The sequence below is a fragment of the Uranotaenia lowii genome, chromosome 2 (assembly GCF_029784155.1).
Source record: "Uranotaenia lowii strain MFRU-FL chromosome 2, ASM2978415v1, whole genome shotgun sequence".
In the NCBI taxonomy this organism is placed as follows: Eukaryota; Metazoa; Arthropoda; class Insecta; order Diptera; family Culicidae; genus Uranotaenia; species Uranotaenia lowii.
In genome coordinates, this window is record NC_073692.1 from 41,092,798 (window position 1) to 41,164,886 (window position 72,089).

The 72,089-nt window shown below is 36.9% G+C and overlaps 1 protein-coding gene across 1 annotated transcript; it reads right to left on the bottom strand.

The window, feature by feature from the left end:
• Positions 1-9,222: 9,222 nt before the first annotated feature.
• LOC129747519 (ATP-binding cassette sub-family G member 4) lies at positions 9,223-50,922 on the bottom strand. The gene is made up of 9 exons (XM_055741777.1): positions 50,008-50,922; positions 19,325-19,632; positions 16,342-16,487; positions 16,035-16,273; positions 15,560-15,973; positions 15,395-15,495; positions 15,161-15,316; positions 10,045-10,250; positions 9,223-9,983 (listed from the first exon to the last, which is right to left on the bottom strand). The coding sequence occupies exons 1-9, from the start codon at positions 50,330-50,332 to the stop codon at positions 9,842-9,844; spliced, it is 2,037 nt and encodes a 678-aa protein (XP_055597752.1). The 5' UTR covers positions 50,333-50,922; the 3' UTR covers positions 9,223-9,841.
• Positions 50,923-72,089: the final 21,167 nt, after the last annotated feature.

The window sequence follows — 72,089 nt, forward strand, 5'->3', positions numbered from 1 at the left end:
CAGTGGGTATATTATGATTCATGATAAGCAATAGGTTTAGTGATATGGAATGGTATTTTCGAATGAGGATGAAAGTTAATGATAGCAAAAAAAATAGCCAAGTATCTAGACTTACACAATAAAAAGTCAGAAAGATGACTCAAATTAAAATTTACTTGAATGAAAATAAATATTTACATCACTACACTAATGATCCTACAGTAAATTAAAAGTACAAGGCAGATTATTTACATGCTTTTATTTTTGGTCGGATATTCCATGGTCTGGTAAAACGAGATCTCTAGTTTTGCTCACATAGTGGTTTGTTTACACAATTGTAAACTTTTCCTCTCACGTTCTTCAACATTCCAATTGAGAATGTCTTCATTAAAACTAATTCTGAGAACTTTTAAACTAAAATAGGAATATTTGGATGGTAAAATGTTAAAATGTCTAACTACAGCTGGCAGTTTTAATTAATGATCAATTTACACGTATGCTGCTATAACTTAAGGGCTAGGTTAGCACGCCCCAAAACTGATTGATAAACTAAATGTATTCCTTTATTTGCGTACAGATCGCATCGCAGCATGTGTCTACCGATGGCGGGAGTTCAAATTCCATACCGGATACCGGATAATTTAAAAGTCCTAGCACGCAAAAGCCTATAGTTCCAGCTAATGATGACTGCTCGAATACATGTATCGATCCGCCAGACACGATCGCACTTGACATGCAATTTTGCGGGCGCTGACATGAATACGCGGTCGCCCGACGCGTATTCAGAGTTATTATTTTTAACAAACAGAAAACACAAAGTAACAACACTCATTCATTCATGAATCAGGTCGAAACGTTTTGCTAATTGTGGGAGAATAACCTTGTGGAAACCTTTCTGAAATGTTTCCTGTCAGACTTGACTTTCGTATAAAAATCTATGAAAGTTTCAGAAGAATTATCTCAACTTAATTTCAGTGCTTTCAATTTACTTACGTGAGCCTCACTATAAAAGTTTCCAGAGGAATTTCTTGAAGTGTATCATACTGATTGGACTATAAAAAATCTGGAAGTCAATGAAAAAACCAAAAGACTATAACCAAACAAGTACAATTTTGACATGGAAGAAAAAATCCATCAAGAGAAGAATTTTTTAATTTAAGAATTTTTGATTGAAAAAAAATCCGTTCCAACATTATTTTGTGCATGTACAATTTCATTACGACTTTTCAGATCTTTAGTCATGGCTTAGCTTGAAGTTCACCACATCACCACGCAAATTTGGCAAACGTCGGTGCGTTACGATACTGAGTGCTGACTACTTTTAGGCGCTTTTGATACGAGTGGTTTGAAATCGTAAGAGTTAGGTGTGTTACAGTCCCCCCACAATCATTAGTCACTTAACGTATCATTTCACCACATAATGTTCGTTCATTCGGATGTTAGTGGACCAAACATCAAGCTTTGCATGAATTTCAGTCATTAAATATTCTCTCTTTGATTTCAAACATGATTTTGTTTCCAATTTTGTTGAAAAATAAAATAATTTACCGAAACAATCAACGTTTTTCAAAACCACAATTATGGGTCAAAATTGAAGCTTGTAACAATTATTAGTCATATTGCTCACAATTATTAACCACAAAGAAGTCCATGGCAACACCCGAATATCAACATGAAAATCAACAAGTTTCTGGCAAACATTCAGGGGCATTCTTTGCTAGTATACGTTCAAGGGGCAATTGAGTTGAGCTAGCAACCAAGAAATGTTTTGTTTTGCTTGCGAAAAAGTGACCCATGATAGTGTGGAACTTGGTGGATTCTGTAACAATTATGGGTCACTTTTATTTTGTCAAATATTATTAAATTTTCGCATTTCATTCGTTCAGTTTTATTTGGAAAATGTAAACTCTTCTTTTGTGCTTATATGGGACCAATTCATTTGGTTGGAATCTTTTAAATACCCGCATAAGGGACTTCCCGCATAATCAAATATCATACCCGTTATCGTTGATATTATTCTGATCTGATTCCACGAATAGTGACTATTCCAGTAATCTTCCTTAAATCTTCTACTTTTTACCTAACTTTATATTTTTCATGCGTCTTCGCTTGAAATGATAAAAAAATATTTTTGAAAGATACGAGTAATAATCTTTCAAATAAAACTCGAAGTGTGTCCTCACTGTCAACTTAGGAAAAAAAAAATGGCGTGCGCGACTTTAGTTTGTAAGCCCGTGCGTTTACGAATAATCTTCTAAACTTCGCCAAGCAAACCAAGAATGGCCATAACAGCGATTAAAATAAGCGCACCGAGGTTCACCGCCACGCAAGCGCTAAAGGTAAGTGGAAAAGCTTTTTTGATTGCCTTAAATTTTATTTTTCCAACTCTCCTATACAGCTCATCAAAGTACAGCAGATGACAGAACAAACTCCACCATCCGGCCGACAAACACCGGAGCGGTTGCAGTGCCCAACGTAGGAGCGGCAGCAGCTGTGGTCTGTCTGTGAGAAATTGGAAACACAATTTAGGAGATGGCATAGGCAGCGAATTTCCGGATTTTGCGGCAGCGAAGGAAAAGTAGTTCTTCTGAAAACGCTGTAAGTATCCAGTTTTATTTCGACTTCGCTCCAATCCCCTAAGATTTTTGAATTTTAAACAGGGGCGGATCTCACCAGGAAACAGTTTATTCTCCCACGGCGAAAGCGCACCAGGCGCGGCAATTTATGTCGATGGCTAATGAACGGAATTCAATTAGCATCGAGAATCACACGCGGAAACAGGAAATTTTACGCAGCTCTCTAGGTAGGTTACACCATTCCTTATCGGTTAAATGGTTTTAAGATTTTTCTTTGTTTTGCAGGTTGAGCCTGTGGTTACGAAGGATCCCGGGTTAAAAGCATAATGCCAGCAGACGTAGCAACAACAACCATCACCACATCACCAACAGTAGCAGAAATATCATCACTATCTCTCGTCCAGCTCCTCAGCCGTCACTGATCGTATCACCTTGACCACCACAACCGGCAACAGCAGCACCACTTAATCCAAAAGCAGTCATACGCCGGAAGCGTTTCTCGCATCACCCCATCTGTTATAAGTTGTAATTTTTTTATCTCTCACGGCGGAAATGGCTCAGTTTTCGATCCGGATGCGAAAAACTTAAAAAAGGTTCCATGAAATCGGCAAGGTATGTTTCTAGTTTCTTTTTATAAGAATACAATAAAAATACTTTTATTTGAACATAGGAATCCAACGAGCGAATGAGCCGCAACCCAATCAATATCTGTGGATTGGAGGCAACATTGGAGAAGGTTATCTGGCCACGGATTCATCGGAACAACTGAGCCAAAGTTTGCTGAAAGAATCTCGGGAACGCCTACAGTAGGATTCTGAGCTGCAAGAGCGTATAAGCGATCATAAAAAATACCAATTTCTGCTGTCATTGAAGCAAAGGTGTTGCTGAGTTAAATGAAATGTGTCACTCCGTGCGAGGAGTAGTCATCGTTTGGTCGCATTCTTGCTTGTTTGCCCATTGAATCCCGGTTGGGGGGAATAATAACCTTGAGAACGCAGTTCAGCGTTACTGATCTTGTAGCAGCTTTAGCTGCATATTCCGGTACCTTTTCGGAAATTATGCAGTTGGAGGTCGGTCAACATCGCCTGATGGCGCACCTAACCACTCAGTGGAAAGAAAAATTCGGATTATGTAACTATTTTAGGGTAAGGTATCAATCACAATAAGTACATTATTCCAGTATTTTATAACAAAACTTTTTTTTTGCAGGTGGTAACATATTACCTACTTCAACCAGGGTGAAGATAACGAATCCTACTTGGATGTGGTCATGGAAATTTTCAATGTAGGACTGAGTACCCGAACGTAGAAAAAGACATACCATTAACAGTCCTAATTCTGTGCATTTTGGAAGATTTTTCTTCATTCATAAGTTTATTTACTAAGGCATTTTACTTTGATAGTTAAATTTTGTCATTCCATTATACCGCTCTATTCTTTTCTGTGATTATAAAGAGGAGGAATCGTTATTGTCCTGGTGACTCAAATGCTAGCATTCAAACTGCTTTTATGGAAAGGAAAAAGGACCCCTGAGGGATCAATTCCAAGATCTGTTTTCCGTCAGCATCTTAGAAGATCTTAAACAAGATATTTTTCTAATATTAATAACAATAATACCTTACTATACCATTTATAAATTTACCTTAAAATGGAAGGAATGTAGTCTAACAATCTGCTTGTTCGATTGAATAACTTTTATGTAGCAAATAGAGAAATATGTGTTGAAGTAAGAAAATTCGCAGTATTTGGACCTGCGAGGAATTAGGGCCTATAACAGCAAAAAATGTAATTATAAATGCCATACTAGAATTAATAAAATAATATTTAATGAATTTTAGCACGAATCGTTTTCTTTTGCAATATAAATCGTAAAAAGATCTATTAAAGATACATTGTGTCGTTCTAAATATTGAAATGGATGATTTAACAACGATTACATCTATCGTTTTGCTACAAATTTCATTAGAAAAAAGCAAAAAAATGAATGGTTACTCTACTTAACGACCGGTTCGCTGTATCGTAAAGTGCGTCCAAACGATTCCATGTCATGGAAAAAAGACTACCTTAATCGTACATCAATAATCCTCAACTATAAAGCTAATCTTTCATGTGTCTTAGGAAAAAGATAATGGAAATCGTTATTGTATAATGCTGATTCATGCGGGTTAACGGTTTAAGATGTCAACCTTATAACATTGGAATTTTATGCGATAGTTCCACAGCTTATAGTTCACCTTTGATAAAAAGTATTGAAACAGCAATTTTACTGTTATCAAACGCACAAATAATATTTTTAATGCATTTTGATGATATTGTCGATTTACTAAAAATAATAATATGATATAATTTCTTTTGGTTTAGTAGATATCAGCAGTTCTAATGATCGGTGACTAATAATTGTGTGTGACCCATGATTGTGGGGGGACTGTACATTGAAAAGAACTGGCATCAGACGGGATCATATTCAATTTTAAAATATTCAAACAATCTTATTAAGGTTCCTGTTAATAATTTCAATCAAACTATGTGATCAACATTTCAACATCCAATTTAAAGTCGCTATTTTTAAACTAAAATAAATTATTTAGTCTTAACTTCTAAAATCATCTTTTTGAATCGATAAAAAACCATACAAACTGAGTTTGTTTAGCTCAAAAAAAAACTTCATGGCATAATTAAGTTTTTTTTTTAAAGGAAGATAGGATTTAAATATGAGGGATACCGAACTTTTCGAATTGTCTATGAATAGTTCGAGACCAGCTAGGATGGCTGGATTATGTGGGCAGAGGCCCGCGTGTACTCACATTATTTGCCAAATTAGGTATGCATGATACTCAAATTAAGATATGATTGTAGAATACAGATGAACATAGCAGAATTGGATAGTTTTAAATAATGGTGAACCATTATGATCAATATTATACAACCAATGGAATTTTATTGGCTGAGCGAGTAAAAGGCCTTTTAGAAAACGGTTGAAAAAAAGAAAAATAATGAAAAACGAATGTTCGTTAGTCGATAAACGAATTATGGCGGTAATGGATGTGAATTGCGATCGAAGAACCCTAACATAATCCGACAATGGCACAATCGGTAGGTCGTTGCTCCGAGATTAGGTGAGTATTTCCGCATTGAAAGTGAATTGTTCAAAGTGAATGTGAAGAGTGAACCAATAAAAAAATAACGTAGTTTCACTTTCGAAATAAAAGTGAAAGTGCAAGAAAATGTACATGAATAGCAGAAAAGGAATCTTACAAGCTTATTCAAACAAAATATAGACAGTTAAATGATAATAAAATGTTTTATATTATATGTTGATTTCATAATCAGGACTTCGATGGGAAGGCAAAAATCCTAATGAAAGATTTTTAAGAATAAAAAAAATTATTTGAGTAGTACAGAAGCTTCGATGGGAAGGCGAAGTTTCACAAAGAAAAAAAGAATAACCTGGAAAAGAAATGTTAAATGAAAAAAAAATAAATAAACGGACTTCGAAGGGAAGGCAAAGTTCTTATTAGTCAGTATTTGACTTCGATAGAAGGCGGAGTTATAATTTTATGAACTGTAGAATTTCGATGAGAAGGCGAAGTTCTTGAAAAAAAAAGAAAAAAATACAATTGCGAATTAGATAAAAGGGATAGTTTCTAAGATTCCTGACAACAACTATTCCGAATAATTTAAAAAAAATAAAAAATGGAAATAAGAACATATGAGATTGTTTTGAAAAAAAAAATTACGGATAAAGTTAAGAAAAAAAAATTTGTTCTTAGCGTGGGCAAAATAAAGACCACAGAAGAATTATTAAGATTATTGATTAAGATTATTGATTAAATTAGAATTTAAAGCCACAATTATTTCAATAGAAGAAACAAAAAAAAATTAAAACTATACTCTAAGATATATCGATTGTGCAATGAATGAATGATGAAGATAAGCAAAACTAAGCTATACAAACTTTAAAGGCACGGAAAATTTTAACGAAATGTAAACTAAAAAGAAAAAGAGAATAATATGTATTGAATGCATTGAAGATGATGAAAAAAGTAATTTAAAAATTATCGAAAATAAATATCTTCCAATAATTGTTTTAAAGAGAAATGTTCAGATAAACAAAAATTTTTACAATGAACATTTGAATCAAAATTCAAAAATTAAGTTTACAATGAAAAATTAAATTTAAAGGCAAATGAAAAAAAAACTTAATAAAGGGTGATACGGTCAAAATTTGGTCAAGGGAAAACGCGTGTAAATCGGTGAAATCGTTTTTTTAAAAAATCAAATTAAATTTCTTTTTCAAGTTCAATTAGTATAAAATTCAGGAAAAATATTCGGTTAGGCTTCCGCTTTTCCAAATCCGATTTGCCAGGCATTACGCTTAACCCCTGCCATCAGATTTTGTACAGCCACCTTGTTCACCTTCTTGTCCTTGGGAACCACCTGCACGTTGTTGGCGGCGTACCACTCCATGGCCTTTTGACCGTAATGGCAAGATGCCAAATACGGCCAAAACAGTACAGAACAACCGTGTTTCTTCAGGAAAGGCAGCAGACGTTTATTCAAACACTCTTTCACGAAAATTTCTTAGTTTACAGTCCCGGAAGCTATGAAAATGCTGCTTTTCAAGCCGCAGGTAAAGATGGCTTGCCAAACCAGATATTTCTTCGCGAACTTTGACAGTTTCATGTGCTTGAAAATATCTGCTACCTTTCCCCTTCCTTTTGCCGTAGAAAACTCCTGTCCCGGAAGCTGCTTTAGACGGCTTTGACGTAGGTTTCGTCGTCCTTTACCACGTAGTCAAACTTCGTCAGCATCGTCGTGTACAGCTCGTTTTTTGGCTCGATGCACGGTTGTAGACGATACACCCAGCTTATTTGCGGCATCTCGGAGAGAGAGGTTAGGGTTTCGCTTGAAACTACCGGCAACTCTCTTTGTCGTCTCAGCGGCTTCCGTTTTTCGATTTCCCCCCCCATCCAGACTTCCTGGCTGTCGACAAACGTTCCCCAAACACTTTAATTACATTTGTAACGGTTGATTTGGCAACTTCTTGCGATTTTGCCAGCTTTGCGTGCGAGTAGCTCGGATTTTCGCGATGCGTGAGCAAAATTTTGATACGCTGCTCTTCTTCCTTGGACGGCTTTTTGACAACTAAAGAGTGATTTCCAAAATCAAAATAGGAGCAACATTCTACACACACACACACATCTTCAAAATGAGGGGTATTCAGGTTTTTTAAATGCAAAATTGAAATAAATACGTCAAGTTGATTATGACCAAATTTTGACCGTATCACCCTTTACAAGCATTCCAAAAGAGATCAAATGTAACTCACGACATAAAATGTGGAGAACGTGCGAAATGTTTTATAGACGAAACAAGTTGATTTTTGCACAAATGATATGAAAACGATGTTAAGACCAAAAATGTTTGAAAACCAGTACTAGTACATAGAACGAAATATAGGAATAGTGCAGAAATATTCCACATAAAACCTTAAAGCGGCAACGACGTTTTCCATCAACAAAAAATGTCAAGCGATTTTAAGTCAGCTTTCAACTTTATTTTCCCTTGCATAAAGACATTAACAAACATATTTAAACAAAACAACACAATTCATCAAATAACTGCTAGACAATCGCTAGATATAGTATATTTTAAATAGTTAGTCTGAAACCCAAAATTTAGTAAATAAATTGAAATTAACTAAAATTTAGCATAGCATTAGCATAGCATTAGCATAGCATTAGCATAGCATTAGCATAGCATTAGCATAGCATCAGCATAGCATTAGCATAGCATTAGCATAGCATTAGCATAGCATTAGCATAGCATTAGCATAGCATTAGCATAGCATTAGCATAGCATTAGCATAGCATTAGCATAGCATTAGCATAGCATTAGCATAGCATTAGCATAGCATTAGCATAGCATTAGCATAGCATTAGCATAGCATTAGCATAGCATTAGCATAGCATTAGCATAGCATTAGCATAGCATTAGCATAGCATTAGCATAGCATTAGCATAGCATTAGCATAGCATTAGCATAGCATTAGCATAGCATTAGCATAGCATTAGCATAGCATTAGCATAGCATTAGCATAGCATTAGCATAGCATTAGCATAGCATTAGCATAGCATTAGCATAGCATTAGCATAGCATTAGCATAGCATTAGCATAGCATTAGCATAGCATTAGCATAGCATTAGCATAGCATTAGCATAGCATTAGCATAGCATTAGCATAGCATTAGCATAGCATTAGCATAGCATTAGCATAGCATTAGCATAGCATTAGCATAGCATTAGCATAGCATTAGCATAGCATTAGCATAGCATTAGCATAGCATTAGCATAGCATTAGCATAGCATTAGCATAGCATTAGCATAGCATTAGCATAGCATTAGCATAGCATTAGCATAGCATTAGCATAGCATTAGCATAGCATTAGCATAGCATTAGCATAGCATTAGCATAGCATTAGCATAGCATTAGCATAGCATTAGCATAGCATTAGCATAGCATTAGCATAGCATTAGCATAGCATTAGCATAGCATTAGCATAGCATTAGCATATCATTAGCATAGCCTTAGCATAGTATTTTAGTAGAAGCATTTATTTTTAAAAAAATCTTTTCGTAAAGGGATTTTTGAAGGAAAAAAAAAACAATTTATTTGAAATGGATTTTGAATTGTTATATCTCCAGTTGGCAATGTAGGCTACATTAATGGCTACGTTTGATTTGTTCAAAACAAATAAATATCACTAACTTGTTGACACGTTTTCATTGAACCTGTTTTGGCCATTAGACTATGTTAAGGTGTATTTATGTACAGTGTGAAATAAGAAAAAAAAATCAATACAAAACCATAATAAGTTGTAGTACATGGCAAAAAATTTGGCATATTTCTTTTAAGTTTGCCTTAGAAACTATCACTAGCACTATAGTAAAGGTTTGTTGTTGTTCTCATAAATCCGTTGCCTATGGCAAATATCATCTCGATTGTGCACCTAACTACCATTAACGTTATAGTACTTATTTATATAAAAAAAAAACAAGTCTTTTCGATCATCGGAAACAATCTAGAAATCCTAGCTCACTACTAGTTGCTTGTGGTATACATTGGTGGCTGTATTTTATAAGACTACAGCTTAATATTTTACGTTCGCTTTGGGAAAAACGCTTGGAATCACTTTTGTGTTGGTTGTTGCATTGACTGATAAGAGGTCAAGCGTTTGTTTTTTTTTGTGGAATTACCGAATTTGAACTATAATAACTTCAAGGAGTTTATCGTACGGAAATCACTTTCCATCGAAGAGCGAAATAGCAAAGCACTCGGAAGAGCACCAAGGTGATCGACAGAGCATAGACGTCCTTCCAGAACTGGTCACCCTCCATGGAAATTTCAGCCAGGAATTTCGATGGGTACCTTGAAAAAAAATTAAATGAATTTTAGAAATTTTTAGATATAAATTTGAGAAAAAAAATACCTATAGTGGCAGTACGGTTTCAGCTCACAGTCAAGCGTTGCTCGGTTGTCTCCATAGATGGCATTGACGTAACCCTCTAAACCATATCGGAGATACGAAATGTGGGCCCCCCATTTCAGATAACTTGGAAGATCACGCAGCGTTACACCGAAACCAGCGAACATCATCATCGGGATAGACAGCACCGGGCCAAGGAACGTACCATTCTGTAGGAAAAAAATAAAAAAAAAATACAAAGATCAGCAAAATTCCCACCAGATGTTGTGCGATAATGAATCACTATGAGACTAGACTACACGATGAGAGGTCAACGATTTCGAGCGGAAACGATTAAAGTTGGCTTTCTTATTTTCCTACAATCCCAACAGGATGCTAATCAATCTCGTCTGATTGATTTGTTACAGCATCCAGGAGCATTCATGCGTTACTCTCATCAATGGTGCCGAACTTTCAATGAAATTATGAATGTGTGGGATTATGTTATCACTTTTGTAGAATTTTTAATTTTTTCGAAAGAAACCCAAATAGTGAGAAACAGAAAAATTATGTAAAAATGAAACGTATTCGATAATTCAGATTTTGTATCTTTTTCGAAACCTTAATTCTAGTGAAGCAATATTATGCATACATTAAGAGGTAAAAAACTTGTTGGGAGCTCCCAATGAAAGTTTTAAGATCAAATCTTGTAGAATCAATTTTAAGATTAATTTATCTCCTTAGAGTTGTGTTACGGAAAAAAAAATCAGTTACTTCGTTTTACATAATTTTGAATATAAACTATAAAAATTATGATTCATTCATGGATTTTTAAGTTCTGAGAGCCTCATACAAAGCAAAAAAATCCCCTTTCATTTGGAAGGGCAATCAAAATTTTTTGTCATTATTGTCATTTTTGTCTTTTTTTGTCTTTTTTTGTCATTTTTGTCATATTTGTCATTTTTGTCATTTTTGTCATTTTTGTCATTTTTGTCATTTTTGTCATTTTTGTCATTTTTGTCATTTTTGTCATTTTTGTCATTTTTGTCATTTTTGTCATTTTTGTCATTTTTGTCATTTTTGTCATTTTTGTCATTTTTGTCATTTTTGTCATTTTTGTCATTTTTGTCATTTTTGTCATTTTTGTCATTTTTGTCATTTTTGTCATTTTTGTCATTTTTGTCATTTTTGTCATTTTTGTCATTTTTGTCATTTTTGTCATTTTTGTCATTTTTGTCATTTTTGTCATTTTTGTCATTTTTGTCATTTTTGTCATTTTTGTCATTTTTGTCATTTTTGTCATTTTTGTCATTTTTGTCATTTTTGTCATTTTTGTCATTTTTGTCATTTTTGTCATTTTTGTCATTTTTGTCATTTTTGTCATTTTTGTCATTTTTGTCATTTTTGTCATTTTTGTCATTTCATTTTTGTCATTTTTGTCATTTTTGTCATTTTTGTCATTTTTGTCATTTTTGTCATTTTTGTCATTTTTGTCATTTTTGTCATTTTTGTCATTTTTGTCATTTTTGTCATTTTTGTCATTTTTGTCATTTTTGTCATTTTTGTCATTTTTGTCATTTTTGTCATTTTTGTCATTTTTGTCATTTTTGTCATTTTTGTCATTTTTGTCATTTTTGTCATTTTTGTCATTTTTGTCATTTTTGTCATTTTTGTCATTTTTGTCATTTTTGTCATTTTTGTCATTTTTGTCATTTTTGTCATTTTTGTCATTTTTGTCATTTTTGTCATTTTTGTCATTTTTGTCATTTTTGTCATTTTTGTCATTTTTGTCATTTTTGTCATTTTTGTCATTTTTGTCATTTTTGTCATTTTTGTCATTTTTGTCATTTTTGTCATTTTTGTCATTTTTGTCATTTTTGTCATTTTTGTCATTTTTGTCATTTTTGTCATTTTTGTCATTTTTGTCATTTTTGTCATTTTTGTCATTTTTGTCATTTTTGTCATTTTTGTCATTTTTGTCATTTTTGTCATTTTTGTCATTTTTGTCATTTTTGTCATTTTTGTCATTTTTGTCATTTTTGTCATTTTTGTCATTTTTGTCATTTTTGTCATTTTTGTCATTTTTGTCATTTTTGTCATTTTTGTCATTTTTGTCATTTTTGTCATTTTTGTCATTTTTGTCATTTTTGTCATTTTTGTCATTTTTGTCATTTTTGTCATTTTTGTCATTTTTGTCATTTTTGTCATTTTTGTCATTTTTGTCATTTTTGTCATTTTTGTCATTTTTGTCATTTTTGTCATTTTTGTCATTTTTGTCATTTTTGTCATTTTTGTCATTTTTGTCATTTTTGTCATTTTTGTCATTTTTGTCATTTTTGTCATTTTTGTCATTTTTGTCATTTTTGTCATTTTTGTCATTTTTGTCATTTTTGTCATTTTTGTCATTTTTGTCATTTTTGTCATTTTTGTCATTTTTGTCATTTTTGTCATTTTTGTCATTTTTGTCATTTTTGTCATTTTTGTCATTTTTGTCATTTTTGTCATTTTTGTCATTTTTGTCATTTTTGTCATTTTTGTCATTTTTGTCATTTTTGTCATTTTTGTCATTTTTGTCATTTTTGTCATTTTTGTCATTTTTGTCATTTTTGTCATTTTTGTCATTTTTGTCATTTTTGTCATTTTTGTCATTTTTGTCATTTTTGTCATTTTTGTCATTTTTGTCATTTTTGTCATTTTTGTCATTTTTGTCATTTTTGTCATTTTTGTCATTTTTGTCATTTTTGTCATTTTTGTCATTTTTGTCATTTTTGTCATTTTTGTCATTTTTGTCATTTTTGTCATTTTTGTCATTTTTGTCATTTTTGTCATTTTTGTCATTTTTGTCATTTTTGTCATTTTTGTCATTTTTGTCATTTTTGTCATTTTTGTCATTTTTGTCATTTTTGTCATTTTTGTCATTTTTGTCATTTTTGTCATTTTTGTCATTTTTGTCATTTTTGTCATTTTTGTCATTTTTGTCATTTTTGTCATTTTTGTCATTTTTGTCATTTTTGTCATTTTTGTCATTTTTGTCATTTTTGTCATTTTTGTCATTTTTGTCATTTTTGTCATTTTTGTCATTTTTGTCATTTTTGTCATTTTTGTCATTTTTGTCATTTTTGTCATTTTTGTCATTTTTGTCATTTTTGTCATTTTTGTCATTTTTGTCATTTTTGTCATTTTTGTCATTTTTGTCATTTTTGTCATTTTTGTCATTTTTGTCATTTTTGTCATTTTTGTCATTTTTGTCATTTTTGTCATTTTTGTCATTTTTGTCATTTTTGTCATTTTTGTCATTTTTGTCATTTTTGTCATTTTTGTCATTTTTGTCATTTTTGTCATTTTTGTCATTTTTGTCATTTTTGTCATTTTTGTCATTTTTGTCATTTTTGTCATTTTTGTCATTTTTGTCATTTTTGTCATTTTTGTCATTTTTGTCATTTTTGTCATTTTTGTCATTTTTGTCATTTTTGTCATTTTTGTCATTTTTGTCATTTTTGTCATTTTTGTCATTTTTGTCATTTTTGTCATTTTTGTCATTTTTGTCATTTTTGTCATTTTTGTCATTTTTGTCATTTTTGTCATTTTTGTCATTTTTGTCATTTTTGTCATTTTTGTCATTTTTGTCATTTTTGTCATTTTTGTCATTTTTGTCATTTTTGTCATTTTTGTCATTTTTGTCATTTTTGTCATTTTTGTCATTTTTGTCATTTTTGTCATTTTTGTCATTTTTGTCATTTTTGTCATTTTTGTCATTTTTGTCATTTTTGTCATTTTTGTCATTTTTGTCATTTTTGTCATTTTTGTCATTTTTGTCATTTTTGTCATTTTTGTCATTTTTGTCATTTTTGTCATTTTTGTCATTTTTGTCATTTTTGTCATTTTTGTCATTTTTGTCATTTTTGTCATTTTTGTCATTTTTGTCATTTTTGTCATTTTTGTCATTTTTGTCATTTTTGTCATTTTTGTCATTTTTGTCATTTTTGTCATTTTTGTCATTTTTGTCATTTTTGTCATTTTTGTCATTTTTGTCATTTTTGTCATTTTTGTCATTTTTGTCATTTTTGTCATTTTTGTCATTTTTGTCATTTTTGTCATTTTTGTCATTTTTGTCATTTTTGTCATTTTTGTCATTTTTGTCATTTTTGTCATTTTTGTCATTTTTGTCATTTTTGTCATTTTTGTCATTTTTGTCATTTTTGTCATTTTTGTCATTTTTGTCATTTTTGTCATTTTTGTCATTTTTGTCATTTTTGTCATTTTTGTCATTTTTGTCATTTTTGTCATTTTTGTCATTTTTGTCATTTTTGTCATTTTTGTCATTTTTGTCATTTTTGTCATTTTTGTCATTTTTGTCATTTTTGTCATTTTTGTCATTTTTGTCATTTTTGTCATTTTTGTCATTTTTGTCATTTTTGTCATTTTTGTCATTTTTGTCATTTTTGTCATTTTTGTCATTTTTGTCATTTTTGTCATTTTTGTCATTTTTGTCATTTTTGTCATTTTTGTCATTTTTGTCATTTTTGTCATTTTTGTCATTTTTGTCATTTTTGTCATTTTTGTCATTTTTGTCATTTTTGTCATTTTTGTCATTTTTGTCATTTTTGTCATTTTTGTCATTTTTGTCATTTTTGTCATTTTTGTCATTTTTGTCATTTTTGTCATTTTTGTCATTTTTGTCATTTTTGTCATTTTTGTCATTTTTGTCATTTTTGTCATTTTTGTCATTTTTGTCATTTTTGTCATTTTTGTCATTTTTGTCATTTTTGTCATTTTTGTCATTTTTGTCATTTTTGTCATTTTTGTCATTTTTGTCATTTTTATCATTTTTTTCATTTTTGTCATTTTTGTCATTTTTGTCATTTTTGTCATTGTTTTCATTTTTGTCATTTTTGTCATTTTTCTCAGTTTGGCATATTTGTCATATTTGTCATATTTGATTTTTTTTAGTTTTCTAATTATTTTTATTTGTGAATTAATTTTTTTTTTTTTGATGATTTGGATTTGATTGTGTTTTTTTATCATTTTTATTATTTTTGGCATTGATATTTGTTATGTCTTTACAACATGAATTCAACTTTTTCAATATCCATTTGTGTTTGTGTAATACCTTTTTCATAACATAGAAAATTTAACTCACCACAACATTGAACCAAGCACCGATGGCCAATCCCATGCTCTGAGCGATCAGCACAATCAGGAAACTGATTGCGAAAAACATCCCGAATCGATGCCATTCCATCGGTTGGCCGCTCATGAAGTAGATGATACACGTGAACAGCATACAGCAGAAGAACTGTTAAGAAACATATGATCATAATTCATAATATGAGCAGAACAGGATAGTTTTTTCAAAGTTGAGAATTGTTCTTACCGAAAGAGGAAGATCTAGAATATTGACCGACAGGAAGTAGCTCTTAAGAGTGTACCATCGATTGAAATGCTCCTTTATTATCACGCCCATTTCCGTAGGAACTGTTTAATCGAAATGTTAACATTAAAAAATTAATTTAAAAATTATGAAAACCTTCAAGCTTACAAGTCAACACAGTCAACATCATGGTCGCCATCATATGGTGCATCAGGATCGAAAACAGCAGATTGTAGTTGTCTAACACCCGAGAACCTTCGTTACCGGCATCGATGAACAGGAAACCCAACATAACCGCAATACTGATGTTGACCCCGATCCGAAGGTGCGTCAACGTAGCATCCCTCTTACCCTTGATTATACCTCGCTTGATCAATACCTCAAGCTGGTACCACTGCGAGGTCGTCTGAAGATCATCGTTCTGTTCGATGATTTTCTTCAATGGATACTTCTTTCGTAGCTGCTCCAGCTTTAACACTTTTCGCTTGTCACTAAACCAGTCAGTACTCTCTCCGTTACCCATCTCCATGACCATAGTTTGAATCTTCTCCGGACCATGCTCGGCACAGGCCAATTCGATCACTGCATGGAAGATCATTGGTTATTCAAAGAACACGGCTTCTTCATGAAAGGAAGAACTTACCGTAATCCGCAGGGTTATGGTAGACGGGGCAGGGCATATCCACGGATTGCAGAAAAGGAACCAACTTGTCCGTCGATCCCTGGTACATGCACTCGCCACTGGACAGTACGTACACCTGATCGAACTCCTGGAACAGCTTGGCCGAAGGTTGATGTATGGTGCAGATGATCGTTCGCCCTTGTTTGGCAAGGTGTTTGAGTAGGTCTACAACCTGGTTGCAGGAGTAGCTATCCAGGCCGCTGAATTGATCAAGAGACAAACCTTGGATTAACACCTGTTTTCTCTAATCAAATATAGATCAACTTACGTGGTGGGCTCATCGAGGAACATGATAGTGGGATTGTTGATCAGCTCCAGGGCGATCGAGAGGCGCTTCCGTTGACCCCCAGAGAGGCGACTAGTGAGCGTATACTGGTGTTCGTACAGGCCGAGTACGGTGAGGATGTCTTCGATCTGGAATTATGAAAATTATCCTTTGCTTATATCTTCAAACTCTACGATTCGTACGATTTCTTACTAATGAGCTGTAGCGACTGCAAACGAATGTTGTGCTATTAATGTATTGAGCGAATTTTGGAAATTAAGTTTTACTCTAATTATCATTCATTCAGAGCCAGGCTAACGAAGAGGAAAAGCTCCGCTTTTGCGCGGTGGTCACACTGGACGTGAAGAACGCCTTCAACAGCGTCAGTTAGACAGCGATTGCGTCTTCGCTTATCCAAATGAAGGTCCCGGCATATCGGCATAGGCTTGTGGAAAGTTATTTCCACAATCACCAACTACAGTATATGACCGGTGAGGGCATACGGACACAAGAGGTTTCTGCAGGTGTGCCACAGGGATCAATACTTGGCCCGGTCCTGTGGAACATCACGTTTGATCACGTCCTTCAAATGAACCTCCCATTGATGGCTGAACTTGGAAGTTTTTTCGGGTGATGTAGTCCTCTTGGCGAGAGGCTTCTCGACAGTGGAAGTACAGCTACTTGCCACAGTAGCAATCCAGGCAGTGGAAAGTGGATGTACTCCAAGTGTCTGCGTCTAGCCCACCACAAAACCGAGATGGTGCTGTTCGCCAACCTGATCTTACCTCATACAGGCACCATTGCAGTTGGAACGTGTGATATCGTGTCCAATCGCGTAATTAAGTATCTAGCGGTGATGATCGACGACAGACTCAGCTTCATGAATCATGTTGATTACGTGTGTAAGAGAGCGGAAATAGTCACGGCCGCACTAACACGAATGATGTCGAACTCCTTCGCAATCCGAAGTAGCATGAAGAGGATACTGTCAAGCGTGACCACGTCAATCTTGCGGAACGGAGCGGCGGCCTGAAGGCAGGGCCTGGGAAGACAGTGATCTGTACGAGTACGTACGAGATTTTGCCAATAAGGACTCGATGTCTAACTGGCAGCAGCTGTGGGACAACTCAGTGAGAGGAAGATGAACCCATCGTCTGATCCCGTACATCGGGGCTGGATCGGAAGAAGACACGGTGAAGTGGACTTCCTAATGACACAATTCCTGACTGGTCATGGATGTTTTATGAAGTACCACTACCGGTTTGGACATGTTGCTTCACCATACTGCTTGGATCGCCGTCTGTGAACCCCACACGACATTAGACAACGTGGTACAGAGCATGTGTACGGACTCCAACACTTGGCATGCGTTCAGCGATGGGTTAATCCGGATCTGGACTGCCCTGCAGAGCAGCTGAAGTCAACGGCAGTCCGCGAACGGTGTAGTATAACTCCATCGCCGAGAAGCATCTGAGTAGTGTGCGTCCGGTCTCTTGATCGAAGCTACAAAGAAGAATGGAGGTCATGGGTGCGATGCAAACGTCTGTAGGATACCCCACCGCCGGGGAGTATCCGAGTAGTGCCGCTTCATTCGGCGGAAACTGCGGGGATAAGACAATACCTTCCTTGTAGCGGACCTAGTAGGAAGGGGGTAAACCTCTGTCGGGGGATACCAAAGCCTCTCGAGTCGGTGTAGGATGTCGTCACTGTCGGGAAACATCCGAATCGTAGCGTTCAAAATCCCAAATGTGTGCCGAGTCCAGGACGAGCTGCTCTCGATCTGGCACAAAACGAGCAAAAAAAAAAAGCCGCGGGCCAAAAATCATAGCGATGCCAGCCAAAGGGATACAAGAAGACCGGACTACAGCTGTCGAGTAGAGTGCGTCCGGCCCCACGGATTGAAGCTACAAAGATAAGGCAACATCTTCCGCGAGTTCGTGCGGAGGATGCTCCACCTTCGGAGAGTAACTGAGTAGTGTGGTTCCCAATGGTCGAAGCTGCGGGCAAACACTTGACCTTCATCACAGTGGAAATCGTTGGGAAAGGTTATTCCACGATCGGGGAATACCCACGGATAGAGTGGCTCTCAACGCCGGGTGAGCCATTCGAGTTGGAGTAGGATGACGTCTTCGTTCGGAAATCATCCGTTAAGTGCTGTTACAGGTGCGAGTCTAGGATAAGCTGCTCTCGATCGGCACAGGACGGGCATAAAGTGGCAAACTTCGAATTCTGGAGATAAGAGGTCGGGCTTGAGTCATTAGAAGAGAGGTCAGGCATCGAGTCTTCAGGAGGAGAGGTTTGTGTGGTCAACCCCGAGTCTTTAGGATAGGAGGTCGGGTCTCGATTCTCAAGAGGATCGAGGATCGATTCTAAATGATCGGGCCTTGAATCGTGCAGAGAAGAGGTCAACCTCGAGTCGATGCGAAAAGGGGTCGGATCTCGAGTCGTTAGAGGAGAGACCAAGCCTCGAGTCGCGAAGAGGAGAGGTTTATGTGGGAATCTCGAGTCATTGCGAGAAGATGTCGGTTCTCAAGTCGTCAGAGGGGAGTTCAGACGTCGAGTCGTAAGGATGAGAGGTTTTGCTGAATGATGTGGCCCCAGGTGGTGTAAAGGGAGTAGGAGGTATACACGGAGTATATCACGAGTCTTTCCATTTTACTCATGGACCCAAAGTAGCAAATTGAGGGGACGCGGTAGTCCTCCGTGCCTTGGAATACAATCCGTTAAACGAGATTTACCACCTGTGGTTACGAACTAAAAAATATATATATGACAAATATTCCGATTTGGTCAAAATCGATGCTATAAGCTCTTCGAAATCAACTTTTATAAAACCGAGAATTTAGAAGATATCACATTGAAGGCAACAAGGTGATTTCGTACACTGTTGTGGATATTATAAAGAAATAAGCCACAACTTTTCCAAAATTTTGTATTTAATATCCGGGAAAACCCGAATAAGACCGAGACATCTGATAATACTTACAATCGATTCCTTCTCGTGCCGGGACACATCCGGGCCCAGCTTGAAATCGGCCGAGGCTCGCATGTTCTCCAGCACCGTGAGCAAAGTCTGCAACCGATCGTCCTGGGTAATGTAGCAGGTCATCCGCCGGAAGCTGTTCAGATTCCGGATGCGTCCATTCACGTAAACTGCACCCTCGACACCGGTCTTCCGGTAGCCGGACAGAACATCCAACAGCGTCGATTTGCCCGCCCCCGATGGACCCATGATGGCGATTAGCTGTGATCCGGGGAATTTCCCACTCACTTTGTGGAGAATCTCCTTCTGACCTAAATGTGGAAGAATCGGAAAGAAGAGAGAGGAAATATAAATTATAGTAATAAACAGCGAACAAAACGATTGATTACGCCCAACGATTTGTTGGCGGGGAGGAGGTGTTGACAGTTGAGTGCAACGTAATTATCACCAATAAGTGGCATTAGATGTCTTAACTGAGCTGCTATCTTATCTGTCCTGAGCCCTGGGGCTCAGGAAGCACTTTTGTTACGACTAGCAATGATGACGAACTTGGCTGGACGTTCCAAAGTTCAATCGTTTCCAAGCGAGAGATAGAAAAAAAAGGCAGAGAAAGCTTTCCGAGTAAATAGTTCTGTAACACAGAACACCGGTTTGATTGGCTTCAGCTGGATTCCGATAAGGGCGATCAAAGTTCCCTAGAAAGAGGGGCACGTCAACCCGGAACTGAATCAATCAGAACCACCAGAGAGAAGGTGCTCTCGATCGATCAGATGGATGGCTGACATTGATGGCTGTGGGAACTTGGACTTTGGTCGAGATTGTTATCATCATCGGTGAATTGTTTACAAATCGTCTCATGTAACGTGTTTTGGACATTCAATGGAAAATAGTTTAACGGGGTGATGATTGGATTAACTAAACACGGAATAGTACTATTGCATGCTACAAACGGGTTTCTACGGAGAGAGTTACCAGATGCAGGATGATAAAAAATCTGATCTTTTGAATGTTTACGAACCTCGCTTGAAAGCTCTAGGAAAACACTTTGCATGTGGCAGTCGAATAGTCTTAGAATACAGGTCTAGCTTTTGTGGAAAGTTCATGTTGGTAAACTTTCTAGCTTGTGTAAGAGTTGTAAACATAACTGATTTATTTCTAGAATATATAATAGGGTAAATGTACCTAAGACAACGGCTTAAGGAAGCTGTTTTCATTAATTCAATAGAATTGCCTTCCATGTTGATTTGAAACTGATATTTATTCATTGAACTATATTTCGAATACTGTTTTATGAAAATATGTAGGAAATATATCAATCCATTACGTACTTTTGAGTCAATTTATGATTTATTTTTCTCATTCAAGTTCCTCCATTGTCGTACCAGGTCCCTAATTCCGTCGTACAAGGAGACCGGAATTGTCTCAATTTATTCCACCCTCTTCAGAAATACATTTAAAATTTTGCGGTTGCGGTTCATGCAATTAGCATCAGCTTACATCGAACGGATCAACCGCGCAGGATAACAGCAGAAGTTCTCTCGAGTAACCAGTCGCAATAAGCTATGAAACTAGGATAGCTTTATTCTAAACAGGTCTACCATTGCTTGGCTAATGCATCTGCAGGCTGCAAACTATTATACCTTCTATTGAATTCTACCGAAATTGTCTCAAACTATTCCTCCCTCATGAGGGATAGATTTGAAATTTTGCGGTTGCGGTTTATACAAATGCGATTATTTACTTCGCACGGATCAACCGCGCAGGATGACTGCAAAGTTCGAATAAGATCTTAGTCGCAATAAAATTGACTTGCCAAGAAATCCCAAGGTAGCGTTTTTGTAGCTAGGTACCATTGCTTGGCTAAGGCAATTCCAGGCAGCGCAATATTAGACCTTACAAATTGAATCCACCCAGCAAATGTATTTTGTACCAACACACTCTCCAACGGACTGGGCTGCCATGATCCAGGATTTGTCTGTAAAATAAGATTTTATAACATTAATACAGACATTTTTTCACAAATTACATGGCACAAATTTACACAATAACTGCATATATTTAAAGAACATCTACATTTTTAATAGTACTGTATGTTTTTCTACGCAATGAGACTGAATAGTAAGACATTTGAGGAGAGGCAGAATCACACTTGCGTTTTGTCAACATGTGTATTCTTATACATGTGGGAACCCTGGCGAAGGATATCGACACAAAGCAAAGCCACGTTGATGCGTGTAATGCGCATTAGACTGATTCAGCTCATCTATTCGAGTTTTTTTGCAAGCGGTAAAAGTTTTTGCAAAAATGTTTTTTTTCGGAAATTGACGCTTCGTTATTAGAACATTTTGTTGTTTGGGTTCAAATTTTTGGGAAATGACGTAGAGTAATCCAACTGAAATTAAACTTTTCGACTTTTTTCAATCAAATTGTAATATGTCAAAAACGACAAAACATCTTTTGTTGAAATTTCACTGAGAATTTATAAAAATGCAGCAAACATGAGTAAAGTATTAAAACTTATATGCTAGAAATCAGAATATAAGCGGGTTTGATTTTGTTGAATTTTGAACGACTATATGTACAAAAAATCATATAAACCGATATTTTATCCAAACTTTAATTGAGATCCAAACCAGAGACTCATGAACTCTTATTTCAAAGATTAAATGATCCATTCATCCAAATTCTCTTGTCATTTTGACCTTTAACGGGAATTTTTTGCATCGTTTTTCCATGCATCGTAAAGATTCAATAAAAATCGAGGTTTTCGGTCCAGGAATTGAAATTTTTTCCTCGAGTTGATCCCCATTTAAAGAATTGCTGAAAACTAATTGATGAAAAATAATTGATGTTTCTCATGTTTCAAACACTTGAGTTAGGTTTAGTGTCATCAGATAATACAACCAAAAATAATCAAATCTTAAAATATGAAATAATTTTGAAGAAACAATGTCATTGGAGTTGAACGTTAGAAATGTGAAAGTTGGAGATATTCTATTTAATTATGCACGATACTGTTAGTAAATAATTTGTAAAACACCAACCACTAAGCTAAAAAATCCATCAATTCTTTGTTCATTTGAAGACCCACGGCAGACGGACGAGACTTCCAGTCCCGGATAAGAACCCACGTTGACGTGGGTGATCTGTCAACGTTCAACTGTTATTTAAGCCTTATAAATTACCAATCCAATTATTACCTTCTTCGGATCAATACGACTAGCGTATTGCTGACGGTCCTGTAGCCTTTTTTTATCACTACCTTTTTTTTCCTACGGATATATTTATGCGCGGTTTTGTTTAACAGGTTTCATACCATTTGTGCAACCTACTTACAATTCGTCAGCTTACATTAACGGTCCTTATATTTTATTAATATCCAATATCGCGGTGACTATTGGTATTTTCCAGATTTTACATGAGACGGTTGCTTAATATCACTTTAAGGCTAGCTAAGCGATATCACACTTTCGAAAACGAACTGTCGTACTTAGCGATCTCTTTAAAAGTGGCCGAGTCATTCTACGATTTAGACAAAGATGATTTTGAAGATTCAACAAAAGGATCTGTTATTTTGTCTCGCTTTTACTTGTGGGGATGAGAATGACCGGGATCAAGGAACAGTTTTTCCGTTGCTCCACAACCGGAGAGGAACCGTGAGCCAAGCGGTCGATATTGGAACCGTTTCAAGCCTATTTATCTCACAGGTAGATGGCGCTATATGATATGAATTAGAGTTGGTGGCTATTACGTCTTATTTTAGTTAGGTGATTCGTTAAGGTGGTTCGTTACACATGCATTATAAGCAATGCTGAATACATTCAAGTAATTTATTAATATAAATAGACTTTTTACACTTATCTCCCAGCGCATCACGTTCGTAGCTTCAAAATAAACAAAATTACTGTATTGTGTTGTGATTACTTGGAAATCCATTATGTTCATTCTCTATGAGTCCGACTGTGTTCAGCAGAAAATAGTAAAAATGAACCGGTCTAATTCCAATTCTTGCAAAAAGGTTTCCTATTCCTGTCGCAAAATTACGACGAATTATGGGGCTCGAGTGATTCGATTTTAATCGAATATTGACAAATTTATATAGTTCAGATTAGTTTGAAATCATTTTTCTAATTTTATTTCAACACTTTTCTGTCGAATTTTATGATTTTGATCGTTATATGCATTGACAGGAAGCGATAAAACAAAGAAACACGTTGGGGGGATCACTAAGTTCGTCTTTCAATATGGCGGAGTGTGCCAATAATTAATTTCACTTCGAGATTTCAAAATCAAATATCTCAAAAAATAGTTTTAAAAGTGACAAATTTGTGATAGAAAATAAATTCACAGGCGTAAGTTTATCATGTGAAGCAGCCAATTAAAGTGGAAAGTGCTTTTTCGGCTCTAAAACATGCATTCTTGAATTGCGACGAATCAGAGGGATACGACGGAGGAGGGTACACCTACCCTATCAAACAATTTTTCACTCTAATCCTATAGTGGAATTCACTTTAATGCGAAACAACACTTATCGCATAGGAAATCTGTGAAATTTTCCGGCGCAATTGATAACTTAAATGTTATAATGTCAAAGTCCTGCTTTTGAGTATAACCGAAGTATAACAGTTGAATCAATTATTTTGGTTCAGATTTTGTAAAAAAAAATGAGATTTACATTTTTTTCAAAACAATCAGTGGCAATATCTACTGCAGTTTAAAGATGAAAGTCGGCTGTTATCTTCACTTTTCAGTAGAATTGCAATTGATGATAAGATATTGCTTTTTCATCACCTTTTTCGCAAATTTAAGGGTAAAGCAGACGCTTGGAACGAGTAAGTAAATTGCTAAACGAGTAAAATTTTTTTTTTTGAATGTTTCAAATCAAAAACAGGACCAACTGATCCGAGTTGAGTAGCTAAACTGTGTGGTTCTTGAATTCCAGTAGTAGTTAAATGGTGCTGACTTTACCGCAAATCCGTTTTTACAGGCCTGTATGACTTGAACTGACAATTGCTCTTGGCTGAGCACTTTAGATCTAAAGTTGGTGTGAGCAGGTGTGAGCAAACCGCGACCCCTATTGTGTGTGTGTGTGTGTGTGTGTGTGTGTGTGTGTGTGTGTGTGTGTGTGTGTGTGTGTGTGTGTGTGTGTGTGTGTGTGTGTGTGTGTGTGTGTGTGTGTGTGTGTGTGTGTGTGTGTGTGTGTGTGTGTGTGTGTGTGTGTGTGTGTGTGTGTGTGTGTGTGTGTGTGAGCAGCGTATCAAAATTTTGCTCGCGCATCGCAAAAATCCGAGCTACTCGCACGCAAAGCTGTCAAAATCACTAAAAAGTGCCAAATCAATCGTTACAAATGTAATTAAAGTGTTTGGGGAACGTTCGTTGACAGCCAAGAAGTCTGGATCGGGGGAAAATCGAAAACCGGAAGCCGCTGAGACGACAAAGAGAGTTGCCGGTAGTTTCAAGCGAAACCCTAACCTCTCTCTCCGAGATGCCGCAAATAAACTGGGTGTATCGTCTACAACCGTGCATCAAGCCAAAAAACGAGCAGGACTATCGACTTACAAGAAGGTAGTGACTACAAATTGCGATGATAAACATAATACGATGGGCAAAGCGCGATTCCGGAGGCTGTACACGACGACTATGACAAAATTTGACTGCGTGGTAATGGACGACGAAACCTACGGCAAAGCCGACTACAAGCAGCTTCCGGGACAGGAGTTTTATACGGCAAAAGGAAGGGGAAAGGTGGCAGATATTTTCAAGCACATGAAGCTGTCGAATTTCGCTAAGAAATATCTGATTTGGGAAGCCATATGTACCTGTGGCTTGAAAAGCAGCATTTTCATAGCTTTCGGGACTGTCAACCAAGAAATTTACGTGAAAGAGTGTTTGAATAAACGTCTGCTGCCTTTCCTGAAGAAACACGATTGTTCCGTACTGTTTTGGCCGGATTTGGCATCTTGCCATTACGGTAAAAAGGCCATGGAGTGGCACGCCGCCAACAGCGTGCAAGTGGTTCCCAAGGACAAGAACCCTCCCAACACACCAGAGCTCCGCCCAATTTAGAAATACTGGGCTTTTTTCAAGCGGAACCGAAAGAAGACCAAAGAACTGCTAAGGACGAGCAGCAGTTCAAGGCAAACTGGCTTTCTGCGGCGAAGAAGGTGGACAAGGTGGCTGTACACAATCTGATGGCAGGAGTTAAGCGTAAGGCCCGGCTATTTGGATTTGGAAAAGCGGAAGCCTAACTGAATATTTTTCCTGAATTTTATACTAATTAAACTTGAAGAAGAAATTTAATTTGATTTTTTAAATAAACGATTTCACCGAACTAAACGCGTTTTCCCTTGACCAAATTTTGACCGTATCACCCTTTAAACCGGAAATAGGTGATATATCTATAACTTGTTTGAATATGCACTTCACGTATTTGTTTGTATTCATCCCACAAGCATTAAGATTGGTTACTTTTTCAGAAGTTTAAGCGTTCAATCTTTTTTTTTTTTTTTGCAACATCATAGTCAGAAACGTATTAGTGTATGTTAGAGAAAGATAGCGAAAATATCGACAAGTTAAAATGCTTGAGCACCCCCAGCGAAAAACATCGCACGGCGTGACAGTTCTGCAGTTGCGTTGGTATTAGTTTATGTTGCCGAAAACAGCTGACTGAAACAGCAGCAGCAAGCAGCAACACAGTCCAAACTAAACCGCCGTCGACAATAAATCGTCCCGAAATAAATCGCCGCGAATTTATCAGTTTATTGAAAATCCGTGTTTAATTTAATCTTCCGCGAATTTCCCGCGAGTGTCCGAACCAGTTGAGTACGCGGGTGAACATTTTCCCCCAACATTTTGGTCCTTCGAAGCCAGATTCAGGACATTTGTGGAAGCCCTGTGAACCGCGGAATAGTGAAGCTGTTCGAGCTATTGTTCCTGCCTGATAGCTGCACCATTTTGGACGCCGGATTCGCCATCGCTACAGCAACTGAGAGACGACGCCGCGACGCCATCGCAGATTTGGGTGCAATTGAAAATTGCAATCTATCAGCTGGGAGATACTGCAGTTTTTGGAAGCAGATCCAGGAGGAACTAAAGGCCTTTTTTTGGTTTGTTACGAGAACGGTAAAGTGTATACGATTGGTGGCTTGATGCATGTGGCCTACCTGAGTGAAAATAAATAAAGATTTTGCATGTGAGTAAGTCTTGGTTTGTTGCATGTGGTGTGAGCCTTGTATGCTGTAATTGGTCTAGGATTTCGCCGCATAATTTCACTTTGCTGTTCTCTATCGGTTGCCTCCCCCTCGCTGCTGTCAATAGGGTTGCCAGTTGTCAGTTTTTCGTCGCGGTACTGTGGAACGTCGAGTTGATTATTCGGTCAGTGAAAAATAAGTACAGTGTAACATATTTGGTGCAGTGTCAGATTATAAGAAGTGTAGCAATGTCGAAAAGTACGCTGAAGGCTTTGCTAAAACGTGAACGGCAGTTGTATGTGATTTTTGATGGTACTGATAGATTCATCCAAACCTATCAGATTGATAGTGATCGGTGTCAATTAAGTTCGAGATTGCATGTGATTGATACTGTGTACAGTGAGTTTTTTGAAATACGGAGCAAAATTGAACTTTTGCTGGATGAAGCGGATGAGAAAGAACAGAAAGATGCTGACAGTGAAGTCAAAGGAGAGATTGCCAAGCAACGCGAAGAGGAAAACGACAAGGTTCTACAGCAATTCGATGACCGATATTTCGCCATCCGAGGTGACCTCCTTAGACTCCAAGGTGATAAGGATGCCTTAGGTGTGAACACAACCAGCAACAGTCAGAGTCAGTCTACGTCAGGGAATACTTCAAGAGTAAAGCTGCCAGAGATACGTTTGCCGTCCTTCAGTGGAAAAATAAGAGAGTGGATTACATTCCGGGATTCCTTCCGAAGCCTTATCCATGACAACGAGCATCTGACGGCTATGGATAAATTTACATACCTTCGTTCCTCTCTACAGGGTGATGCACTGAAGGAAATCAACAACATCGAGCTTTCAGAGGCAAACTACGACGTCGCCTGGAAAACTTTACAAGTTCGCTATGAAAATAAGAAGCTGATTGTGAAGGCTCATCTCGACGCTCTTTTCGCCCTCGAACCGCTTAAAAAGGAGAATTACGACGGTCTGAACTTCCTCATCAGCGAGTTCGAGAAAAACTTGATGATGTTGCAGAAAATCGGAGAGCCAACGGAGTCTTGGAGCACAATTTTAGTCTACATGTTGTGTTCTAGGCTAGATTCTGCAACATTGCGCCAATGGGAGACGCATTACGGGTCTAAGGAGGTCCCAACGTACGAAGAGCTGCTTCTGTTCTTGCAAGGTCACTGCTCTGTTCTCCAATCAATCACCTCTGCAAGAAATCCACCATCCGAAGCCCGTCAGACGAGATCAACAGTTTGTAATACAACCATCAGATCAGTTTCACGTTGTCCGTTCTGTGCAGATCCATGGCACTCACCGTTTCAGTGTGGCAAATTTCAACGAATGAAGGTTCCCGAGCGAATGGATGCTGCCATTCGCAACAAGCTGTGTCGAAATTGTTTGATGCCAGGCCACTTCTACCGAAATTGTGAACGAGGTTCTTGCCATCATTGTCAGCAGAAGCACCACAGTATGTTACATTCTAGATCCTCCGTTCCACAGTCGCAGTTTTCGGCACAATACCGACAGCAGAGTCAAACGCGTTCGGCGCAGCAAATACCGTTTCAACCGCAACCGCAGCCAATGAATCAACAGCAACAACACAACTCAAGACCAATACAGCATGCGCACACCACTACACAGCATGCACAAACCCACTCACACAACACAAACACAAATCCAGACAACGCACAAGCCACCACAAGTCAGAATTACGTAGCACTTCCGTTTACACCGTCTCGTAATATTTTACTGTCCACGGCGATGATCCGTGTCAAGGATCGTTTTGGAAATACACTTCTGGCACGTGCGCTGCTAGATTCGTGTTCTCAGCATTGTTTGATGACACGTGAATTCTCTCGACGGCTTAAGTTCCATGAAACTCCAACGTTTTTGTCGGTGCAAGGCATCGGCTCTTCTCAAATGGTTTCTACGAAGTTAGTTTCTGCAGAAGTTGGTTCCAGATCCCCCAGAATTTCACAGTTTAAAGAATGGATGCAATTTTTTGTACTGCCAAGGTTGACAGTTGATCTGCCTACTGCTGCTTTTGATCCTTCGATCCTTACGCTGCCGAGTTCGGCCTGTTTAGCAGATCCTGGGTTTTATGAGTCTGGTCCAATTGATGTTATTATTGGAGCCGAATTTTATATGGATTTATTGTCAGATGGAAGAATGAAGCCGTTAGAGAACGGACCCACATTACAGAATACAGTTTTTGGATGGATTGTGTCTGGTAGATTGCCCAATAATCAAAATTCAGTTTCTCAGTCAGAAGTTTATGTTTGTTCAGTCGGTGATATTCAAGATCAGCTTACACGTTTTTGGGAGCTCGAAACATGTCATGTTCGCAGCGTTCAGTCGATTGAAGAGTCAGCTTGTGAAGAGATTTTTAAGAATACTACTGTCAGAGATGAGTCAGGAAGGTTTGTTGTAACTTTGCCTAAAAAAGAAGGTTTTTTGAATCGGATTGGAGATTCTAAAGTTATCGCCACGAAACGGTTTTTGAGTTTGGAGAAACGATTGTCAATGGATTCTGAGCTGAAAAGGTTGTATTCTGAATTTATTCATGAATATCAGAGTCTTGGTCATATGTCAGAAGTTATCGTCAGCTCATGTCAGTTAAATGAAGTTTGCTACTATTTGCCGCATCACGCTGTTCTTAAGCCCGAAAGCACCACGACAAAGTTACGGGTGGTTTTCGACGCTTCCTGTAAGTCGTCGACAGGAGTTTCTTTAAATGATGCGCTTATGGTTGGCCCGGTTGTACAAGATGAGCTGATCGATATTGTATTGCGATTCAGATTGTGTCAGTTTGCGATTGTGGCAGATATTGCCAAAATGTACCGTATGATCCAAGTTCAGAAATCAGACCAAAAATTGCAGAGAATTCTTTGGCGAGACTCCACCGATCAACCCCTTCGCACTTACGAGTTGTTAACAGTAACTTACGGAACAGCGTCAGCGCCTTACTTGGCAACAAAGTGTTTGCAAGTCCTAGCCGATCAGGGTTCTAAAACTCATCCCTTAGCGTCGAAGATTTTGAGTCGTTGTTTCTACGTCGATGATATGCTTGCTGGAGTTGACAGTATCGAAGAAGGTGTACAGTTAGTCAAAGAAATGTCAGAGTTAATGGACTCAGCAGGTATGTCTTTGCGAAAATACGTTTCGAACAGCTCAGAAATACTCTTAGAAATCCCTGAAAATCTTCGAGATGAACGTTCGGTTTTGGAGCTTGATTCATCAAGCTCACCGGTGAAAACTTTGGGATTGTTATGGGAACCAGAGTCAGATGTTTTTCGGTTTAGTACCCCTAGTTGGAAGAGTTCAGCACCCATTACGAAAAGGTCAATTTTGTCAGATGTTTCCAAGTTATTTGATCCATTGGGATTAGTCGGTCCTGTGATTATTCAGGCAAAAATTTTCGTTCAAGAACTTTGGAAACTACAATGTGGATGGGATGACGAACTTACCGAAGATTTGAAAAGCGCTTGGGATGAATACAGAAGAAATTTGATTGGGTTAGATAATGTGTCAGTACCACGATGGGTGGGTGTCAGTAAAACAGTCAGTTCATTACAAATTCATGGATTTTGTGATGCGTCAGAGAAGGCCTATGGGGCCTGTATTTATGTCAGAACTGTGTCAGAATCGGGAGAAACTGTTGTTCAATTGATGACCTCAAAATCACGAGTCGCTCCTTTAGAGAATCTCCAGAAAAAGAAGAAACGTCAGTCAATTCCAAGGCTGGAGTTGTCGTCTGCATTACTGCTTGCTCACCTGTTTGAGAAGATCGTGAAAGGCACGGAGCTGTCTTCTTTCAAATCGTTTTTCTGGACAGACTCGATGATAGTCAAATGTTGGCTTGCATCTTCACCGTCAAGATGGACTAATTTTGTGGCAAATCGGGTGTCCGAAATCCAGCATATTACACGGTCGGGCGTGTGGAGTCATGTCGCAGGCACAGAAAACCCAGCGGATATCATATCGCGAGGAATGACCCCCGCTCAGTTACAGTATCAGTCTCTTTGGTTTCATGGTCCCAGTTGGTTACAATTGGAGGAATCGCATTGGCCTCAACCTCAACAAGTTTGTCCAGAAATACCCAGTTCCATGCTCGAAGAGAGAGGAGCTGTCACTGTCGTCACTGATTCTTTGACAACCAATGAGATATTTGAATTGAGAGCCTCACTTGTAGATTCAATTCGGTTGACCGCGTACTTTTTGCGATTTCGTTTCAATGCGCAAAAGTGTAACAACAGTAACAGAAAAGTCGGATATTTGTCAGCCTCAGAGTTAGAAGAAGCCCTTCAGTGCTTAGTCAGATTGTCCCAAAAAGAAAGTTTTCCGAAAGAATATGCAGATTTGTCGAATAACCGTCAGATTTCAATCAGTTCAAAGTTGCTGTCTCTCAATCCACGCATGATGAATGGAATAATTTGTGTCGGTGGTCGATTAGAGAATGCAGCAATCTCTGAAACGAGAAAACATCCGTTTATATTGGATTATAAACATCCGCTTACCAGATCAGTCATGTCGTATTACCATCAGAAGTTGTTTCACGCTGGACAGCAGCTGTTGATCGCAACAGTTCGTCAGAAGTTTTGGCCAATTCATGCAGGCAGTTTGGCTCGGTCAGTAATCCATAATTGCATACGTTGTTTTCGTGCTAGACCCAAAATTCAAGAGCAGCTTATGGCTGATTTACCCCCGGAAAGAGTGACACAAAACCCAGTATTTCAACGTGTGGGAGTAGATTACTGCGGCCCATTCCTTGTCACTTACCCCCAACGGCGATGTCGCCCGGTTAAGGTATTTGTAGCCATTTATGTGTGTCTGGTTACGAAAGCTGTGCATCTTGAAGTTGCGTCAGATTTGTCAACAGATGGGTTTCTTGCCACTTTCAAACGGTTTTGTGGCCGAAGAAGCACACCAAGCTTGATTATGTGCGATAATGGCAGAAATTTTGTAGGAGCCAAACGGAAACTCGACGAACTTTCCAACCTATTCAGCGAGAAAAGTTTTCAAGGATCGGTTGTAAAGCACTCAGCAAACCAGGGGATTGAATTTAAGTTTATCCCAGCTCGATCACCCAATTTTGGCGGGCTTTGGGAGTCTGCAGTGAAATCATTCAAATCTCTCTTGAAACGCGCACTTGGTTCCCGCACATTTGGTTTAGAAGAGTTGCAAACTGTTACTGTCCAAATCGAGGCTGTCTTAAATTCACGTCCGCTTACTCCGTGCAGTAATGACCCGAACGATTTCGAAGCACTTACACCAGGTCATTTTTTAGTTCAAAAATCGCTCACCGCACCCCCAGAGCAGAACTGGGAAGACACACCTGATAATCGCCTAAACATTCTGCACAGAATGGAGAAAACTGCTCAAGGTATTTGGAAAAGATGGTCAACTCAATACTTGTCTGATCTGCATAACAGAACAAAATGGTCCAAGCAGCGAGATAATATCAAGGTCGGGACGATGGTAGTCCTAAAAGAGGAAAATTTACCGCCATTACAGTGGGCAATTGGAAGAGTGTCAGAAATTCACCCTGGATCAGATGGTAATGTCAGAGTTGTAACTGTTCGAACGCAATCTGGAAGTTACCAAAGAGGCATTTCGAAGATATGCATCTTGCCAATTCGTGATAACGATGTCACATCAGAGAAAGAATAACCGAGTTAGATTTCGTCAGATTTGAGTTTGTATTTGAATTCTTCTAAGTATGAAGATCACAAGTCAAAATTCAGTTAAATATAATTGAATGTACACTGTTTATGTCCGATCTAACATTGTGAGCATGCTACATGTTATGTTTATTAGAAAAATTCCATCAGAATACTGTTTTCCTTCAGATTTATTGAGTCAGATTAATTGTGTCAGAATGAAACGTAAGGTTTCACTATCAGAGGCGTTAAGCGCCAGTACAGCATTACTATCAGAGGCGTTAAGCGCCAGTACAGCATTACTATCAGAGGCGTTAAGCGCCAGCACAACATTGTGCACGTTCGAATTTGAGGATGGTCCTCCTAGTGATGCAGTGCGCCTACCGTAAAACAAGGTTGACAGGTACCAATCAACCTTCTCGTCCAAGCAGAGCAGCGTCCGGCAGGCCTGGCCAGCATTGTCACGCGCAGCTCAGGCAGAAGACCTCGTACATGGACATCGAACTGTTGAATACACCACCAAGGGAGGAACGGAAGCGTCTGAGGCGTCCGCGGAGGCCCACTGGCCTCCGCACCAGGCAAGTTTTCCTTCAAATTTGTAATTCAACAGTTTACAAAGCGCACTTCATTCTACCAGGTCACCCGTTTACTGATCAACGCACGTCATCGAGTCCAATCACACATCGGTGTTATCGCGGAATATCAACGCAGTTATGAATTCACCAACAGTACAGCAGTCAACTGAAATCAGCACATCCTAAAAACAGCGAAACGACCGAAATCAGTTTCATCATTCAACGAAGGTTTTCAAAATCAACTTACTGGTAACCGTATCTCCACTGCAGGTCGCAGTCGTCGCAGTGTACATCATTAACATCAGCTGGTCACGTATATGCAGCAGCCAACGGGACCCATCGTACATAAATCAGCGGCTCACACAATCACCAATTATCACACACTGCCGATTAGCGAACAATATTTTTACCACAACTCACAACAGAAGCAAATTTTAGCTTGTAGCACATAGTACCGTTTTCATGCAGAAACTGAAATCAAAACAAAACGAATTATTTTTGTATAACATTAGAGTAAGCGAGAAGGGTTGAAAAGATATTTCAAGGCGGGCGGTATATGTTAGAGAAAGATAGCGAAAATATCGACAAGTTAAAATGCTTGAGCACCCCCAGCGAAAAACATCGCACGGCGTGACAGTTCTGCAGTTGCGTTGGTATTAGTTTATGTTGCCGAAAACAGCTGACTGAAACAGCAGCAGCAAGCAGCAACACAGTCCAAACTAAACCGCCGTCGACAATAAATCGTCCCGAAATAAATCGCCGCGAATTTATCAGTTTATTGAAAATCCGTGTTTAATTTAATCTTCCGCGAATTTCCCGCGAGTGTCCGAACCAGTTGAGTACGCGGGTGAACATTTTCCCCCAACAGTGTAGTTTTTTCTAATTAAAAATACTATTTTCCTAACTTTTCCTTCAAGGTATTTCGATTCATATCAATAACCAGTACCAAGTTGACAAAGGCAAATAAAAAAATCGGAAGACTACTGATGCAAGGTTGCCGAAAAAAAATCTGTGTTTCGACAAAAAAAAAATCTGAATTTCTGTAATTCTACCCCAAAAATCTATGATGGTTTTTCCAATAATTTAAAAATTTGCTCAAAATTCTGTAAAATTATAGAATTTCCTGTGATTTCGGCAACCTTGTACTGATGAGAACATGATGATGATATTTTTGAAATTTGCTTTGACAAAGTTTGATTGCGTGGTAATGGATGACAAAACCTACGCCAAGGCAGACTTCAGACCGCTTCCTTGACAAAAGTATTATACAGCAATCGGAAGGGGAAAGATGACAGCCATTTTCAAGCATATTAAACTATCAAAGTTTGCCAAGAAATATCTCGTTTGGGAAGCTATCTGCACCTGAGGCTTGTAAAGCCACATTTGCAGCTTGGACCATCATCCAGAAAATTTTCGTGAAAGAGTGTCTTAAAAAGCGTTTGCTGTCTTTCGTGAAGTAACATGATTTGTCTGTGCTGTTTTGGCCGGATTTGACATTATGAATAAAAGGGCTAGTAAATAAGAAAAAAATTCTAAAATAAGGTGTTTTTCGAAAATAGACTCAAAAACACACATTTTGATATAAACAGAAAGTATACATCTTCTCTCGTGTGGCCATCATGCCCTTATTTCCCCTTTTTATTAAAAAAAAATGTGACTTTGTATAAAAACATGTAAGTTAATCCAAAAAAATATGATCAAATTGCATTGAAAATTTAATACCAATGTTATGAATTCGTCTTGGTATATCGTTGTCCCTGAAAAAAATCAAATTTTTGAAAGTGATTGAAAGTAACAGAGTCAATCAATGTAGGCTGAAGAATAACCCATAGCCCCCAATAGCCACCACATAGTAACCATAGCTACCGCTATGGTTAGCATAGGAATCGTCATAGTAGTCTGAGTGCTAATTTAGGGACAAGTTTCTCTTCTCGACGAACCAGCTCCCATAACAGACGTGCTTGCCTAGAGCACAACAATTATGATTTTTTCGGAAAATATACCACGGCTCACCTACGGGAATTGAACTCGCAATCTCCGCTTCAGTACAACGGCGCATTAACCAATTCCACCACAGTGAACGTGATGAAATCGACCGACATGAGCGTAGCACACATAGAGCTCCGCCGATCAACTGCTGGACCTTTTATCGAATCACCATGTATATCCAGCATGTGGAGATTTTTATCAATAAATGTTTTAAAATCATAGGAAGTTAATCGCTCAATTAAACTGAATGTTGAGTTGGAGTCACACTATTTGTGTAAATTCACATGAAATTAATTGAAAAAAAGTTAAACAAAATTTATATTTTGTGGGTTTTTACAACTCCCACTCCAATCATGACTTCCTGGGAGGTGCAATAATTGGCACAAGATCCAATGTCAGATAGGCATTATCAAGCTTTGTGCACGCTCGCATCATCCTCCCAACGCAAACGGATTGCATATGGCTGAACCAAAAAAAAAACCAAATAATACATATCCATCACAAGACAAAGGAGGATGGAAACATTCTCCGGTCGAGAGCCAGGCAGCCAGCGAGAATATACTCGCCTAGAATGGATTGATCCGCTCGGTCAATGCTGTGCGTTAGAAACTGAGTCGTTTTGGAGTCATTTTTGAATTACCCAAACCGTGGGGTCTTAAAAGCATTTTTTGGATTCCAAACTCATCTTTGATTTTTTGCAAAATTTTCAAGTAACGGTATGAGTAAATTTTAATTTTTAAGTTTTATGGGAAAATTGAATATTTTGTACTGAAAAGTCAAAATCGTTTTTGTTTCTTCTGTGGAACCGAGCCTGCTAATGGTTTTTGGGATAATTTTAGAAAAAATCTAAGGAAATTTTCCGCTGAACAACTTTGTCGAAGACCGTAGCTTAGTATCTTTTTGGGCGAAAAAATTACTGTTAATAAAAAAAAATTCATATTTTAGTTTTTTGGTGCTAATAACACTAGTTAACGAAATTTTAAAAAAAAAGTCGTGAACTTCATTGACCGACCTATATTTTTATCATGAGCTGAATCCGAAAATTTATTTAAAAAAAATCTCAGTAGAACAGTTTTTAAGTTAAGGTATGATTCAAATATGTAATCTTGGAAAAAAAATAAAAGAAATACTTATACTTAGATTCAAATATCTCTGACTGCATAACATGAATTTGAAATCTCTTTTAAGCATATTGAAGGTGAATAAATTTTCTATCGATCATCTGAACTTCACTATTTCCCATGATCAACAATATTGTTGATATGAGTAAATTTATGATAGAAAAAATGATAAAAAGATGCATTTTTTAGAGAAAATTTTGTTTCATCGACAGTTTTAGACTCGATGGTAACATTAAAGATGTTTCATTTTCTGATGTGAATGAATGAGCGAACTCTATCGAGAGCAAAATTATTTTAGGATTTATTCTCGTATTGTTCTAATGTGAAAAATTAAGCAAATGATTGAGGATGAATAGACATCGATTAAATATTCCCGTTAAAATACTTAGGAAAAATTCCAAAAGACCAAGACCTAGTTCCGGATCAAGTAAGGTCAATTTAGTGCAAACAGAAAACTTAAACTTTATTTTCCCCGGTTGTTCAAAAATACAAACTATTAATAGTTGCCAGTGCTCTGCTCCTCGATTAGGGCTCCATTTTCGTCATTCGCGGCTGATAAGCGCCGCGGAAGGTCACACGTTTATTTGTAGAATTTTTCCAACTGTACCCAAAACCCGTAAACATAAACACACTATAAATCACCATCGATCATCAATCTAGCGACGCAATCCCTTCTCGTGTCGAGGGTTTTTTTTTGAAGCGCCGTACCGCAATCAGTGCAAAGTGCTTACAAATAGTGACGACCATTTACGATTGGCATGCGGTGATTAACGATTACGATTTCCCGCGTAAATAGCTCTTGATCCAGAGAGACTTTGCCGCAGTTGGGAAACACCAAACTTAGAAACAATCAGTGGAAAAGTGGCTTTAAATTCCAACCAAGCCCACGAATTGATAAACATAATGAATTCGAAAACAACAACAAAAAAACTGAGGAAAACCTTGAAAAGGTCTTTGCCAAAAAACGCTTATCAATAAGAAGGTGTTACACCAATCTTATCAGCGAGAATTGACGATTTTTCGGGTGCCTATGAACAGCTGAAAAATTCGTGAGTAATTAGACATTGGTTCAAAGTGCTCTAATCTAAATCGACTAGAGAAAGATCAATGATCCTTCGATAAGATAACTTCGCCTTTGTGATACTGTATTTTGAATGAAAATGCTGTGCGTTGAATCGCGAATCAATCGAATGTGTTCTCATCAGTAGTTCAGGAAATCTTAATATAATGTAGGAATTCATTTGTCTAATTTCAAGGTGCTAAAGAACATGATTTTATTTAAGATAAAACAAAAAAAATATATAGATAAATGTAGAACAGTTAAATTCAATACAGCCATGAGTAAAAAATTTCCAAACAGTGACTACGTTTTCTTATTTGTTTCTTAACACATCAAAAAGACAAGAAACTCCGGCTTTTTCCTATCAATGCAGTTTTACAGCATCACAGAATAGGAGGCTACTGTACAGCGTTAGGAATGAATTGGACATAATGACAAACAGAAGATAGCTGACAGTTTTGTTAAACGAACAAAGCAGCGAATGCAAAACTGATTTACATGTAATCTGTTTTTTTTTTTGCTGAAAGGAATAATAAACAGCAGACTGGTTCAATCAGTTGATTGTTATTTTAACGAAGCAAAGTTTTTACAGCTGGACTATGCAATGCTAGACAGAACAAAATAAATTAGACAAGACTAAACAAGACTAGACAAGACAATATCAGAATACACATTAATTTGAATCGACTTATATCAAATTCTGTCGTTTAAAAAAAAAATCAAAACTGAACTCATCTACGGCAAAGAGATTTCTCCCGGGTAATCGCATCACGTCACAGTTGAACACGCGTGTCTAATGAATACAAAAGTAAGTAGTCAATGTGGTACATGGCAAATCAATAAAACGGGAGTGTTAATCACATTTCTTCCGTGAGATTATTATTGAAATAATTGTCTTTTTATGGTGTGACCCAGCCATCGCCTGGTGGTTGATGAAGCGAATAACGATTTTATTTGTCTTGTTTGCAACTTCTGAGGGTCAATTGAAAAAAATATGGGAAAAACTGATTACCACACAATTATTGCTATACTTCGCAAAGCACCCAGCTGTGATGTCAATTGAATTTATTATTTTTCAGTGTCAAAAGACATGTCCCCATTCAACACCTTTTTTGTCTAATAAAATACGAAATTACGGTCTTCGACAAAGTTGTTCAGCGGCAAATTTCCTTTAGAGAATCGATAAATTGGCACAAAAACCATTAGCTGGCTCAGTTCCACAGAAGAAACAAACATGATGTTGATTTTTCAGTACAAAATATTCAATTTTCCCATACAAACCTAAAAGTTCAAATTTACTCATGTAAAATTTACTTTAAAATTCTGCAAAAAATCATGGATGAGGTTTGGACCAAGGCGAAGCTTTTTAGACTCCAGGGTTTGAGAAGTTCATAAATGGCCCCTAATCGACTCAGTCTACTGTACGTGTTTCGTCGTGAATACAGGCATGCGTCAAATTTTCGCCATATAAGATGGAAAATCACCGTACGTTTTTGACTGAGAGAAAAACTTCAGACATTCTATTTAATCAATATTATAACAACCACTCTACAAAATTTCAATAATAGGCGTTCCATAGTTTCTGAGATAATGCAGTTTGAATCATATAATTACAAAAAGTCCCATTTTCGTAGCATTACTGTTTCGGAGGCCACATGCGCTTTAGAAATTTTGTGAAATAATATCTATCTTACGCAGAAAATTTTACACTAAAAATATCATCAGAGTTAAAAATTATAGCTGTCTCTGTCCAAGAGAAAGTACGCGTGCTTCCCATTCCTATGGTATCATGAATGGTACTGTAGATTTTGAAGCATTATGAATGGTTATAAAATATGTAACAACTGTCTGTAGATATTTGAAAAAAATCTTGAGTAACACAACACCATTTTCTTGAAAAATCTTTTGTAGTTCGAAGTGTTCCCAGTAAAATTTTACCTGCGGCAAGAATGACTCTTTATTTAGTGCATTCACTATATTGATTATTCCAACGAGAAGAAATTGCAAACAGTACGTATTAGTTGAAAACAATTTTGTAGATCAAATATCACTCTGAATTATGAACATCTCTGTCGTCAATTCAGACGCCTTAGGGTCAAGTGGGGTAATTATGAACACGGGGTAGTTCCGAACAAGTGCCATACGCGCTGCTGTGGGGGATGAATGAGCACAGAAAGTTTCAAAAGTGGTACTTTAACATCCGATTGATTGCTGCAAGCTGTTTTCGATCTATTTTCAAATCATAATGATATTATTTCAGATATTTTAAAAAACCATTACCTCGTGAAACGGAAATCGTTTCGGACAGTGTTTAATGTTTTGAATATCTGATCATAGGAAATCCAGCTAGAATGTTGTTATCACCTGTTTTACATCCAGTTTATGATGCTCTGTCTGGATTTTGAAGAAATTCTGAAAAAAAAATTCGCACTGATTCACAGATGAGTGTTCATATTCACCCCATAGTTTTCGTCGTATGGGGTAATTATGAACACATTTTTTTATGCATTTCCTGACATTTCTAATGCTTTTTAATGATCATATGATTTATTCATCAACTTAGGAGGCCGTTCACTAATTACCCAAGCATGTCCAGACGCCTTCCCCCTCCTCCCCTTGCAAGAAATATCCTTAAAAAAAACTTCTTCCCCCCCCCCCCCCCCCCCCTTCTATAAGATCTCAACATATTAAGGACCGGGGAGAAATCTTAGCCGGGAACATCAACACTCGGCTTTTACATCCCAGAATCCACTGCACCAAATTCAATAAATTTCATTATTAAATTAGGTTTGCATGGTGTTACTGTTAAGTTTTGAATTTTTGAGAAATTGATTTTTTTGGTCTAAAAATGAGATTTGAATTTAGAAAAAAAGCTATGCCAGTTCTTTTCAGTCTTTGATAAAAAAACTTTCGAACCCCATTTCATTTAAACTGAAAATAAAATTTCAAAAGCGAAAAAAAGTGAATAAAACAAATTTTTTTTAAAAAAAAAAAAAGCTCAATCCGTAACCAAATCCGTAAATTCGTAAAAAAGTCTTAATTTTGTTTTAATAAATAGTGATAAGAACTTGCTTTTTGTTGGTAGATAAAATGACAGTCAAAAGTTTTAACGGCAATACCAAAACCGAAAATCTGTATCCCAGGAATAGTTCTCTAATACCGAATACAGGTTTTACGTGCTTCCAAAACCAGGTCTTTTGGTAATTGATAAATAGCTAGGTTATAAACCAGACTTTAAGAAATGTTTGATTCTACTAAAAATTAAGTTCCCCAAATGTTTACAAAAGGTTTGCTAATGGAGCTTTTATTCATAACTGTGTGAAATTTAACATTATGATGAACCTTAAATCCCTGTGGTCAACAGTAAAATATATAAAAAAAACTTTGATAAATTTGATTGATGAACAAGTTCACAAAGCAAAGATCAATTTTCCTGTATGTTTAGACAACGTGCTGCTATTCAGAGCATTAGAATTACAGCAAATAATAATTGTTTATGTGTTACTTCCGGATATCAGAGATCCAAAATCTATTTTCTTGTAGTCTAATTTTTATACTTAAATACTTTTTTTAATGTTAATTTTTTCGAATATTTTTTCTTTAATTTGATGCAAATGAATATCTTTTGGTTGAAGATTTTCTCATTCAGTTTGTTGAAGAAAACTTCGGTAGTACTTAATTTTTTTTTTTTTTTGAAAGAATAGAGCTACTCATGTGAAATTTTATACAGGTGATAAAAAAATTTATAAGTGTAAATATTTTTGTAACTGTCGATCATATAGAACTGACAAGCCTTGTAAAAAATGACTGTTCGCTGATCCAAAGAAGATTTAATTGAGTGTTTTTGTGTAACCATTTTAAAATATTTTTGAATTTTCTGTATATGTATAGGTTTTAATTTCATGATACCTCGCACGTACGTCAAAAGCCCAGCTCACGACGTTTTGGTGAAGACTTGATGTTTGCTGCGCAGGACATTTTAAACGGATGTAAAAACTATCGAGTAGCCTAACTCGTCTAAAATTTCACACGTATGGAGAGGTGCTATCCAATAAAAATGTTCTGATAAGACATAAAGAAACGTAAAAAAACCAACCAAAACGTAAAAGATACAACAAAGAAATTAAACTCTCGAAACAAAAAATAGAAAAATATCAATAGAAAAGAACACTTACTGTCTATTTTTCTATTTTTTTACAATTTAACTTTCATTACATTTGTATATTTTGCAAGTTTTATACATAAATTGAATTGAGTTTTTATAAAACAACTCATTTTCTTATTACTGCTAATAATTTTCGTTATTTGGTGTTGAATTGAGATTTTCTGACACCATATAAATCAAATTGGACAAGTCTCGGGGTAAATATGAACATAGTCCGGGGTAATTATGAACAGAGTTTGGGGTAATTATGAACATAATTTTTTTAAGTAAAAAATTACCATACACTGTTTACTATGGATAAATGTAACGTATAACTACTTTTACTTTTCAAAATTGTATACCAAGTTCGTAATCCGTGTTCATAATTACCCCCTAGACAGTGGGACAGTCTCAAGGACGTGGGTCGCGACCAAAAAAAAAAAGTTGTTCTACAGAATGATGAAGAGCATGGAAACATTCATTGTTGACAGATTTTCAGAGTTTGTGATAAGAAATAAACATTTGGTGGCTGTAAGTGCGCCAAATGAAGAAATTTTGTTCATAATTACCCCACCTAGCCCTACTATTTTCAGAATAAACCTAAGGAGACGAAACCTTACGGTTTCATCTTCTCATCTATCATTTAAATCCATTTTATGGTTCATGAAGTCTTCCAAAAAAAAAATCTGTTAGTGCTTTCAATTTTGCCACAGGGTTTTCCAATCTCGTCGTGAAATCGTTTGACACAATAGTGAATTAAAAATCAGTTAATGAGTACGGTCACAAATAAAGTCGTTTGCTGTCTTATAACTCTGAAAGCTGGCTGACGGTTTGCCCAAGTCATTAATTTTATATTGCACTAGCTGACCCGGTGTGCTTTGCTACACCTTTCAAAAACAAATGATATTTTCAGGAATTATTCAAATTTTTATTACTTTGCAAACAATCTAACTTGTAAAATATGGTTGTTTTTGCTTGATATGTTCTGGATTTATACTAAATTGATAAAAGAGTCTCCCCTGTCTTTCCCTTCACTCCCTGCTGAATGAAGGTCGTGATCTTTAATAATCATACCCATTTTTTTCGTTTCCAAAAAATCCCCTTTTATCAAATATAGTTTCATTGGTTGATAAGTTTTTAAGCTTTACAGCAAAATTTATATGGAGCCCCCTGTTTTCTTCCCCTCTCTACAATGTAAAGCGTTAAAGTCTATAACAATCGTAGAAACATATCTCATAACCAAGTACCTTTCCATGCCATATTTGTTTTCATTTGTTGGCTTCGTTAGCATAAATTGAGAACTTATGTTAACAAAATTGTATTGGGCTCACTTCCCTCCTCCTATGTACCTACTCACTGAAAGGAAGATGTTGTGTCAGATAATCATAGAATTATCGGATTTTGTAAAAAAAAAAGTTAAATGTAAGCTTTCCTCTTCCCTTCCTATATTCCCAATTCAATCCTTCTACTGCTAGAAAGAAATTGTTTCACATAGAAAAATTTCTCCTATTGAAAAACCATCCCATGCCAAATGTGGTTTTATTTGCGTAGTAAATTCTTGGGCTATGCATAAACTTGAAAGGAAGTACCATACCCCCTTCCGTTCTCCTCATTGAATGGAGGGGTGAGAACTTAATATTCATAAAAGGATTTTTCGCACTTAAATACTTTTTTATGCAAATTTGGATTCATTTGCTCGATTAATTTTCGAGTTATGCAAAAAAAATTGTATGAAAGCCCTCCTTTCCCCGTTTATACGTTTCCACTGAACAAAAAAAAATGGTGTTTCAATTTATAATAGAAACATTTCTCATATCCAAAACCCTCACATGCCAAATATGGTTCAATTTGCTCGATCAGCTCTCCAGTTACACTGAAAATTGTAAGGAAGACCTCTCCTCCCCCTTTTCATCCGCCTCTTTGAAGGAATGAGCGATACCAAATATTTATAGAAGCATTTCTCGAACCCAAATATCGTTCCATGCCAAATTTGGTTCCATTTGCTGTTGTAGTTCTTGAGTTATGCAGTAAAAATTGTATGAAAATCCCCTTCCTCTTTCCTTTCTCACCGCTGGAAGAAGGAAAGGGTCTCAAACAATCATTAGAACAAGCCACGTTCCCAAATACCCGCCCATGCTAAATTTGGTTCCATTTGCTTAATAAGTTTTTGATTTATGTAAAAAATTATAAAAGAGGCCCTTTCTCCCCTTTATATCTCCCTACTGGTTAGAGGGAGGGGTCTCAAATAATCATAGAAATATTTTTTGTATCAAAATACCCTCCCATGCCAAATTTGGTTCCATTTGCTTTATCAGTTTTCGAGTTATGTAAAGTAATATGAAAGTGGCTCCCTCCCCCTTTCTACTGGAAAGAAGGAGGGGTCTCAAACAATTTTTAAAATATGTTTCGTATCCAAATACCTTCCCATGCCAAATTTGGTTCCAATTTCTATTTTATTTTTCGAGTTATATGAAAAATTGTAAGGTAGCCCCCCTCCCACCTTCCTATCGCTCAACTGAGAGGAGGAAGGGGTACCACATATTTCTAGAAATATTTCTCGTTCCCAAATACCACCCCATTACAAATTTGATACCATTTGCTTGATGGGTTCTCGAGTTATGCAAAAAATTTTTCTATTGTTTGGGAGGCCCCTCCCCCCCTCCATGAGAGAGGGAGGGGTCTCAAACCATAATAGGAACCTTCCCCTGCCTCCAATACCCTCACCTGCCAAGTTTCACGCATATCGGTTCAGTAGTTTCCGAGTCTATAGGAAACAGACAGAAAGACAGACAGACAGGCAGACAGACAGAAATTCAGTTTTATAAATATAGATATGAGATTTCAAACAATTTTAATGTATCAAAAATTCAATAAGCAATTAAGCCGGAACCCTCGTCGGCATCGATTTATCTGAAAGTCCCGAAGGGGGAGTAAATAAAGCTTGGGGTATTTTATTGAAAATTTAATAAATTCTTCGAAAATTAAAACCGTTGAAACACCAAAGTCTCACTTTTGAAGATGAGAATTGAATCTCCTTTTAAATTCGAGAATAGTTGAACTTTTTGATAGAAAATAATTCGATATTCAAATTATATGAAATGTGCAAGTTTATTGCATGCAATTCAAAAAATATTATCTCCCTCTTGTGATGTTTCAACTCCAAATACTAAAAGAAGGATTTTAAATTTGATCCGGCTTAAAAAACATTTTTTTTTAAATTGTCTGATTTCTAAACAAACAATAACAACTTTTAAAAACACAGTTTTGATTTTTGGCAAAAATTTTCTTTTAGGAGTCAACAAAGTTATTTCCGTTGAAGAAATTTTTCCAAGAAGTACACTGTCAATATTTTCTACACTTTGTCCATGTGAAATTGCTGAAAAGCACAACACTCTCATCCATTTGTGAGATTTGTGAGAAAAACATGAATTTATATAAAATCCACCGCTTAATAGGGTACAAAGTAGGGCAACTAACCCTTAATGAGAATTTACTTTTGGCATAGTTGAGTTCGAGGCAACACAATTTTGACAGAAGTGTGGATTACCGATTGAGGTTTAATTGAGGGCGATTCTTATTGAGCTATTGAATGTTTGATGAAACTTTCGGGATCTTTTTTCTTCAGTCAAGGCCCCATATTTTTGTCTGTGCCTCTAGAATCAAGATAGCACTAGAGATTTGCATAATAGCTAAGTAGTTTGGTGCATGGTTCACCGGTTTTCCTACGTCAACTCGATTCGCGATAGGGGATCAGATTAGGCCGATTAAGCTGTTACTTTCCGACACACTTCAAACGAATTGATTCAACTCATGGATGAGGATGATCGTGAGTGTAGAAACCTCTTCCACACGAAAAAAAAAAGATTATTACCCCGTAAAGTAATCACAAAAGACAGCAAGCAGCGGTGTCACAACGACTTACGCTTATTCTCTAAGTGGGCAGTGGCAGTCAGTCAGTATTTATCGGTGTTGTGCTGAGTCAGAGGAAAAATTCTTCGAACGGTTTCCCGTATTATTTTTTGTTGTTGTCGCTGAGGGCAGTCAACTTGTTGACAAGAGCCTTTTTTGCAGCGCAACTTCTTGTTCAACCCTTATGGTAGGTTTATTACAAAGTGTTGGCTGTAGGTCAATATTGGTTTCCAATTTCTTTCAGACTTTGAGTGTAGGAACAAACTACGTCGCTTGTATAGGAGCTCAAAGTTGTTGGCACAAATTGAAACCGAACCAACTAATGCTTAGAAATTGACTCAACAGCACATTTAAACCGATAACTAGGTTTTGATAAGTGGGTGAGGAGTTGCCTTTGTTTGTTGTTTTTTTGTTTGTGTTATTTTTTCGCGAAAGATCTTCGGCTATTTCTTTGTCATTGTCAACTTTTGTTCGGGTTGATTTGTTTTTTTTTATCATCTACTGTTATTGTTGTAAGATCCGGTTATCGAATACTAATCCAAGAATGAAGAGCTTTAGCTAAATATTAGTCGTCAACAAAGGTTGATATCGGGAAATAAAACAAAACTTTCTAGAGACATAGCCAGAGGTGATAATAAAACGTAAACAAATATAAAATATTTTTATCGTCACATAGGACGAAGATGCCATTTTCAAAGTTGAATAGTAATGTCAAGGTCTTTACCAGCGTGCTAATTGTCCAGTGCATATCGTCGCCAAAATGTCGAAATTTGCATCACTATTTAGCAGCTCACAACAGTTCACGGTTATCGATCGAGCCAGATGACCACCATACCGGTTTGTTTATGTCTTCTTAAATTCAAATACATCATAAACATGTTCTGCCGTTGTTGGAGTTTCCTGACGGAAATTTGCTGTCTGTGTTCCCAAGCTGCTCAATCGGAACCAGATGAGCGAACAAAAAAAAAACGTGACGACAGCAATCCGATTGTAAACTGTTATAATTCACACCTGTCTGTCCCCAGGACAAGTCGCCAAGAACGATCGATACCCACTCTACTAAGTAGATATCACGTATGCGAGAGCTGGGTTTTGGTTTGGACACACAGAGATCACTTCCAGAATCGCGTCAATGAGCGTCGACCACCTTACATGATTTTGCGTCTAAACAAACACCTAATAGGGTTGAGATAAAAGAGGTAACTCGTACCTCCTGCTCGTGATCAAGTGAGGACGTCCGTGGAGTGTTTAGTCGTAAACATCGTGTTTTAATATGGGAGCAACAGAATATTACGGCACCAGTTACTTAGGCCAGTTGAATAGGAATGCAAATTTTACTATGTCGTCGAATACACACGTGAACGAAAAGGTCAAACTTGTATTGCTAAGCTCACCCTTCCCTAAGGCTGTTTCGTTGGTATTGTTGATGATCAATTATTCTGCTTAGAATGGATTTTTTTCAATGGCTTGAACTAACTCTAAACTTTCAGAATATGGAAATACCGTACACGTACACGTGTACATTTAGTTATTTCTGTTGTGATACATACATACAAATCTAAAGGTAAAAATGAGGAAAAAAACTATCTTATAATGCTTTCCTTTACATCTAAGAGTAAGTTCACCAGTGTTTTGAAGAAGAGGTAGAAATCACACTCTGGCACTCTGTTTTGAGACTCTGTATTACAGACTGTTCCAGAAATTATAACAAACCTCATGTAAAAGGTCATTTTGAATCGAATATTTTTTTCCAATTTTATTGGCTTCGTCCTTTTTTTTACACATTTCTGTACGTGATACCATCAAAAAACTTTTAGTTTGTTATTACATTTCAAATTGCGTGGTCTTACTCCGGAGAAGAAAAAAAATATTGTGCACAAGTGGTCTACTGTGAGTGGAATCTCATTGGTTAAAGAAGAGGATGTGAGCGTCGGATCGCTACGGACAGCTATTAAAAAATATGGTAAAAAATATGGTGGTTCTTGTACCTACATTTGTTGATGACTTTCAACTTTTAAATTGTAGAAGGTACGATGTTACCGATATCATGATTGGTAGACGAAAAGGTTTAGCATTGCGCTTAACCTCAATCGACATCGCAGGGTCAGAATTAGTTATGAAATTTCTAACGATAAGTACTTTTTTTTTCTTTTTTTTTGTTTTTATTATAGTCGTTTTAACATCTTTATGTCATTCGTGAATGGAACGATAAGTACGGGATTCGAAACAAAACTACAATTAATGAAAAATTGAGCGGGTTTATTGTTCAAATAAGTAATCAGCATTTTTATTAAAAACTTGTGTGGCAATTAGTAAAATCTATGTTCAAAAGCTTTCCATATTCTGATTATTTTTCCTTAAAAATTCAGCAGGATTTCAGCAAAATACTCGAATTTCGAATGCAGTTGTAAAAATACGCTTAAAAATTCGTTTTTACAATTGGTAATGAATGCTATTTTATTTCATATCATACAAAACTAAATTTTTCTTAGTTATATGGAATTTGGCAAGAAGAAATTTGTTTTTAATAGTTAATAAATCCACGTAAAAAATAAGTTTTCAATCCGCATAAGCGCTTCATGTATTGTGAGAAGCAGGCTTTGACTGGTTTTGAAAGCACTTGTTTTTTTCGTCACGTTCGCGAAAAATTTTCGAAATAATTAATTTTCATGTGGTTTAACCCGAAACATTTTAATTCATATACCTATAAAGGTGTTAAGTGAATTAAGTGTTGATATTCTCACAAGCTTTTGCCGGAAAGGATGGAAAAACAGTTTTTAAAAGAAGCAGAACATTGGAATTTACTCGAGTTCTTTCCGTGGTCCGTGAAAATTATTATTTATTTGATTGATTGGAATATAATTTTTGTGATAAATGGCTTGAAAATGTCTTAAACGAGTTGCCGGGTGTGCATAGACAGTGTCTATTAGACACACTGATCGGCGGAGGTGTTTTCAACCGGCTTGTAGATAGGCTTATAGGCTTCAAACTGGCTTATGGGTGTACCGAAATTTGCCGGGAACAGGTGGTTTGAGCAAATTAAAGGAAATTCGTGGCATCAGGGAGGGAAGTTATTTTAAACGTGTGTTGATTGAGTTACGAGCAGGAGAATCTGTTTGAATGAAGAACTGCCACAATCAATTTCAAGCATAAAAATTCAAATTGGTATTTCAATTGTATTTTGTATTTTTGTACACCCAAAATTCAGCCTCTGTGCCAATGGCGTGTAGTCAATTTCATAGCATCATTGGTACAAGAAGATAACGCGACCGGCACTGATTCGATTTGCGCCCACCGGCATTAACCTCCCAGCGCAACCGAATTGCGTATGTCTGAATGAAACAAAATAAAAACGTTTTCGCGTCCCTCCCCATCGCATCACAAGCCGAAGAAGGATGGAAATAAATACCGGCCAACACCAGGCAGCCAGGGAACCGAGCACTGTGCGTGTGAATGTAGCAAAAGCAACAACAAAAACATCCTTCTAATTCAATCAACCGGCAAACACGGCTAAGCTGTGCGTGTGTATGTAGCAAAAGCAACAACAAAAACATTCCTTCAATTCATCGGCAAACAACACCGGCCAAGCTGCCCGGCTTTAGCAGCTGTGTATATGTAGCGTGTGTATGTAATAGCAGGCAGTAAGCAAAGCACAGTTCTCATTCAATGGGTTTCCCGTTCCTTCACTCCCGTTCCCTTTCCCGTTTCCATCTTAAGACAAAGGAATGCATTGAAAGGAGGCCAAACGCCGGGAAGCCGCCGTTGTACGTTTTTTGCGATTGATCGGTAACAGAAAGCCTATGACAAATATACCTCGCCCTGCATGAAGCTCGAATAGTACACTGGTTAGAATGTCGGACTGGCAAGACGATACAATTGGTGATGTGAGTTCGATTCTCACTACAGCGCTGTGGTTTTAGTTTTTATTTTCTTATTTCTGGGATGAATTATCCAATAGGAAGGAAATCCCATAAAATGTTTTTCTTGTTTCGCTTGAATGTAGTGGTCATTATTTTGGTTGGGAGCCGAGTCCTTATGCCAGTTACGGTTTTTTCAAACATACCGTCTTCGGCACAGTGCACATTTCAGCGCATTATCGGCACAGAGATTTGCTAAATAGGCATTGGATTTTTGCAACCTCTTCTTTGGGTGTATGTATTTTGATCAGATAAACTACTTTGTCGAAGACATCAAAGTCCTTATTTGAAAAACAAAAAAGTTAGCATTTTTATCTCGCTATAGGTGGACCCGTTGGCAAAAATTTGGATACTCAAATATGCTCCATGTAAAACTGAACAATGTTGCTGAAGACATCAAATGTCTATCTCTTCTTTCCTAGGCGCTATTAATTTCGTACAGCTAGATTGATGTTCTGCACCACAGAACATTGGTCACAATTAATGAAGAGACCTACTAGAAAAATTAAATAACATATTATTCCTGACTTTGTTTTGTTAACTGAGGAATCTCTTATTGCATTTGCCCAATTTGTAGCCTTATCACTTCACTCCTTATATCGTTTATCGGCAGAACCAAAAAAAGTAAATTTTATCGAAAAATACCAAAATTCACCAAAATGTTTAAAACTGCGAAACATTGAAAGGCTCTGGCCTATAATCGATAGTTACGCCTTGAAAAACTTGGTACAGCCAACCAACACCAAGCAAAACCTCGATAAAATTTTGTCGAAAATGGTACTTTAGGTCACAATAAAAGTTCTGTAAAATTTTACAATATATATTTTCAAAAAAATTTACGAACGCTCTAAAAAGGCTCTGAATGTTCAGACATCTGCTTAAATGTACACTTTTTTACAATATTTCAAACTGAGTTTTAGATTTTTTTTTCAAAAACTTAACTAATAATAAACAACAGGTGTCCTCTTTCTTTCGTGAACACTCCTTAAAGAAACTGGTACTTGAAGGGAGCCAAAACCGTAGTTTGAGCAGTCCAAATTGAACCCGATCAAATAAGCATAGCACTGACCGTATTGAATGGTGTTCTTCTATGCGATTAAATATCTTCACAGCTAGCATCAGTCTTACCTTTTCGAAAGCCCATGCTCACGCAGTAGGAAACATCCTTGAACTGGATGTCTACCGGTTCGCAGGGCGGCAAATTCTGAAACGGCCGCACCTGGTGGGACATTTCGATATCGTTATGGGACTGATAGGGTCCAGTGCCATTGCTGTTGCTGTTTCCGTTGTGATTATGATGTCCCGTATTGTTGATCACGTGGTCCAGATTTCGGGAGTCTTTTCTGTTGAGAGGCACCGTCGTGCTGTTGTACACTGGACCATGTTGCTGCTCACTGCTGCTGTGTATCGTTGCCAGGGCTATGCCCCGCACTTCCTGCTGCAGAATATCCATCACTGTTTTTTGTTTTGGGGGGCTTTAGTAACTTCAGCTTATACTATGAGTAATCACTTTCTTTTTCACCAGATGACACAAATCGAGTCGTTTTCAATTCACACAAAGGTTAAAACATCACAAATTGAAGAGTGGGTAAAAACTTTTACTGTTTCGATCTTCAGACAAAGCTTCAAACCGGAAATTTAAACCCTCGATCGCTAGAACTTTGCCTACGCCCTCGTAACGAAAAAAAAATACCAAAAAGGGCAAAACAAAACACCCTCGCCTTCAGCGAATATTCTTTTGGACTGACCCGCGCTCGCGTAAGTTTCGAACAACACTCGACCGAACCGAACGCCGTCCAGCAATCTAATGACTGATCCGGGGCTGTTTGTTACAATCAGTTCCCGATTGAGTCCCAGCCCAGCGCGAAACAGAATCGTCATGCGACTAGTCCCTACGATTCCATTATCAATCAGTCAGCCAGCAGTGCAGTGCAATGGATGGAGACAACGAAACGGAAAAAAGCGATTGATTCTTTGGGCGCGATAAGGTCGCGCACTCTTCAGTCTTGCGCTTGAGTTTTGTAGGCTGTAAACAGACTACAGAGGGCGAGAGAGCGCGCTAAAGTACGCGTCTACATAGAGAGAGATCCAACTCTTGCCATAGACAAAGAACTACTGGTCTGGCGATGGTCTCCGCAATAATGACCGCTTCGAGCACGAATCTTTTTTTTTCCTCCAACCGTCAATAGTTAGTGGAAGCTAACTGGAACGATATGGTTCAGGTTGAGTCAGCAATTCTTGAATCAGCCCCCTGTCTTCTTCAAACCAAACTTCCCGCTGGCGACTCACCACAGCAGCAGTAGTGGGTATCGGGTCAAGTCGCACCCTTCAACCTTTCGGATTATCATCACAATCGGATAGAATCCCCCATCCGTTTGAATCTTGATTCCCGTGGAGCGGAAATTTTGATGCCCCCAGATACCTACATATAGGAGGTACCTTTCGATTCGATTCATACCCAAGTTCGATTCGCTGTTTCATACTTCATTGCTTACATTGCACTTACATGCGACGGCGACGCAAAGCGAGGCAGCAAGGCAGCAGATAATGTCAATAAATGATCATCGGAGCGATAATGATAGTCATCGCGCGCCAACAAATCGAATGAAAATGGCAAATAACAACAAGTGGAACGACAGGGTACAATTTGAATGTAGGAAAAAAAAATATCGATAGAGAAAAAGAAATATGATGTTCGGTCGATTGCAAATGCAGAAACGTGTCTGGCTGGTGTTTCGCTTTACGTAGAATATTCATAGGATTTGAATCGCTTAGACCAAGTGTTTTCCCGTACTTAGTTCGTGAAACGCACGTCCTGGAGTCTCTAGTGGGCTTTGTTAAAAAAACCGGTAATAAATCAATATCAAATAAAGAGAAATTCAAACCTACAAACACTATTTGAATACATTAAAAACGACGAGAACTAAGAAAATTATTTTCCCGTTAATGATTCCAAATTACGACTTTCTATAATTTCTACATGTAAATGAAAGAAAGACGGACACACAAATACCTATTGTGTCGCCAGTCCAGCGCTGTAAAATCAGTTGAGCGACAATGGATTTTTCTCAGAGTAGGTAAGTTAAACATAACGTCTGAAGTAGTGCGCTGGAATCGTACGGTGACCCGCCATCCAGCGCACTACTTCCGACGTTAGGTTTAACTTACCTACTCCGAGAAAAGTCCATTGTCGCTCAACTGATTTTACAGTTTTTCCCTGTAACGACAATATATATTCTTCATTCCGCTCAACCGCTTGCATGGAATGTTCCATTCATGTTTTCATATTTCACTTGAAGAAAATTTCGTTAAATCTTTTAAAAAATTTGGCGCTGAAGATTAATCTAAAAACAGAATATTTCAAAGATATCAGCTTAGATTGACATTAGCAACTACAGTCTTTTGGAATAGTAGCAACAGGGGCGGTCCTAGAGTTGGCTCTTGGGGGGGGGGGGTGATTTTCCAAATTTTCATAAATCAGTCAATAAGAAGGCTCGTAAATATCTGCTGAAAAAACGTTTAACTTGAGAGAGTTTTTTGAAGGGGGTGAAAGGGGGTGGGGGTGGTATAACAGTTGCAAATAAGACTTATATATTGTGGGTTTGTATAGTTGTAGGGTTGTAATTTGAAAAATTTTAAATTAGAGAAAAAAAGTGAAAAATTTTAAGACATTTTTTCAATACACTTATTTTGATATGCTTTTAAAAATCATCTGCACATCTTAGATGTTCACTGCGAAAAAGTGTTGAAAAAAGATAATTTTCGTAATTTTTACAATTGGTAGTTTAAAAATTATAACTTTAAGAATTCTTTAAAGAGTTTGCCGATATAAATGTCATTTCACAAATGAAAATTAAAGACACATTTTTGTAGACGAATATAAAAAAAAGCTTCAAGTTATCCACAATATTCTTACTGGTCATCTTCATATTTGCGTAAGACCCTCACCAAAATTTTAATGATTCTCATTTTGCACCAATTCCAAAACAATTATTTGAGAAAAGTGTTCGTTTATAACTGCTCTGAATTAAAAACTGAATATTTAATTTTTTTTCTGAAGTATTTTGCTGAATCGTTGTTCGAAAGTATCGAATTATTATTAATGTTTGTTCCAATCCTTCAATTTTTAAGTATAAATTTAATTCTAAATAACCAAAATCATATTCTTAGGTATAAAGCTTTTAGAACTTCATTTTTATTTGTTTTTCTTGAATTTCAAGCTCTCATACTACTCTCATTTCTTTGTAACTGAATCCAAAGAAATACTAAGTAATTTGCAACGAATAATTTATGAAAAAGTGAAAAGTAGTATTTTTTTCATCATGCTCTCAATATTTCCAGATGTTTGAATAAAATAAAAGAATATAAAATAAAGAGTTAATTTCCTAAAGTTATTACTATTTCAATATTTCAGTGAAAAGTCATAATCAATTGCAATTGAAATAACAAAAATTTCAGATTAAGAGTGGACTTGTAACCTAAATTATTAAGCTGGATTTCTACTCAAAATTTTAAATATTATTGTACAGATGAGTTTAAAACAGTATCGATGATATAATTTGTGTGAATCCTGATACCCAGCCGTGTTGGTCAAAAATTAGAAAAATGTTTTCCGAATGTTCAACTTGAGTGATTGCCTTGTTTCCGAGAAAATAGTCGGGGATGACGAAATAGTCTTATCTCACCTGGGACAAACTAAAACATAGGCAAGTTTTTAGAGCCTATGCTTTAAAAACTGAATTTTGAAATAAATTTCTGAACTCGATTTTTTATTAAATTTTATCCGACATCTCTCGACATCAAACGTAAAAGTATGTAAATTAAAATTCTAAAAATCAGAAAAATTACCAAATTATGAAGAATCGTTTTATATCAATAAATCAAAATCGATCATTTTTGCTGCGTCAAGGCAAATGCAATCAAAGCTTGTTTTTTTTTTCAAAAACACTTTCCACACTTGTGCACGGAGAGGGAGAAGGGGGTTAAAATCTAATTTTTTTTTTACGTGGTAGCTGAACGGCCCCAAACGCAGTTTAACACTTAGAAGTCTTTTTTATTTCTAAAAAGGATCGAGATATGCTGATCCATCAAACATGGAGTGAAACCGAACTGCTTGTACTTGTAAGATAACAAAGTTATGGTCGAAACAGGTATTTTTTGAACATACCGACTATTTGGTGAACATTTAAAAAAATTATCAACTCATGAGCATTAAAGATAACTTATAAGATTAGCGAAACGTTGTTTGATGTCAGAGATACACACGAAATTAAATTGCATGTTTCGCATAATCCCAAAATTTTTGCCGATGCACCATACTGAGGGGTGAGCCCAAACTTATGATCGATAACTTAAGTAACTAAAAAAATGTGTTTTGATTTTTATTCAAATGCAACTCGAATTTTAAAATTCGGTCCACCCAACCCTGAACTGATCCCTGAACATATACATTTTGCCAAAAACATACGAAGAAGGTTTTGCTCATAGACTTTAGAATGAGATCAAAAGAAATGCAATATGTCATAAGATGAGTGAGATAAATATGGCCAAACAAATTAGCTTTATTTTGAGGGGGTGATCCCAAACTTATGGCCGGCAGCGTATATGGTCAGCAAATTCGAATTCAACGCTGTAAGTACCTCATCAAAAGTTATTTGGTGAAATTTGGTCCAGTGAATTGCAAGTTACAGCTCTTTTAGTTTGGCGGACCGACTTTTTTCAATCTTGAGCCTTTAAGTGATTAATATATTATTTTATTTAATAGACACCCCCACGGAGTGGAAAATTTTGAAAATTTATAAGTGCTCCTTCTAGGTAAATTTCTTAGATTTTATAGAAATTCCAGCGTTTGCGAGTATTTTGTAACGGTTTTTACCCGCTTGGGGGGGGTGATCACCCCGATCACCCCCCCCCCCCCATAGGACCGCGCATGAGTAGCAACACAGACAAACAGAGAGGAAACTCATATTTCATTCATCGCAAAGCGTTTCTTGTTCTCTAGTAGCTAGGCAATGTCGACACTAGAGTGTACTGCTTCAACCCTCATCCGCATCAGATCAGCAATTCTTGAATCAGCACTAGGAGTGTCAATTTGACACTACAAGCTCAAATCGTTAAAACTTTTGGCGTGTTCAACCGATCTAAATAAAACTTACATCAATAGAAACTTTGTAACGTCAGTAAAATATGTTTAGAACATTACATATAGCTAAAGCTACTAGTTTTCTCGTTATTCAGCATGAAAGAAAAAAAATTCGAAAAAACATGCCTCAGGAAAACTGCTCTAGTTCATATGTTACACGCCCAAAAAAATATTTGCTTTATGCATATGAAAGCTGAAGTTAATGCCTACATCATGAAGCCAAGAAATATTTTTTTAGTTTTTTCTAATGAAATGGTCACAAAAAGTTCACAAAAGTTGTCTGAAAAACCTACTTTTCATTCGATTGCTAGTAAATACTGTTTGAGCGATGGTAGAGTTTTTAAAAAAATATGCCTACAAAATTTATTGAAATTCTAACATTTGCTTTCTTAAGATTTTCGATGCAACAAAAGTTGAATTTACTGGAATTTTCAAAATTCACTACTTTGTGCGATTTTTTTACAAATTGAAATTTCATCTGTTTTTGTGGTCCACCGTTAGGTTGTACCCGGATTTTCAGTACTTTTACTTTGTTTAGACCAATCAAAAGTATATTCATTGGAAAGCAAATTTAATCTACATTCTAGTGAGGTGCAACAATTTACGCTGTTTCACAAAAATATGAAAATTATAAACGTAAAATCATTTCTGAATTTCTAGAACCACAAGCAGCACGTCCAGCAAATTGTGTTTGTTTGCTCTCCGGGTAGGTACGGTGGATGGTGATTTGGGCAGAGAGCCAAGCCGAGAGAAGAAATAATGACGCGTGTCGTGACTAGCAAACTACACGCGAACTACTATAGATAGAAAATTTCCGACCAAAAAACGCACGACACGCATCATTATTTCGGCTCTCGGCTTGGCTCAGGCTTGGCTTTCATATGCATAAGGCAAATATTATTTTTTTTGACGTGCAATATATGAACTACAGCAGTTTTCCTGAGGCATGTTTTTCTGATTTTTTTTCTTTCATGCTGAATAACGAGAAAACTAGTAGCTTTAGCTATTTATAACTTTCTAAACATATTTTACTGACGTTACAAGGTTTCTACTGATATAAGTTTTATATAAAGTTAATTATAATTCAAACGACTTAGATAGATTTTACTTTTGGAGTGTCAAATTGACACTCAAAGTCCGAAAAGGGAGTTTTTTTGTCCAGGCTTCCAGGATTCGTAAAAAAAAAAGTAAAGATACAATATTCAAGAACTTTTGAAATCATTTGGGGTCCCCGAAGAAATTTTTGTATTTTGAAGCCTCTGAAAAAAGTTACAAGCCTTCAAACTTGCAATAGTGTCAAAATGACACTCTAATACGGATGAGGGTTAAAATTGATCCGCTTCGATCATGGTAGCCTTCTATTATAATTATTATGCATGCAGAAAAAATCCAAACTATGAGCGCTAATAATCATAGCAGCTTTGCCTACTAGCGACACGTCGTATACGTCGCGACGTTGAAAATAATAACGACGCACCGCAAGTTTCCTTGGAGACCTGGAGCATGCGATTGATGTCCTAAGGAAAATGTACTGTAAATAACATAAACAATGTTCGAGTACTACATCGAAATCGCCTACTGGACTGGAAAAAGAAAAACAAATCTGCGAATGACAGAAATCTCGCTAGTAAAAAAGCGTCGCTAGTCCTACTGTCGCTATTCGGTTTGGTGCTTTACACATAATAATATCTCCATGGTCTCCAATTTTGCTCAAAGTCAACATAAACAAAGTACATTAGTGTTAGAAAATTTTCCTATATATTGATTCTGAAAAAAAATCGTGTAAGCTGGGTAACAAGTTGAGAAAGTGGAGACCTTCAGTATCTTGGTAGCCAGATTAGAGTGTCCATTTCCCGGCCATTTTAGCATTCCCGGGAATCGGGAAATCTGACGATCCTTTTCCCGGGAATTCCCTAAATCCCGGGAAGAATTGAAAATTAAGATTTTAACAAAAAGATCTTAACCATATACTACGAGTGAATCCTTATCGATATGATATTTCCAAATTTAAGGTAGTAGTATTGCAAAACATTTCAATATTTTGAATGCCTTAAAAATTCTATAAGCAAACCCAAGAGCCAAGAACAAAGTACTTTAACCGACAAACTGGACAAACTGATTCTAGCTGCAAAAATTGGTTAGTTGGTTAGTTAGACTTCAGGTTTTTCATCAAATATCTTAAATTTTCAGATAACTATCCATTTGTTTCACAATATGTCATTTCTTTGTTGATGATTTTGCTCCTGTCTATAGTATCGGAAACGGAAGTTCTAAATGAAGAGTGTTGGAAAATTGAACATTCAGATTCTTTCCGTAGCGTTTCATTATTGGAATTTATCGTTTTCCACTTTTAAACTAAGTTTTCGATCGGAAAACCCATTTTTTTAATCAAATCAATGTATTAACATGATTCAAGAAAAAATAATATTTAAGACTAAGCCATCAAAGTAGAACTCTCATTTTTCCATCGTGTAAATTTGTAGAATTTATCACTTTTAATTGGCTTCGGGAATTCCCGGGTTTGTAAGGCGTTTCCCGGGATCCGGGAATTCCCGATTTTTTTTAAATTCCCGGGAATTCCAGACCGGGAAATCCCGGGTAGGACACTCTAAGCCTGGTGGTACCAAGAAAGGCATCGAAAGCAGGATCAGAAAAAAAATCAAATCCTTATCATTGTGCGTGTGCGAAGCTTGGTGCACATTGCCTGGGAATATTATCCACGCTTTGTGGCCTGGCAACTGGATCTCGAACTATATCGTTGGTTTCAGATTCGGGAACTAAAGTGGAGATGAATTGGGCACACGCTGCGAAGAGATGAGAACGAGATTTACAGAAAGGCGCTTGACTGGAATCCAGATTAGCATCGAAGAAGAAGCGGGCCCAGAAGCTCGTGACAAAGTAGTCTAGCCGCTAAAATCAGCATAGTTGACGAAAACCTTGGCTGGCAGTGGAGATCTTTTATCTCAGCCGCCCGGTTGGATAAACTCAAAAGGCGTTCATTTCGGTGCGAGAGCAGTTTATCGGAAAATTGATCAGCCACCAAAAATCGTTCGGAAATTCAAACCAGACAAGCAACAATTGAAAATCCAGCTTTTTCAACAAGTCCACCGAAATCAAATCAAATCTATACAGCTCTCAATCAAAAGCCTTGCCTCAATAATTCGGAAGACGTTACAAAATCTGCCCTCAAAAATCAGACTTGACTCCAATATTGAACTTCCTTGGAGGTGGAATTATCGGTATAAGATTCTATGCCGGATCAGCATTAACAAGCTTTCTAATAACCGGCATTGTCCTCCCAGCGTAACCGCAATCCATATGTCTGAAAGAAACCAAATAAAACATATCCCAAATCCTATCCCAACACACAGCAGGATGGAAACAATCAGCCAGCAAGGATATTGTCGAATGGTGTACCAAGCACTGTGTGTGTATGTAAACCAGCATTAGAAAAAAAAACATTCTTTATTTTTAACCGGCGGCAAAAAACCACCAGAGATTTTGCACTTTTCAGCGCATTTTCGGCAGAGAGATTCGCTAAATAGGTATTGGATTCTTGCAACCCCTTCAATGGGTGTAAATCTGTATGTTTGACACAACAGTGGCTGATAGATTTTTCGACCCGAGTGGATACGGAAAGTATTGATCGCACATTCAAATATTGTTAACATGTTAATTCAGCCACCCTCTCCTTAACCGGGCCATACAGTGAAATGTCAAGCAAAGCATTTACATACTACAGCAAGAATCTATATAAAGCAATACCAAGGATCCTCAGAGAAGAAAGAAATCCACCAAAATTTAAAAAGATGCTGAAAATTTACATCTGACATAAAATCGATTCTCACTTTCATTAAATCCTGATGTTAGAACATCCGATAGTTTACAACTGTGAGATATAGGCGTCAAGAGCTTCCTTAACAAATCAATTTTTACCTCCCTTCATCCGAAAGTGGCATTACAGCCGCAAACATTCCCACCTCATCTGTTTAATAGATGTCTTGTCTTGTTTATCTCATAACCGCGCCACCACCGTCAACAACCACCGCCTTCAACAACCGCCACCACCTATTAAAATTTTAGCAATATCAAATGATTTGAAAAATTCAAGTGTTCAAGTGAAACGAAATTATCGTACACAACTTATTGTTCAATTTAAAAAAAAAATTAAAAAAGATGAAAATAAAGATTGATGAGGAGGTTTTGCGCCCACTGGAGAATTAACATGAAAAAAGTTCCACTGCCGCGGGCTTTTCCCTGCTCATGTAACAAAAAAACTTAACTCATCAACAATATTCGCAGCACAACCAAGAGTCCCATTACCTCTGGCTTGGGATAGGTTTGACTCATCTCATTTCCTTCCAACTGATCGAATCCTGAATCCTGAAAAGGTACCAGAGTAGCATTTCCATGGATCCAAATTTGCCGAGATATTCCGGGGAGCTTGAACCCGCAATCCTTATCAGTTTTCCGCTCCTTTGATGCCCTGTGCTATTTACCCATCTTTAATCTCCAGTAATATAATTGAGCTATTTTAAATATATAATGAATATAAAAAGTTACACATTTGTGCTTATTTTTCCATCTAACCTTTCAAACAACTGCACATCGTTGTTCTTACCCATTTTGTATTGCATAGGTATGCATATTTTTTGAAAGCGACTTAAATGCCTACTTGATAACTCCTAGCTGCGTGTTCTCCAGTAACGCATTGATTTACTAATAATAACCGTAACCCGCACAAGACGATTTAAAAAAGGTTATTTTTTGAAAAAATGTTGTGTTAAATGGTTATCTGAAATTGTAATCAGGGAAAAACTCTTAAATGCATAACTATTAGGGTGGCCCAAAATTGTACTATGTCTGGGATTTTGGGGGCTCAAGCATCAAATGATAGCTTAGGGTGTAAGAAACAATATTTTATATTGCGGCGACACAGAAGAATGATGATGAGAGGTCGCACTGGTTCGATTTTTGGAAAAAGGCAATTTTTTCGTCATTTTGTCCTAATAATATTTTCAGATCTTGAAGAAGTATTAAAGTATTGTCTCCAATATTTTTTAAATTTTGTAAGTTTTAAACTAAATATTTATTGGGACTGTTTTGGACTCTCAATTTGTATGTATGATTTTTTAAATTACGCAATACTTTGAATTTTTGTAAAAAAAATAATTAAAAAAAACAAAAAAAAGTGTACTTTGGATTAACATTTTCAATCAGCATTGAATTCAATAGATGCGCGACGTTATGATGTGCAACTTTGCAGAAGAAAGTATATAGCTATGACTTGCCGTTTCAAAATTATTCAAGTTTCACTGTGGAAAAAAGTCTAAATTTTCAAATTTTTGCTAAGAATTACTCTATATTATGATGTGGATGAGTTTCGAGCAATCTAAGAACCAAATAAAATCCTGATATAAATTTTTTTCTTCCTTTTTTCGATCTTTAAATCACCAGAAAGAAACATTCCAAGTTTCTAGATTTTTTATTGATTGAAGGTCGTGTTACCCATACTTGGATGACGGTTTGGAGAATGTGTTTTGGCTACAATCACTAAATAAATTTAAAATAAAAATCAGAAACTAGTCATGGTTGTTTCTGTTAATTGAAGGATCGATAAAGGGATGAAAAAGTTTGATATCAGAAGTTTAGATTGCTCGAAATTCATCCACATCATAATATAAAGCAATTCTTAGCAAAAATTTCAAAATTGTGACTTTTTTCCACAGTGAGACTTGAATTTCTTTGAAACGACAAGTCATAGCTATACACTTTCTTCTGCAAAGTTGCAAATCATAATGTTGCGCAACTTTTGAATTCAATGCTGATTGAAAATGTTAATCCAAAGCACACTTTTTTGTGAATTGTAATATTTTTTCACAAAAATTCATAGTATTGCGTAGCTTAAAAAATAATACATACAAATTGAGTCCAAAACAGTCCCAATAAATTTTTAGTTTAAAACTTACATTATAAAGAAAATTTAAAAAATATTAGAGGCACATCTTTGATACTTTTTCAAGATCTGAAAATGTTATTAGGACAAAATGACGAAAAACTGGCCTTTTTCCAAAAATCGAACCAGTGCGACCTCTAAAAATCATTTTTCTGAGTCGCCGCCATATGAAATATTGTTTCTTGTACCCTAAACTATCATTTGATGCATGAGCCCCCAAAATCCCAGACATAGTACAATTTTGGGCCACCCTAATAACTATGTTTTTTGGATGTCTGCATCGAGTATTTTGAACGAACAAAGCAATCGATGCGAAAAAGACCTCCAAAATCCCTCGGTTGTGGAACCCGAATTTATGATCAACACTATTTGCACTGCCTCAGATAAAATTGTATAGTTTGTCCTTCCTTTCGGCAATCTGGATTTTCCACCGGTACTGTAAAAAGTAAAGGGTGATACGGTCAAAATTTGGTCAATTTCAACTTGACGTATTTCTTTCAATTTTGCATTTAAAACCTGAGCACCCTTCATTTTGAAGGTGTGTGTAAAATGTAGCTTCTATTTTGATTTTGGAATTCACTCTTCAGTTGTCAAAATGCCGTCCAAGGAAGAAGAGCAGCGTATCAAAATTTTACTCGCGCATCGCGAAAATCCGAGCTACTCGCACGCAAAGCTGGCAAAATCGCTAATAGTTGCCAAATCAACCGTTACAAATGTAATTAAAGTGTTTAGGGAACGTTTGTCGACAACCAGGAAGTTTGGATCGGGGGAAATCGAAAACCGGAAGCCGCTGAGACGACAAAGCCAGTTGCCGGTAGTTTTAAGCGAAACCCTAACCTCTCTCTCCGAGATGCCGCAAATAAGCTGGGTGTATCGTCTACAACCGTGCATCGAGCCAAAAAACGAGCCTATCGACTTACAAGAAGGTAGTGACTCCAAATCGCGATGATAAACAAAATACGACGGCCAAAGCGCGATCCCGGAGGCTGTACACGACGATGCTGACGAAGTTTGACTGCGTGGAAGTGGACGACGAAACCTACGTCAAAGCCGACTACAAGCAGCTTCCGAGACAGGAGTTTTATACGGCAAAAGGAAGGGGAAAGGTAGCAGATATTTTCAAGCACATGAAACTGTCAAAGTTCGCAAAGAAATATCTGGTTTGGCAAGCCATCTGTACCTGTGGCTTGAAAAGCAGCATTTTCATAGCTTTCGGGACTGTCAACCAAGAAATTTCCGTGAAAGAGTGTTTGAATAAACGTCTGCTGCCTTTCCTGAAGAAACACGGTTGTTCCGTACTGTTTTGACAGGATTTAGCATCGTGCCATTACGGTAAAAAGGCCATGGAGTGGTACGCCGCCAACAACGTGCAGGTGGTTCCCAAGGACAAGAACCCTCTCAACACGCCAGAGCTCCACCCAATTGAGAAATACTGGGCTATTGTCAAGCGGAACCTAAAGAAGACCAAAAAAACTGCTAAGGAGGAGCAGCAGTTCAGGGCAAACTGGCTTTCTGCGGCGAAGAAAGTGGACAAGGTGGCTGTACAAAATCTTATGGCAGGGGTTAAGCGTAAGGCCCGGCAATTCGGATTTGGAAAAGCGGAAGCCTAACTGAATATTTTTCCTAAATTTTATACTAATTAAACTTGAAAAAGAATTAATTAATTTGATTTTTTAAATAAACGATTTCACCGATTTACATGCGTTTTCCCTTGATCAAATTTTGACCGTATCACCCTTTAAACCAGTATGAAATGGAAAACTGTATTAAAATAAAAGGCGAGTTGAGAGGACAGCCAGCTATTAGCTAGTAGAGAGGACACGTTAAGATGACCACTGAATTGATATTAGTAAAATTCAAAGATTTCAAATATTAAAAAAAAAAAAAGAAACGAAACGGTATGATGATAAATGCGTAAACAATATGACTGAAAAATGAGAAGGTGTTAGATTTATAAAACAAGATCAGTTAATGAGATTTCAGAGAGGTAAAGTGGATCAAAGTAAAAAAAAAATAAATTTACAAGAGTTAAAGATAACAAGGAAACTAAGATGCATAATCCAAGATAATAGGATGGGAAATCAATGCAAATGAATACTTTGATTCGTTGGCTAATCTAGCATCGAAGAACCACTACTTATCAAACATCATCATAATCTTTTGTGAAAATGGAGCAAGTGATATTCTGAAGAAAGAGATAATCTCACGAACCTAGATGATAAAAAAACGATTAAAGAAACGAGCATAGATCAGACTCAATAAAGAGGTTTATGTTGTTTTATACAGAACCAGAAAACGGTCCAAGTCGGGAACATCACAGAAGTAAATGGATAATGGATAAATGTATGATTTGTAAGCATTTAAATACCTAATTTGAAATATGAAAAGATTTTGTAATTTCTATCAGTTTCGAAATTTTATTCATGGGAGTGAAGAAGAAAGATGCTGAGTAAAACTTTGAAAGATAACAAAAAAGAAGACGAAGAACCAATACTACGGGCAGTATTATCTTAAGAACTCATTGGAAAAAATAAAAGAAATCGAGTCGTGTTTCCAAAACATACAAGACTTTTATGGCAAATGATACTCAGTTTTGTGGAAGTAGATGTTTGAATCTCATTTAAATTAAAAATATATATAATACAACATCTGGCCACGTAAATTCGTTGATAATATTCTGAAAGGGGGCACAACAATGTGTTTTTTTCAAAAAGTACGAAATGTCAACTAACAAAAAAGTATGAAACTAAAATTCAAAAATTCAAAGTTTACACCAAATAATGATTACAATTAGGAAAATCATTTTACATTATGGACTCAAAATGGGTGATTATTGCACTCATACCCTTTCTACCCCTTACGTCTCATACGGGAGAGATCGATAACGTAAACCGTAAACGAGTTGACAGTTAAACAGTTTTCCTTAGTCAAAAATATATTCAAAAAACAAAAGATTGCCTTTTTTCAACTCATTCTTGCACCTAGGATCGTTGAAGTAGATAATATAAACCAGGATTTTATGGATATCCCTTATCAACAGAGCAAAACTTTTTTTAAATCTGTTTTGATTTTACGAAACGAGGACTTTGCGATCGTTGCAAAACAATAATTTCCAATGTCTTATCGCGACCCATTGCACAATGCATCAAAATCCTTAGCTGCAGCTGAACTGAGGTAACATGTTTGAGTCACGATGATCCAGTGAGAGCGCACCGAGACCCGTCCTCTGTTAGTATTGTGCTAAATTACACGGCTAGTGATTGTTTTTGCCACTCAATCAAAACAGAACCTTATGACGCACACTGCCGAGTGATGGTTTTGACAAACAAATAGAACTCTTTCAGTGGGTCGATCAAGTGCTCAAAGGGCTCCTTTAGGTTTTAGGTTCACTTGAACTGATCCACATTTTAAAAGACTTGGAATCTAATGGCAGAATGACCTGCCGGTTGACCTGAGAGGACCACTTTGGGACCGATCGATTGATCGGTCGGACGAATCTAACGTCACGGCCAGGAAACGCACCAACGAGTAAAACATGTCGTGTCAATCAGCTGTGAGAGACGTACATACGTTATCAGTCAGTCAGTCAGTTGGGTTAGCGATTTCGCACTTCTGCCGCTAATGTACGGTTACTTTCAAAAGCGTCCAAAGTATGACCTACCCCAGGGATGATCGATCAGTGAGCTGGCATGATCCGATAGCCTGTGTGGTTCCTATTGAGTCCAGCAAGTACCGCGTGGTCACAAGCAAACTTTTCACAAAAAATGCTGACCACAATCGACTTACTAAAGTACACTCAACTTCATTGAATCGAACACTCGTGATTAGGAATTAGTAACCGATCCTCGATTGATAGTAATGATTATCGTGTTTGTGGCTGACTTTTGTACTGCGCCGTTTGTCCGGTTCATGAATTAAACATCTAACTGAAAAGGAAGAGTGTTTGTGCTGATGATTTGTCACTGTCGACCTATTTGCAATCCCTCAACCTTCTAGTCCTGCTTGAATACGATCGCAATGCAGTTTAAACTTGATAAAAGCTACTCCTAGGAGCCGAATAACCTCGTTGTTCCGCTGCTTGATCAGTGTTATTTGTAATGACTATTCGCATAACTACCTTCTAGGTGGAAACTATTCTAACGGTATGAAAAACATCATCCAACTATTCGTTACCTAGCGCAGTTATGCTATGGTATTTAGAAGCCGCACAACCATTGACGATGATCTTGACCTCGGACAATGAATTCGCAACGATTTTTTCCTTCTGTTCGTTCTCTGCCGATTTGCTTCTGTTCTATCTGTTCAAGTTGAGCTGAGAAAGGGAAAACGCGGCTGTTTTCTTGTGCTGCTTCAGAGCAATTTGCAGCGCAGTGGGGTGAAAGAACGGTACCCACTCTCGATCGCCGGAGCATCTCGTATGTATGATAGACGGAATCGTAACGTAAACAACACACGCCGGCCGCCCTGACGTCCACTCGGGGGTGAAAAACTCGGCGTTTCCTGTTAGTTCACACCCGTTTATTTACTACAAAAGGCGGCGTAGTGCAGCGCGGGTGAAATGTTATAACTCGTTTGTATGAAAATAACCAGAAGAAACGTTTAAGTTCTACCACTTTTCACGTACAGGCTGTTTTCCGACTGTCTGCCTAATGGGTTGGCAAACAATTCAGACTATCACGGAAAACACCGGCAAGAACTGCATTCTCGATTGAGAGAATGTTGCTTTTGAGTAATCAACGAAATATACTATCTTTGAAAATAAACTACCAAACTTCCAGTGAGATGGTAGGTACTTCTTAAACTAATTCGATCGTTCGTCGAAAACATTTGTTTCCGAGATATTAAAAATGTAACACAAGCAAACTTTTCAATCTTCGTGAACAAACTTAATTTACCGACTTTTCTACCCAGAAAAGAAGTATTTTCGCCATGAAAACTAATATGGTACTTACTTTACACAATTGTTTTACCTACACCCACAAATCAGATTCTACTCTAATAATGAAGTTCCTTTTAGTTGGAATTATTGGTATAAGGTTTCATGTCGTATCGGCAATATCAAGCTTTCTAATACCGCATTGCACTGCCGTTGGACGCATAATTGTCACATGTGACATTTCGACGTTTTTGACTTTTTGGTGCCAATCGTGATAATTTGATACGTATTATTAAAATTCTTTGTCAAAACATAAAGTTTGTTCTAAAAATTTCGAGAAAAACTCAAAGTCAATTTGTCACACTGGGACAAATGGACGCATAACTGTCACACTGAGACGATTGGACGCATATTTGTCACACTCAATAAATGAATGTATTATAACTTCGGAACGTCTAAATAGATTTTCACCAAACTTGGCATACGTGTCCTTGACAGTCGGGAGGGGATCATGGGAATATAAAGAGGGGGAAGGTTCACTGTTTCTGAGACATCCCAGTATGTGCAATAAAAACTCTGCAAAGAGGAAGAGTGCATGCAAACGAAACCCACTTCACAACATTAGTCAAATATTACTCTTCCGGCGCCGTGGAACTGTAATCCAAAATTGTCCAGGATGGCCATAAGTGATTGTCGGTGGTTTTAGCAGACCATTTCTTCTTTGGTTTTGCTTTGAGTTTTTATTTTGACGCACCTCGCAAATGTTTACGGAGAGTTACTTCATCCGGAACTTGTTCCAGGACCGTATTCACTTCAAACGGATTGATTGTCCTCCTCTGGTATCGCTTCTCTCGCGGTTGCGACATTTTCAGCACGGCAGCTGACAGTTTGTTGAAGAAATGTTGCTTCCTGTACAGTGAGTGAGCTGCCGCAAATGGCTCCCCGTGCCGTTTTATTGATCGAACCCGTTAAACACTTCATGTTTGTCACCAAACAATGTACGCTTTCGAATAATCCGATTCAGACCTGATTTTTTCAATCTAAGCTTCCATTTACGAATAAAACACAAGAGCCACGCACGAAATTCCAAACCAAACAACTACTGAGAAAATGTTCGTGGTGTGACAAATATGCGTCCATTTTTCGACTATTCATAGAATTTCGCTGCATAAATGTCACACAAGGATTTTCATTGAAAAAACAGTTCATTTTCGAAAAATTTGATCGAGGCTCATATGATAGGAGTATACTTTAGAGATTATTGGCATTGAAGTCAACAAAAGTTGCGAAACTGTGCGATAACAGCAAACTGTTTTGGTGAAACTTAAATTGCGTTTTTCTCGCTTTGCCTTTTTGTAACATGTGACAATTATGCTTCCAACGGCAGTGCATATATCTGAACACAAATAAAACATAAAGGGTGATGTAAAGAGTTATCACCCAATAAACCAGCAACACTGTACAGCCCTCAATCTAAGTACATCCCTGTTTGGATCCTACTCGAGTCAGAACTATATCTGCAGCGTAATTGTTCGGACGTAATAAATATATTGTAACATATTCGAGTTCTCCTTATTTTAACCATGCTTGTTACAGGTGATACGGTCAAAATTTGGTCAATATCAACTTGACGTATTTCTTTAAATTTTGCATTTAAAAAACCTGAACACCCCTTATTTTGAAGGTGTGTGTGTGCAGAATGTTGCTCCTATTTTGATTTTGGAATTCACTCTTCAGTTGTCAAAATACCGTCCAAGGAAGGAGAGCAGCGTATCAAAATTTTGCTCGCGCATCGCGAAAATCCGAGCTATTCGCACGCAAAGCTGGCAAAATCGCTAAAAGTTGCCAAATCAACCGTTACAAATGTAATTAATGTGTTTGGGGAACGTTTGTCGACAGCCAGGAAGTCTGGATCGGGGGGAAATCGGAAACCGGAAGCCGCTGAGACGACAAAGCACAGAGAACAGAGGTCGGGCTGGAGCTCAAAACTTGTGTAAAAATGCCAACCGTTATTTTAAAGAAAATAATTACTCAGCATATAGCCACTAGATGTCGCTAAAAACAACTTAACGAAGATTTGTTTATTTTCGTTAAACATGCACGCTAAGGTAAAAATCACTTTCAAGCCTTAATGTACAACCTGTCTGAACATTTTTGAATGGTTATTTGGTATTTAACATCCATCGCATTAACTTATGAAATTTAATATAAAAATATAAAAGTTTCATTATGTATACAAACGACAAAGTTTTAGATGATTTACTTACTAACTTGATCGGCAGTTGAAAAGCTATCGATCCAACATTTTAAAAGAATGGCTGTAAAATCTTTATCTTTTGTTTGCATTTTACTGTGCAAACTTTATCAGACTTGATGAACTATAATTATCAACAAGAAAAACACAAATTTTCTTCATATATTTTACAGAGGTATTGATAACACAGGTCTACCAAATTTACTTTTTCCGAGATGCACATAGTTATGACTTATTTGGAGGCGTCTTAGGTTTTTTCTTCAATGAGCTCTCATTTTTTTTTTACTTTTGAAGCAAAATAGAAATCCTTGAAAAAAAATTGTAGAACTAAAAGTCACGCCACGCATCCAAGAAGAATAAAGAAACCTTAATTGATTAGAGGATAACAAATTGATTCAAAATTAGTATTTTTTTCATAAAGGTGTGTTTGTTTATCAGTTACAAATGATTAATTTACTAGAAACTAAGGAATTTGAGCATTTCCAAGCGCCTAAATATTAGAATTTAGAACACCAGACACTTGAATATTTGTTTTGAATCGTAGGAAACAAAAATGGTGCTTGCTGTGTAATTTATAAATAGTATTCAAAACCAACCATTAAATGATTGATTGTATGATTTGCAGTGATGAATCTCGCTCATTTGAGCTTCAGGATTCATACCATTCAAACTCAACCAACTTTTTTTTATGCATCGATTCCTACAGTTACATTTTATGTGAGTAAAATGTAAAACTAGTTAATAAATTAAAATTAGTGAGAAAATTGGAGCGTGTGAAACGCAAATTTTTATGTAAACAACAATTTTTGACCACGTGGCGACGAAAATTCAAAACATTATCAGGGATGCCAATTTGACGAAAATTTCTTTTTTCCTTAGAAATCTTGGGCCACAATTCGACATTATTTTGAGATTTTGAATTCCTCTAAAGAAATGCTATCTATGTGTAATGATACCAGATTGGTCGGTTTTATTTACGAGCTTACGCGGATTTTCAATGAAAAAAATTAGGAAAGCGAGGTTTGGGGGTGGTATGGATTTCGAGGAAAAAAGCTCGGGTTTCACTGGGATATATACAAAATTTTGGCGAAATCAAAACCAAAAGCTCCAATTAAACTAACGATTTATGATTTTTGCATCAAATAACAATTTTTGCTTAATCAAATTGAACTTATAACCGTTTTATAAAATTTTAAATAAGATCAATGCCACTGAGGTGTCTCGAGAAAAAAAAATTCATGTTCACTCCTGAAACTGATCAGCCCGGTTTTTAATTTTAAAATTTTGAGTGCCTATGATTTTGCAAAGATTTCTGGTAAAAATGTCCGGGTTTGTTCAGCCTGGAAAGTTTAATCATGTGACATTTTGGATTTTTTCACTGTCGCAAATATATCCAAAACCCTTTTTGATTTCACACCCAATCGAATTCCAATTCCAATCAAAAATATAAATCCCTCTAAAAATTAACTTAATTATGATATTGGTTGCGTTTTAGGAAGTTGAGGATTAGTTGCATAAGACTGAAAGCAGTTAAAAAAAACACCTGGCAGCCCTGTTCAGTAACGGGGCAGTTCGTTTAGTTTTCGTTCACTTAGCAATCAGCCCCATCTAGTGGCTATATGCTGAGTAATATTTCAACGAAATATTAACGTATTTGGATTCAAATTCTTACACACGTTTTCGGCTCATTTTTGTTCTGGGCCAGACCTCTGTTCTCTGTGGACAAAGAGAGCTGCCGGTAGTTTCCGGTAGCTGCGGACGAAAAACCCCGGTTTTTGTGAAAACAAGGCCATGGACTCCGAAGTGTACAAGGAGGAGTGCCTTAAAAAACGTTTTTTTTCGTACATTAGATCTCACAAAGGACCAGTAAAGTTTTCGCCTGATTTGGCAAGCTACCGCTACAGCTAAGAGGTATGTACAGTGGTATCGGGCCAACGGGTGGATTTCGTCAAAAAGGACATCAACCCAGCCAACTGCCCTCAATTCCGCCCTATCGAAAAATTTTGTGCAATTGTCAAGCAGAAGATGAAGAAGAATGGTAGGAAGACTCGGGATGCAACAGAAATGAAGCAATTGTGGAACAAAATGACCGCTGAACTGTTTTATACTAAGTTTTGTAATGAGAGAGATGTTTCATAATGACGCCCAAGCAGCGATGCCACATTTTGATCGGTATTATCAGTGTATCTTATTCTCACCCATAAAAGTCTCAATATAACAGAAAGAGATACACTGATAATACCTATCAAAATGTGGCATCGATGCGCCCAAGCTTGTAAACCATCGACATTTTCTCTGACAGTCGCACAGCCTGCTTCTATCAGTTTCATTGTTCATGTCATCAAACGAGTGCGACCAAACACTTGCAGAACAGTCGACTACCATCAGACGAAACGACATTCACTCTTCTTTGTGTGATTGTCGAACAAAATTTCGTGTCTTGGTACACGAGAGCGATGATTTGATGGTCAAACGACCAGAATTCCCGACAGTTGACTACGTTGCCGGTCTCTTTCACGCAACAGAACCTACAGACTTAATAAGCAAATGCAATCCTTTCTATTCACTCTCTCCTGTGGAAAAAAATCCGTCGCTCTGCAGCGCCGGGTGATGGTTAGATGTGAAAGTGGAATGATTATTTACGCATATGGAATGAAAGTCAAACGACTAACCTCTACAAAGATCAAAATTTCATTTGACATTTTTTTCCTCTCCGATCAAACGATTGCGCTCTCCATGATTGTCATGAACGATGTTTTGTGGATGTCAGCGGAAAAGTTCAAACGATGGTGACCACAAGACTCATGACGCCACAGAACTTTCAAAGAAACAATCAAAAACATCGGACTGATGAAACTTTTCAAATACGTGGAGAAAATTTTCGATGGCGGTAGAGGCTGAGATGTCCTACACAGATGTGATGAGCGGAAGCATGCTTGTCCAACACCTCGCAAACAGAACAGAGCAGAGAACGAATTACACTCAGCGTTGCCACATTTAAATCTGTATTTTCGAGGCAAAAAATCTTTTAAATCTGTATAAAATCTCAAAAATCTGTATTAAAATCTGTATTCAAAATTTTGATTCCGGATACTAACATTGCACTACGGCGACCTTTTTTATAATGCGTGGCGCACTAATCTAGTTGCCCTCTTCATTATTGCGAACTTCGACATTTGTTCGATCTTTCAAATCTGTTTTAATCCTGTGATTTTGCTACATGCAATCCGCTTTTTGGTTTGTTTGTACAAATAATTGCGACTTCGAAACATTGCACGAAATTATATTTCCAGTACAACGAACAAAATACATATCCGCTACCGCTACATGTAAAAAATAAGGTCACACCAACTTTAAAGTGGATATGTTTTGTAAAATGCAACGATCTTTGTCCAACCGGAGTTTAACAATCAGATGGGATTTGGAAATTGTGTCAATTGTCTCTGATCAGTTTCTGTATTTAGTTGTAATCGCTGGATACTGCAAGAAAAATATTCACTGCAGCTGAAGTTAGTCAATAATATTTAACTAGGTACCATTAAAAGTTACATTTCGTGTAATGCAATGTCTGATCTTGGTGTATAACACAGGTTTGAAAACTCTTTTCAAACCCTTGCATTGATGCAGTTCCGAACTATAATCTGGAAGATTTTTCTCATTTGTGAGCATGACAATTGATGGCTTGAACGTTGGATCATCAAAGGAGATTATTCTCGATTAACTCAAAGCATAATCAAAATATCATAGAAATTTTTTCATTTACTGAAAATCTGTATAAAATCTGTATAAATTTCCAATTATCTGTAATCTGTATATACAGATTCTTGGTTTGAAAATTTCAAAAAAATCTGTATGTTCACTGAAAAATCTGTATATGTGGTAACGCTGATTACACTTTTATCATTTCGGTTCCCGAGTGCACTGCTCAGCCGATCAACGTTCACTTATCTTTTTGCCGAGTGCGCCCGAATGCGGTTGCTCT

Coding starts and splice junctions, on each gene's coding strand:
- LOC129747519 (XM_055741777.1), bottom strand. CDS start 50,332: ATGGATATTCTGCAGCAGGAAGTGCGGGGCATAGCCCTGGCAACGATA. Junction 16,488..19,324: donor GGCACGAGAAGGAATCGATT/GTAAGTATTATC, acceptor TCATAATTCCAG/ATCGAAGACATCCTCACCGT. Junction 15,974..16,034: donor CCATAACCCTGCGGATTACG/GTAAGTTCTTCC, acceptor TCTTCCATGCAG/TGATCGAATTGGCCTGTGCC.